Raw genomic sequence first — 72,089 nt, 5'->3', positions numbered from 1 at the left:
GCCATTTCTGTTGGAACTATGATTTTGGAAGGTGACCCAACCCAACCAGCTACAGACCAAGAAGCTGAAGTCTTCAAATGAACACACTGCAGCAGGAGTTCTTGAGAAAATATATTTACTTCTTCATAGCAAAAATTATCTTATCTATTTGCACTATTACCTTGACTCTATCTCTCTATACATAAACCACACTACAACTAGCCAATGACCATCATTAATCAACCACTATTACCATGCCTATATTTTTATATATTTATCAACCAATCAGGTTGTAGCATATTTTGTTGACTCACAGTGATTCAACAATTCTTTGTGTATAATAGTCATTACAATGATTACAGTTCTTCCTTCTGCATTGGGATATTATATCAGGTTAGGCCTAATCCTGATAATTTTACCCTCCGGAGGCTTCAGGACAAACCGGAAGTTCATAAAAACGGATTTCCAGTTTGCCAGTTATGCTGTTATTCGTACTATGGGGCTTCGTGGAGTTTCCCTGAAGCCTCCGGAATACAAAGAACTTCCGGTTTGCCTATTTGGCTGTTTTTTCATCATCCCAGGCTTCAGTGAGGCCTGTGTTCATGCATGGGGATGGGGGTTGTGCGCATGTGCAGGGGGAAGTGTGGGGGGCTGTGCATGTGTGTGTGTTGGAGGGGAATGGGTGTGGGCACATCCATGTGTGTTAACGTGCGCATACACCCCCTTTTGCCACACGAACCTATAAAGGTTCGACATCACTGCTCTAGGTGTCTCTTAACCCTCTTTAGCTATCTCAATTTTTCTGTGCACCATCGGGAGTGCTGGGAACCATGGGCACGGAGAGGCCATTCAGGCACAATCTAATTTAAGGCTGCAACAGAGACCAAATATAGTCTCTACAATCCAAATAATATTGTTTTATGGGTTTATTGCATTGGTCTTTTCACTGTGTACTTTGATTAATCTTTCCACTAGATCAGAAACGTGTCTTGTATGAACCCTTTGTAGTTTTTAGCTTCTCTTCTTCACGTCCTTATTTGATAAAAGCAGCCTCAAACCAATTCCTGGTTTCTTCTTTTTCGTCTTGTTCTTTGGTTTTGATCAATCTTATTTCAAATTCTAATTATTCATTCTCTCAGAGTACTCACAAGGTCTGACTTCACAGACTAATCCTGATGGACTTCAAACTACATTCATCAAAGGATCCATTATGCCTTGAATGCTTCTTGAAAAGAAATACTGAAGTTTTGTAAATTTGGGAGGACAAAGAAATTCAAGGAGATTCCAGACTAGTTTGGATTTACCTGGGAAAAAAAACAGATGCCATTCATTTGCTCAAAGTCATAGCTTTCTTTAAACATATAGCATAGAGCTAAGGTCTGTTGATGAGTAAGTATTTGGTGGTCTAGTCAATATAAATACAGTATCTTAAATGCAATAGAACCTCGATTGGGGCACCACCAAATTGTTTCCTTCTTCATTATCATGATTATCATTATCACAATCAGTTCAAACAACATAAAGTCATAGATATCAGTTCTTTAGCCAGTGTTGGCCTCCATGCACATCGAGTTCTCCCCAAGAACATAGGATGTCATAATATATTACAATACATACAAATGTGAGCAAATAAATAAATCAGTAAATATATTGGTGAAGTATATGTGCACATCCAAGCAGTGTGGCCTTTTGCAATTGATAGATGGAAATTTTGTCAATAAACAATTTTTCTAAGATTTTTGACCAAGTTTTCTTTTTGGTATGGCACTCAGTGTACTGATAACCACTGAGCCCATCATATAATCTTTCAATTTCAATTTCTAATTTCTCCAACCCAACAAGGAAGACACAGGCTTCAGAGGATAATCAGAACTGCAGAAAAAAAAACAATTACTGCCAACTTGCCTTCCATTAAGGTCCTGTATACAGTATGAGTCAAAAAGAGAGCCGTGAAAATATTTACAGACCCCTCGCATCCTGGGCATACATTGTTTCAATTCCTACAGTGAAAACATTGCTATAGAGCAGTGATTTTCAACCTTCTTTGAGCCGCGGCACATTTTTTACATTTACGAAACCCTGGGGCACATTGAGCGGGGCAGGGGGGGCTAAAAAAGTTTGGACAAAAAAATTCTCTCTCTCTCTCTCTTCCTCCCTTTCACTCTATTTCTCTCTCCCTCTTTCTCTCCCTTCCTTCCTCTATCATTCTCTCTCCATCCCTCTTTCTTTCTCTTCCTTCCTTCCTCTCTTTTTTGCTCTCTTTCTCTCTCTGTGTCTTTCTCTTTCTCTCCTTCCCTCCCTCTCTTTCTCTCTCTCTCTTGCTTTCTTTCTCTCTCTTGTTCTCTTTCTTTCTCTCTCTCTTGCTTTCTTTCTCTTGTTCTCTTTCTCTCTATCTTGTTTTCTTTCTCACTCGCTCTTTCTCTCTTTTCCTTTCTTTCTATCTCTCTCTTGCTTGCTTTCTCTTTCTTTCTCTCTCTCTTGCTTTCTTTTTCTCTCTGAGCTTCGCGGCACACCTGACCATGTCTCACGGCACACTAGTGTGCCGCGGCACACTGGTTGAAAAACACTGCTATAGAGCACTGCATACCAAGACAGCTAGACACAAGAACAGCTTTTTTCTAGAGCGCCATCACTCTGCTAAACAAATAATTTCCGCACCACTGTCAAACTATTCACTAAGGCTGCATTACTGTTACTAGTTTTTCTCATCATTCCGTTCACTCATCTCCTCCCACGTATGACTGTATTTTGTTGCTTGTATCCTTACAATTTATATTAATATTGATTATTTACTGATTACTTATTTGAACCCAATCATTAAGTGTTGTACTTCAACACTTAATGATTGACAACACTTAATTCTTGACAAATGTATTTTTTTTCTTTTATGTACACTGAGAGCATATGCACCTAAGACAAATTGGCTAATAAAGAATTCTAAGTTGAAAGATTTCAAAACTTTGCAATCTTTTCCAATTGTCTTCTACTCTTCCATATCCTGATGTTGCCATATCATTCTCCTCCCTTTTCTTCTCCTTCTCCTTTATCTCCATCTCTTCCTTCTCTTTCTTCTTTTCCATCTCCATCTTCTTCTTCATCAGGCAGCAAACATTACTAATCCTTTTGCTCCTGTTTACCCCACAACAGCAATCCTATGAGATGGGTTGGGCAGGGAGATCATAAGAAGCCCAAAGATACCCAGTCAGCTATCCTGCTTAGGGGGAGACCTAAAACATGGTGCAATATAGAGAAGGGATCACCTGCTATCTCCTTTTCATCTGTATTCTGCCAACATTAGGTACATAAATCAGTTAAAACTGGAAGAACCAAAGATTTCTCCCTTTGGAAATACCAAGGCTATCTATCCAATCTTGTTCCTAGTGACTTTGGAAAATTATGCATTTCATAGAAACATAGAAACATAGAAGTCTGACGGCAGAAAAAGACCTCATGGTCCATCTAATCTGCCCTTATACTACTCTTTCAGTAAAATAATATTTTCTCACTTTGCTTTTGATCTTTCCCCCAACTAACTTCAGATTGTGTCCCCTTGTTCTTGTGTTCACTTTCCTATTAAAAACACTTCCCTCCTGAACCTTATTTAACCCTTTAACATATTTAAATGTTTTGATCATGTCCCCCCTTTTCCTTCTGTCCTCCAGACTATACAGATTGAGTTCATTAAGTCTTTCCTGATACATTTTATGCTTAAGACCTTCCACCATTCTTGTAGCCTGTCTTTGGACCCGTTCAATTTTGTCAATATCTTTTTGTAGGTGAGGTCTCCAGAACTGAACACAGTATTCCAAATGTGGTCTCACCAGCATTCTATATAGCGGGATCATAATCTCCCTCTTCCTGCTTGTTATACCTCTAGCAATGCAGCCAAGCATCCTACTTGCTTTCCCTACCGCCTGACTGCACTGTTCACCCATTTTGAGACTGTCAGAAATCACTACCCCTAAATCCTTTTCTTTTGAAGTATTTGCTAACACAGAACTGCCAATACAATACTCAGATTGAGGATTCCTTTTCCCCAAGTGCATTATTTTACATTTGGAAACATTAAACTGCAGTTTCCATTGCTTTGACCATTTATCTAGTAAAGCTAAATCATTTACCATATTACAGACGCCTCCAGGAATATTAACCCTATTGCATACTTTAGAGTAATCGGCAAATAGGCAAACCTTCCCTACCAAACCTTCCCCTATGTCCCTCACAAACATATTAAAAAGAATAGGACCCAGAACAGACCCTTGTGGCACACCGCTTGTAACCTGTCTCTGCTCAGAATACTCGCCATTAATAATAACTCTCTGATGTCTACGCTTCAGCCAGCTGCAAATCCATTGAACTATCCAGGGATTAAGTCCAATCTTCACTAATTTATCTATCAGCTCTTTATGTGGAACCGTATCAAAGGCTTTGCTGAAGTCCAGGTAGGCAATATCCACGGCACCACCTTTTGGTTCCTGTTTATTTCTTGATTGATATAGACTTTTCATTTAGTAAGACACAGCTAATGAAATTTGGGAGTCATTTAAACAAATGATAATACGTTACAAATATTATAGTTATATCAATATGTTAGAAATATATATGTACTTGAAAAAGAATTGCATTAGATAGCAAAGGGAGTGAGAGGCTCCACCCACCTGCCCAGATGCCACTATTTGGGTTCTTTTACCCTCTGCACATGCACAGAATGTTTTGCACATGTGCGGAGGGTAAAAAATGTGTCCGGGTAAAATGGCAGTGTCCGGGTGGGTGGGCGGAGCCTCGCGATCCCTTCATAATTTGCTCTCTGACAACTGATAGGCATGAGAGAACTGGAAGCATTTTACCCCTGGGACAGGACAATCGATGCCCTGGAACATATGAAAAACTTAACTGGGCAAAATCTATTTGCAATAATTTTCCATCTCTGAAAACACAAAGCATGATTTGGAGCCAAAACTCAAATGTTCTGTGAAAATGGGACTCCACTGATTTTTGAGAGGATTGAAGGACTGGAACTAAGTACCTTCTTGCCTTTGGGAAACTAAATGGTCCATTTACTTCTCAGAATGAAACCAAGCAGCACTGTTGCTTTGCTAATCTGGTTCAATAAACGCAAGTGACATTTGCAATTGCTAAAAGGACTTCTGGTCACCTCTTGCAAAACTCTTGTGGCTTTTGCATGGGCCCTTCAAAAGCTGTAATGCTTGTTCAAGACAAATTGCAAGCAGATTGCGTTGCTTTGAAGTACAAAGCTGCCTCTACAGAACTTGCAATATTAACCTCTACGTAAGGCCATGTAAGGTAGGATTTTTGTTGTTGTTCTGTTGCTTCTTTACTTAAGGCATGCATTTCTCAAGTTTGAGTAAATTGACACAACATTACAATTTTGAAAGAGAAGGGGAAAAAAAGACAGATGCTCTGTCCTACACATTGGTAAAAAGAATCTGAATACTATATACAGATGTGGACAAACTGAACTCACAGAGGACCCTCACTCAGTTAAAGACCTTGGAGTACTCATTTCCAATTACCGGTATCTAAGTGCCAGAGCCCACTGCAACAGCATTACCAAAAAAGCACTAAGAGTCACAAACTTAATTCTATGCAGCTTCTTCTCTAGAAACACCGATCTACTAACCAGAGCATACAAAATATTTGTCAGACCAATTCTTGAGTACAGCTCACCTGTATGGAATCCACACTACATAACAGACATTACTACAATTGAAGGAGTCCAGAAATACTTCACAAGATGAGTCCTCCACTCCTCCTCATGCAACAAATTACCTTACTCCTCCAGACTACAGTTTAGAAAATTTACAGCTACGCCGCCGCCGAACTGATTTAACTGTTGTTCATAAAGTCATACATCACAATGTACTCCCTGTTGGCAACTAGTTCACCTTTAACAACAATAACACAAGAGCACACAATAGATACAAACTAAATGTAAATCGCTCCAAACTAGACTGCAGAAAATACGATTTCAGCAATAGAAGTGGTCAATACGTGGAATTCATTACCGGACTCTGTTGTTTCCTCCCCCCAATCCCAAAATCTTCAACCTTACATTATCTACAATAGACATCTCCCTTTCTAAGAGGTCTGTAAGGGGTGTGCATAAGTGCACCTTTGTCCCTACTGTCCCTGTCCTAATATCTTTTCTATCCCTACTTTATACTTATGTTAAACATACTACAATACTATATTTGTATGACAAATAAATAAATAAAATAAATACCTGCAAATTAAACAGTAAATTAAATTAAATATCAATTAGAAAGTTGGTAGAAGACTCCTGCCCCCTGCAAACCCATCTCTCGAGGACCTCTCGCTGAAGGGGCATGGGAAATTTCTAATGGGCTCCTCAAAAGATGAGAGTTTGCAGGCAGCCAAGCTAGCATCCGCAATAGACAGCAAACTCTGGCTGCTCCCCAGGCCAGACGCCGTTTACTGCTCTGAGTCCCAAGCGGCACGAGACAAGAGCTGCCTTGCGCCACTGGCTGTGGCAAATAACGTCTAATAAATAAATAACAAATAAATGATGACTAAGCAGTGCCGGATGGTGGGGCCGTGGGGGAGGGCCTTCTCTGTGGCGGCCCCAGCTCTCAGGAACAAATTACCCCCCCCAATATAACTCCAAGTAAATCAAATGTCTGTGAAATCAAACTGTCCACTTAGGAAGCAGCACTGATTGACAATCAATTTTATTTTGTTGTCAGCACTTTCAACTTTGTACAGAACAAAGTATTCAATGAGAATATTTCATTCATTCAGATCTAGGATGTGTTCTTTGAGTGTTCCCTTTATTTTTTTGAGCAGTATATATTTGTATAGAGAAAGTGTATTGGTGGAGGTAAACTGAGAGATGCTTACTGTAAACATGGGCAAATTGTACCCATATATAGTATGTCTGTCTGTCTTGTTTATGTGAACAGTATGTGTTTTATGTATTTATAATTTAAAAAAAATAAAAATACTTTGGAAAACGTAGTCTGTTAAGCTTTTTGGATGGTTTTCCAGTGCAGTCTGTGTGAAAAAAAAATCTTTAAAATCTTTTAAGACATTAATTCTCCTACCACCACCACTCAAATTTATGCTAAGAGACTTTGTGATGCCTATATTTGCCAAAATGCTTCCTCCAGAATCATCAGTGATGAATATTGAGCTTTTCACAAGTCCATCACCTAACTCTTCCCCCTGAAGTTTGTTTGCTTCTTTAATCTGATTGATATACATTTTTACAAGGAAAAAGGTGAATGCAAATAAAATACATAACATAAAATAAAAGCAGCCAGGAATAAAACAACCATCAACATAACCAAGTATTCTGAGCAGAGACAGGTTACAAGCGGTGTGCCACAAGGGTCTGTTCTGGGTCCTATTCTTTTTAATACGTTTGTGAGTGACGTAGGGGAAGGTTTGGTAGGGAAGGTTTGCCTATTTGCCGATGACTCTAAAGTGTGCAATAGGGTTGATATTCCTGGAGGGGTCTGTAATATGGTAAATGATTTAGCTTTACTAGGTAAATGGTCAAAGCAATGGAAACTGCAATTTTAATGTTTCCATATGTAAAACAATCACTTGGGGAAAAGGAGTATTGTATTGGCAGTTCTGTGTTAGCAAAAACTTCAGAAGAGAAGGATTTAGGGGTAGTGATTTCTGACAGTCTCAAAATGGGTGAGCAGTGTGGTCGGGGGGGTAGGAAAAGCAAGTAGGATGCTTGGCTGCATAGCTAGAGGTATAACAAGCTGGAAGAGAGAGATTGTGATCCCCTTATATAGAGCGCTGGTGAGACCACATTTGGAATACTGTGTTCAGTTCTGTAGACCTCACCTACAAAAAGATATTGACAAAATTGAATGGGTCCAAAGACGGGCTACAAGAATGGTGGAAGGTCTTAAGCATAAAATGTATCAGGAAAGACTTAATGAACTCAATCTGTATAGTCTGGAGGACAGAAGGAAAAGGGGGGACATGATTGAAACATTTAAATATGTTAAAGGGTTAAATAAGGTTCAGGAGGGAAGTGTTTTTAATAGGAAAGTGAACACAAGAACAAGGGGACACAATCTGAAGTTAGTTGGGGGAAAGATCAAAAGCAAAGTGAGAAAATATTATTTTACTGAAAGAGTAGTAGATCCTTGGAACAAACTTCCAGCAGACGTGGTTGGTAAATCCACAGTAACTGAATTTAAACATTCCTGGGATAAACATATATCCATTGTAAGATAAAATACAGGAAATAGTATAAGGGCAGACTAGATGGACCATGATGTCTTTTTCTGCCGTCAGTCTTCTATGTTTCTATGTTTCTATTGGTAGTCTCACACTTCCAGGGTCCCAGATCCAGGTACAAAACCAGGTTTTTAGGGGCTTTCAAAAAGCCACCAGAATTGGTGCTAACCTAATCTCAGGTGGACTGATATTCAGGGGTGGGCTACTGCCCAGACTGGGGGGGGATGCAGTGGGGTAGTGAAAATGGAGCACCATCCGAGAGCACCCAATTTGCACTGAAAGATGTTGAAAAAAACACAGGGCATCCTGCATAAGGCATACCTACAGAGTGATAGTAAAAATAATGGTACCCCTTCACTGCTGATGTTCCATAGGGTGGATCCTGGAGCAGAAAAGGTTATCCTCATAGCCAAACCAGGTGGTATAAGTGAAAAGAACTGGGGAGAGGCGGACTCATTAATAGCCCAGCACCAAACCATGAATGACTTTAAAGAGATTTATATGCAAACAACTGGAAACCAATAAAGCTGATTTATTTTTTTTAAATCAGAAATTGAAGCGGGTGTGATGACTCAACAGTTAAAGACACTGGTCTTTTCAGCTAGAAACCTGACAACCTGGGTTTAAGACCTGAGCACTGCATGAAAGGGTGACTCCTCCTATTACTTGTCTCAGCTTCTGCCAACCTAATAGTTTGTAGTTTGTCATGGATGCCAAGTGTATCGGTGGTTATTGAAACTGATGTCCATGTGCTGCCTCTATGTTGGTTGAGGCAGGCAGGATTCCCTTGAGTACCATTTGTTGGGGATCAAGGGAAAGGGAGGGTCTTGCCTTCTCTTTCTGCTCAAGATCCCCATGGACAATTGGTGGGCCACTGTGTGACACAGAATGCTGGACTCGATGGGCTTTGGCCTGATTTAGCATGGCTCTTCTTATGTTCTTATGTAAGCATGGAAACGCAAGTAGATAAATAGGTACCACTTCTGTGGGAAGGTAACATTGTTCTGTGCACCTCAGGGTATACTCATTCTGGCCACATGACCATCGAAAACCCCTTCAGATAACGCTGGATTCCTCGGCTAAGAAATGGAGATGAGCACCGCCTTTTAGAGTCAGACATGATTGACAGAGGAAACCTTTATCTTTACTAATGCAGAAATAGTCTATTTTGGTCAACAAAAGGGCTGGCATGAGAGATTTGCTTTTCATAAAATGGCTGTCAAGATGAAGACTGATAGTCACATTTACCAAGAGGCAAATCGTTCTGGTAAAAACTTGGCAGGCCTCGAAAGGATTGTTGCAAATAAATGTGAGGGTAGAGACATTCTTAAGTACACAAATGCATTCATTTGTTTAATTAATAGGATCAGCATCCATTTGCAATCCATGCCTCCATTGTAAATAACAACAGCAATAAATAGACTTACATTTTAGCAGAGAAGCTTTCTGGCTTTCTTAAAAGCCAACTCCCTAAACTTTCCTCTGTTGTTATAGTGTTCATTTATACAAATTAGCAGGCATGATTCTCACATTTATTGTTTGTCGGAGTTTACATGCAGCCCGAAAATGAAATAAGAGCCACATTGTGTAATATCATGTATCATATAAAGTGTCTTGAACAGAAGGAGATTCAAATAAATTAGGAAGTAGATGAGAGTAAAAACTCATTTATTCTTTTACTGAGGCTGGAAAAATTAACAATGAAACATATGCCAGTTAAATATCAGAGGTAAAGCTGCTTCATCTTGCAAGGATATTACGAGTCAAGACTCTACGGAGAGCAATGATACGTATTTATTTGTTTATACAGGATAAGATTTTGCAAGTTTTTTTTTTAAAAAAAAATCTGTGGACCACACACACTCAGCAATTGTGGTACTCCAAAAAGTAGCGAGTCATAGAAACAAAGCCAAAATAGATGTTAAACTTCAGTTTAATGAACATTAAAGCCGTTAAGCATAATTAAGAAGGATTAATCCTCGTGTATTTATTACTTCTGAAAACTCATCTATGTCACCAGGCATGGAGGAATTGATATATCCTTAACTGTCTTGACTTTATGTATGGTGTGTTTGGGTTGTATGATTGTTTTTAATAGGGGTTTTTAAAACTGTTTTAACATTGGATTTGTATATAATGTTTTACTTGTTGTGAGTCGCTCCAAGTCCTCGGAGAGGGGCAGCATACAAATCTAATAAATTATTATTATTATTATTATTATTATTATTATTATTATTATTATTGTTATTATTACTTCTCCATTTTATCACACTTAAAAAGCTCATTTTTGTTGAGCATTTGGAAAATCATACATAAGCCTTCTAGGTTCGACTGGTGTTTCAAACTCAATTTTATTAAGGGCCATATTTGACCTTGGGGGGGGGGGACATGACCAGGGTGAACATGACCAGCGTGACATCACTTGTGTTGGATGCCTGTGGTGGCTCGAGTCTTCTGCCAGCAAAAACACACTCCTGTGCTCCATTTTCAGCGACTACAGCCTTCTGCAGCCATCTGCCAGCAAAAAACAGAGCCCGGGTGGCTTGCCCAGGCTTCATTTCCAGCTGCAAAGGCCACCTGAAACATTCTGCCAACAAAAATAGAATTTGGGAGTGAGTGTGTGCGCCATTTTTGCTGGCAGAGGGTTGCAGGAGCAGTTGCAGCCAAAAACAAAGCCACATGCAGCCCCCTACCCCGAACTCCATTTTCTCTGGCAGAGGCAACATGGACCGGTCCTTCACTGTTTCCAGGATGGCACCACAGATCTAAGCAACCTATGGACCAGATCTGGCCCGCGGACAGATCCTAGAATAAAGTGACCAGATTTTTATATTGCTAAAGCGGGACACCATTGACGGGGGGGCAATTTGTCTATATTTTTCTCTCTCTCTGTCATCCTCCCTCCCTTTCTCTCCAGGGGACGCTCTCACCTCTCGGCGATGTACAGGATGCTGGTGCCCAGGCTGTGTTCTGCGAACATGGCCTCAGTAACGGGTTGCCACAGAGGGATCTCCTCACTCGGTTCTGAAGAAGAATGCTTCAAAAAGCTCATTGTGAGTGCGAGTCCTACCCTGAGCTGGGAGACAGAAGAAGTACAACCCACCAGGATGACCCCAAGATGCTTCACCGGTTTCCTTCTGCCGTCACCATAGAGGAGGCAGAGAGAGAGGGAGAGGCAGATGGAGAGGGGGGGGGAGGGAGGGAGGAAGGAAGATCGGGACATTTCTGAAAAGGCGCAGGACACGGGACAGATTATAAAAAAGCATGACTATCCCGCAGAAAGCGGGATGTCTGGTCACCTTATCCTAGAACTGTTCTAAAGCGTGTGAAACTGCCGATGAGATTTTATTTTATTTAGTGTATGGCATCTACAGGGGGCATGCAACCACTGACATATACATATACATATACATGTAGATTGTTCTGAGTTCGGGTTTTGCCCTGTGTAATGTTTTGCATGTCTATGCGACGTTTCGGTAAAATCACATTTACCATCATCAGGCTGGAGTTCCAATCTCTGTGTTTTTGCAAATGAATATTAGCAACTGACATTCCTTCTTAGCATGTAGTGTGGGGGTGGAGATTTGCTTTGAATGTAGCAAATAGATTGGGTGACTATGCTTCCGTGATCTGATTGGTTGGTGTAATCATGGTTATAGAAGGAATGGTATGAAGATTATGAAGTGTTTTGTTTAAGTCTGATTTCCAAATATAAAATTCTAAAATCATAATAATTAAAGGATTGACATATTGATTATAATGAAGTTTTTATTTTGTTTAAGGCTGGTTTCCAAATCTCTGGCAGACGTGAGGTATCATCCCGTTTATTTAAACAAAAAGATCTTTTTTCAATTTCAATAGCTTCTAGAGAGATTCTTTTATATAAATTCTCTGTTTTGTGGAGTAATTTAGTTTTTTCAAAGTCAATTTCGTGCCCTGTTCTTTTAATGTGCTGGACAAGGGAGGAGGTCTTCTCCTGTTTCTTGACTGCATTCATATGTTCTGCCATGCGCTGGCTCACTCTTCGGTTAGTTTGTCCAATGTATGTGGCTGCACATGTTTTGCAAGGGATTTCATAGATACCTTGGTATTCTAATTGGATTTTATCTTTGGGGCTCCTTAGGATATTAGATATTTTTTGGTTAGTGCAAAATGAGGTTTTGATGTTATGTTTTTGTAGAATTTTACTAATTTTATCCGTGGTGCCTTTGATGTAAGGAAGGATGGTGGTGCCATTGTCCTGTTCTTGATCTTGTTTTTTGGGGGGTGTCTCTTTATTGATTAGGTTTGTTATTGTTTTCTCTTTGAATCCATTAGAAATTAGTACATCTTTGAGTTTGTTCAATTCTGTTTTTAAGTGCTCATGGTCAGCTAAGCGTTTGGTTCTGGTGATGAGAGTTTTGGCCACTGAGGTGATTTGTGCGGGGTGGTGGTGTGAGTGTGCATTTAGATAGTTATCTAAATGCACACTCACACCACCACCCCGCACAAATCACCTCAGTGGCCAAAACTCTCATCACCAGAACCAAACGCTTAGCTGACCATGAGCACTTAAAAACAGAATTGAACAAACTCAAAGATGTACTAATTTCTAATGGATTCAAAGAGAAAACAATAACAAACCTAATCAATAAAGAGACACCCCCCAAAAAACAAGATCAAGAACAGGACAATGGCACCACCATCCTTCCTTACATCAAAGGCACCACGGATAAAATTAGTAAAATTCTACAAAAACATAACATCAAAACCTCATTTTGCACTAACCAAAAAATATCTAATATCCTAAGGAGCCCCAAAGATAAAATCCAATTAGAATACCAAGGTATCTATGAAATCCCTTGCAAAACATGTGCAGCCACATACATTGGACAAACTAACCGAAGAGTGAGCCAGCGCATGGCAGAACATATGAATGCAGTCAAGAAACAGGAGAAGACCTCCTCCCTTGTCCAGCACATTAAAAGAACAGGGCACGAAATTGACTTTGAAAAAACTAAATTACTCCACAAAACAGAGAATTTATATAAAAGAATCTCTCTAGAAGCTATTGAAATTGAAAAAAGATCTTTTTGTTTAAATAAACGGGATGATACCTCACGTCTGCCAGAGATTTGGAAACCAGCCTTAAACAAAATAAAAACTTCATTATAATCAATATGTCAATCCTTTAATTATTATGATTTTAGAATTTTATATTTGGAAATCAGACTTAAACAAAACACTTCATAATCTTCATACCATTCCTTCTATAACCATGATTACACCAACCAATCAGATCACGGAAGCATAGTCACCCAATCTATTTGCTACATTCAAAGCAAATCTCCACCCCCACACTACATGCTAAGAAGGAATGTCAGTTGCTAATATTCATTTGCAAAAACACAGAGATTGGAACTCCAGCCTGATGATGGTAAATGTGATTTTACCGAAACGTCGCATAGACATGCAAAACATTACACAGGGCAAAACCCGAACTCAGAACAATCTACATACATATACCCGTGAAAATTTACGAAAACAAATACATATACATATACATATACATATACATATACATATACATATACATATACATATACATATACATATACATATACATATACATATACATATACACATACACATACACATACACATACATATACACACATATATATGTGTATATGTATGTGTGTGTATATACAGTACATATAATTTTAAATAAAGGAGATGAAATGTCTCTAGCTTACAAATGAGTATTGACAGTTTTCCTTAATTCCAAGTTATCTGAGGAGCTGTCTTGCTCCGGTAATTCCAAGTTATCTGAGGAGCTGTCTTGCTCCGGCCTGCCTACTCACTCCAGCAGAAGATGCCTTCTACAGACACTGTCAGCCCAAAAATTTTGACTAGTGGGGGCAAAGAAGGCTAGCTTTCTTTGCTATGGCCTTGTTCCTCTAAAACATCCTACCTCTGGAAGTGAGATCTATTTCCACCCTTCTGGAAAACCCTTAAAACTTATTTCTGCCAGTTAACTTGGAACCCCGATGGAGCCACACTATGCTGAAAGTGGTTGGTTAATAGACAAAATCTCATGCCCCATACCATCCCTTGGGAATGGGCGGCATACAAATTTAATAAATAAATAAGCAGTGGAAGGGATGTGCCGGTGCCTGGAGGCTGTTGGGGTCTGGATGGGTGTCAACAGACTCAAACTCAACCGGGATAAGATGGAGTGGCTGTGGGTTCTGCCTCCCAAGGACAATTCCATCTATCCGTCCATAACCCTGGGGGGGAATTATTGACCCCCTCAGAGAGGGTCCGTAACTTGGGCGTCCTCCTCGATCCACAGCTCACATTAGAGAAACATCTTTCAGCTGTGGCGAGGGGGACATTTGCCCAGGTTCGCCTGGTGCACCAGTTGCGGCCCTATCTGGACCGGGACTCACTGCTCACAGTCACTCATTTATTTATTTATTTATTTATTTATTATTTGGACTTGTATGCCGCCCCTCTCCGAAGACTCGGGGCGGCTCACAGCAAGTGAAACAGTCACAAAATCCAATTAATTAAAAATATTTAAAGATTTAAGAAAAACCCCACGTAATAACAGACACACACACAAGCATAACATGTATAAATTAAACGTGCCCAGGGGAGATGTTTAATTTCCCTATGCCTGACGGCAAAGGTGGGTCTTAAGGAGTTTACAGAAGGCAGGAAGAGTAGGGGCAGTTCTAATCTCCGGCGGGAGTTGGTTCCAGAGAGCCGGTGCCGCCACAGAGAAGGCTCTTCCTCTGGGACCCGCCAACCGACATTGTTTAGTTGACGGGACCCAGAGAAGGCCCACTCTGTGGGACCTAATCGGTCGCTGGGATTCGTGCGGCAGGAGGCGGTCTCGGAGATATTCTGGTCCAATGCCATGAAGGGCTTTAAAGGTCATAACCAACACTTTGAATTGTGACCGGAAATTGATCGGCAGCCAATGCAGACTGCGGAGTGATGGTGAAACATGGGCATACCTAGGTAAGCCCATGACCGCTCTCGCAGCTGCATTCTGCACGATCTGGAGTTTCCGAACACTTTTCAAGGGTAGCCCCATGTAGAGAGCATTACAGTAGTCGAACCTTGAGGTGATGAGGGCATGAGTGACTGTGAGCAATGAGTCCCGGTCCACATAGGGCCGCAACTGGTGCACCAGGCGAACCTGGGCAAACGCCCCCCCTCGCCACAGCTGAGAGATGGTTTTCTAATGTGAGCTGTGGATCGAGGAGGACGCCCAAGTTGCGGACCCTCACTGAGGGGGTCAATAATTCCCCCCCAGGGTGATGGATGGACAGATGGGATTGTCCTTGGGAGGCAGAACCCACAGCCACTCCGTCTTATCCGGGTTGAGTTTGAGTCTGTTGACACCCATCCAGGCCCCAACAGCCTCCAGGCACCGGCACATCACTTCCACCGCTTTGTTGACTGGGCATGGGGTGGAGATGTAAAGCTGGGTATCATCGGCATATTGATGATACCTCACTCCATGTCCTTGGATGATCTCCACCAGCGGTTTCATGTAGATATTAAATAGCAGGGGGGAGAGGACTGACCCCTGAGGCACCCCACAAGGGAGAGACATCGGAGTCGACCTCTGACCCCCCACTAACACCGACTGCGACCGGCCAGAGAGGTAGGAGGAGAACCACTGGAGAACAGTGCCTCCCACCCCCAACCCCTCCAACCGGTGCAGAAGGATACCATGGTCGATGGTATCGAAAGCCGCTGAGAGATCGAGGAGCACCAGGACAGAGGATAAACCCCTGTCCCGGGCCCGCCAGAGATCATCCATCAACGCGACCAAAGCGGTTTCCGTGCTGTAACCGGGCCTGAAACCCGACTGTCGGGGACCTAGATAATCGGCTTCTTCCAAGGACCGCTGGAGCTGGAGTGCCACCACCTTCTCGACAACCTTCCCCATAAAGGGAAGGTTGGAGACTGGACAATAGTTGTTAAGTACGGCTGGGTCCAGGGAAGGCTTCTTCAGGAGGGGGCGCATGAGCGCTTCTTTATAGAGTGTTGGAAAAACTCCCCTCCCCAAGGAAGCGTTGGTAATCTCCTGGGCCCAGCTCCGTGTCACCTCCTTGCTGGCCGAAACCAACCAGGAGGGACACGGATCCAGTAGACAGGTGGCGGAACTCACAGCTCCAATGGCCTTGTCCACTTCATCAGGTGTCACCAGATCAAACTCTTCCCAGACAGGTGGACAAGTACGTGCCCCAGTCACCTCGACTGACTCGTTGTCAGTCGACTCTGTTTTACAATTGGAGTCGAGGTCAGCCCGGATCTGAGCGACTTTATCAGCGAAAAACGTGTTAAACTCCTCGGCACTACTCTGCAAGGGCTCCCCAACTCCCCCCTGATTAAGAAGGGAGCGGGTCACCCTAAACAGAGCAGCCGGGCAGGATTCCGCTGATGCAATCAAGGCGGCATGGTACGCGCATCTTGCCGCCTTGAGCGCCACTTTGTAAGTCTTAATAAAAGCTCTTACAAGTGTTCAATCAGATTCAGACCTGCTCTTCCTCCATCGCTTCTCTAGATGTCTCTTTTGGCGTTTCAACTCCCGGAGCTCCTCGTTGAACCATGGATCTCTACGGGGTCTAGCGCCACGGAGAGGTCGCAAAGGCGCAATCCGGTCTAGAGCCCCTGCAGCAGCCGTATTCCAGGCCTCCGCAAGAGACTCCGCCGAACTGTGGATGAGTGCCTCTGGAATAACCCCAAGCGCCGTCTGAAAGCCCTCTGGGTCCATCAGGCATCTGGGGCGGAACATCTTCATTGGTTCCGCCTCCCTGCGGGGAAGGATTGGAGCCAGGAAGTCAAGCCGTAGTAGAAAATGGTCTGACCATGACAAAGGCAATGCTTCTAAGCCCCTTAGACTCAGACCATTTCTCAATTGCTCGGAAAGGAATACCATGTCAGGTGCGTGCCCTCCCTCGTGAGTCGGACCCTGTATTACTTGAGTCAGGCCCATGGCTGTCATGGTGGCCATGAACTCCTGTGCCAGCCCAGATATTTCGCCGAGTGACGGCAGATTGAAGTCCTCCAGGACAATGAGTCCGGGGAACTCCACCGCCAACCCGGCTACCTCCTCGAGTAGCACAGGCAGGGCTTTTGACACGCAGCTGGGAGGCAGGTACGTGAGAAATAAGCCCACCTGAACCCCTAAGTCCAACTTCAGCAAGAGAGACTCGCAACCCGCAATTTCCGGAGCAATGAGTCTACGCAGGCAAAGGCTCTCCCTGGCTATAATAGCCACTCCTCCCCCCCTTCCCTGGGGTCGAGGTTGGTGTCATATCTGAAACCCGGCTGGGCAAATTTCAGAGAGAGGGACACCTCCCTCCGGGCCCAGCCAGGTTTCAGTAATACAAGCCAGGTCGGCCTCCTCATCCAGGATCAGATCCCGGATGAGGAGAGCTTTATTTACCACTGACCTGGCATTAAGCAGCAGCAACCTGAGTCCAGGGCCAGAGTTACACTCATCACCAGTACCCAAGATTGGGCTCACAGAGCCGGAACAAGGGACTGTTAATAAGCAACGGTCCCTCGTTCCCCTGGAACGGCTAGCTCTGTGGCCCCCGCCATATCTGCCTCTCCCCAGCAACACAGGGATATTCCGACCCTCTGCCACCCCAGAGATCGGTGCCCCTTCCTCTCCTGTCTCCCAAGCGTCAGGTGGGCCAAATCTATCATTCACACCACTATTAGTCAACTCATCCATACCATAACCCCCTCCCCCAACCCAGTTATACCAATCATTCCATTCATACCCACAGGCATATATATCCCAGTCATCCATTACTTAGCCCTCCCAATATATTAAAAAACAATTAAATCAGTAACAGTATAAAATAGCGATAATAAAAATTAAAGCACTAAAACATTAAAATTATCCTTATAAATAAGTTAATAAGATAAAAAGTTAGAAAGTTAATAAAATAGTATAAAAATATAAAATACGAAATCAGATCTTAATTAATAACAATCATCAGCCAATCAACCAATCCAGGTCCGAATCCTCTATAGATCTTCCATATAGTCAGAGTCTTAAAGTTTGCTGTTTTTACTATAGTCTATGGTCTTGCCACTAGGGGCGCAGTTCTTCTATGGTCTTAGTAGTAGATGAGGAGATGGGGGGAAAAAAGTGAAAAATGGTGGGGGGGGGATGACAGCTGATGACAAAAACAGGGATTAAATGATAAACAATAACCCCAGTCTAATTGGCCATGATGGTTCTGGCCGTAAATTCCATAGTTCTCACCCCCCTCTAGTTCTTCAGGTCTCTGTAAGCACTCATACTGGGCGTCTGTCTCTTTCATTCCATTTTGTCCCCCCCCCTTGGCACCAGCAGCTGTCACCCATTGGTGCCATACAGGGGGGGGGGTGTTGTTTCTGGATATTCCTCGCCCACCATATCTTCTCAGGTGCCCTCCACCACCGACTGCAGGTCGCTCCCACCGGCCCGGATCATCAGCGGCTTCGGTCTCACGAGCAGGCAGGGTCGCCTCAGTTCCAGCGCTGGTCTCTGCTCTACTCTGCTCCGCTCTCTCCGCTCCCCTCCTTTCCGTCAACCCTCGAACCTCGCCTCCACCGCCCCGGCACTGGTCACTCTCACTCACCAGTGCCACGCCAGGAAGCTCGGCTTGGTCCGGCTCTCCACCTTCACAGCTTCTCTCCCCTCTCCTCTCCTTCGGCATTTTTCACTCAGCGTTCAGGCGCGGCCGCCATCTTCCGCGTCACAGCTGATCGGCACTGCAGCCTGCAGCCTCCAACGCTCCCCAGCATCCCCAGCGTCCCCAGCAGCAGCGAAAACACTCAGTCTCTGGCTGCTTCAACGGGGGACAAGACAACAGACCAACTTCGGGACATTTCGAAGCTGGATTGGCCCATTCCTGACGATTTTTTGCCGTAGTCTCAGGAGAGCGACAGACCCACCATCTCCACACCGCTCAACCCGGAACCTCATGCCCTCATCACCTTGAGGTTCGACTACTGTAATGCTCTCTACATGGGGCTACCTTTGAAAAGTGTTCGGAAACTTCAGATCGTGCAGAATGCAGCTGCGAGAGCAGTCATGGGCTTCTCAAGATATGCCCATGTTACACCAACACTCCGCAGTCTGCATTGGTTGCCGATCAATTTCCGGTCACAATTCAAAGTATTGGTTATGACCTATAAAGCCCTTCATGGCATCGGACCAGATTATCTCCGGGACTGCCTTCTGCCGCATGAATCCCAGCGACCAGTTAGGTCCCACAGAGGTGGCCTTCTCTGGGTCCCGTCGACTAAGCAATGTCGTTTGGTGGGACACAGGAGAAGAGCCTTCTCTGTGGTGGCCCCGACCCTCTGGAACCAGCTCCCCCCAGATATCAGAGTTGCCCCCACCCTCCTTGCCCTTCGCAAGCTCCTTAAAACCCACCTCTGTCGTCAGGCATGGGGGAATTGAAATTTCCCTTCCCCCTAGGCTTATAGAATTTATACATGGTATGTTTGTATGTATGAGTGGTTTTTTAAATTGGGGTTTTTTAGCTTGTTTTTAATATTAGATTTGTTTACATTGTCTTTTTATATTGTTGTTAGCCGCCCCGAGTCTTTGGAGAGGGGCGGCATACAAATCTAATTAATAATAATAATAATAATAATAATAATAATAATAATAACAACAACAACAACAACAACAATAATAATAATTAATTAATTAATCCATTTTTTAATCTTTTCTTTAGCTGTTGTTAATTTTAATGTTTTTAATGTTTTTATATTTATGTTTGTACTCCTTTAAGCCAACTGGAGTCACACTGGGTAGTGAAATGGGCAGGATATAAACTTAATAAATAAAGACTTTATTTCCCCAATCCTGATGGAGAAGAGAGAAATCTGGCTTCAGCAATGTATCTCACATTGTCAGGGCCAATCTAGATTGCATCTTGGGTTCTTTCAAGTAGCCTGACTTTCCATCTCACAAGTCCTTTGATCTTACCTTAGTGGTCTCCTTCTTGATCTTTCTAGGTACATCATTGCAAAAGCCAAGGGAGCATGAGTGGATTAGCGGAGTTTATGGAAGCATCCCATAAATGGCTTCCAGTAATCCAGTTTTCTGCTAGCATGCTAAAGTGCTGTAAGCCACTGGCTGTATAAAACTGCTAAATTATGTATTATCGCAGCGGATTCACTGCCATTAGGGATGCCTGGGGATGACCTGAAAAATATCTGTGAATCCAATGATTAGGTTCACACATGCACAAAGGTAAAACCAACCAGCCACATTATGGCATGCCTCAATATTCAGATAGGTTAATGGTAAGTGCAAAGAATCAGGATCATTCAGAATGTAGCAGCATAGAAGGTTGTACTCAAGAATGTAGTCAACTAATGGCCAGCGCTAAATTGCTGCTAGATAAGGGTCAACAGAATTCAAGGGGATTGGACTTGGTTTCTTGTGGCAATGCTAGGACTCTAAACTGATGACACATTTAATTCTGCCTCCCTTACCCTGCCTGTTCTTCTACAGCTTCATCAGCTATGCCCCTAAGTACTTGAAATAAATAGCATCTCTTGCTGTTCCATGGTCTTTTCTTTCTGTCTCTTTTCTATTTATTTATTTATTTTTATTTATTCATTTGTCCAATACACAAATACATAGGAAGAAAAATAGACATGTAGTAATATATATAAGGGTAAAGTGAACTTAGAGGAGAGGATATATGAAAGAAAGAAAATATATATGATAAGTGAGAGAAAGGAAAGACAATTGGACAGGGGACGAAAGGCACACTTGTGCACTTATGTATGCCCCTTACTGGCCTCTTAGGAACCTGGAGAGGTCAATCGTGGAGAGTCTAAGGGAGAAATGTTGGGGGTTAGGGGTTGACACAATTGAGTCCGGCAATGAGTTCCACGCTTCAATAACTCGATTGTTGAAATCATATTTTTTACAGTCAAGTTTGGAGCGGTTCGTATTAAGTTTGAATCTGTTGCATACTCTTGTGTTGTTGCGGTTGAAGCTGAAGTAGTTATTGACCGGTAGGACATTGCAGCATATGATCTTGTGGGCAATACTCAAATCATGTTTTAGGCGCCGTAGTTCTAGGCTTTCTAGGCCCAGGATTGTTAGTCTATTTTCGTAAGATATTCTGTTTGGAGTGGAGGAGTGAAGGGCTCTTCTGGTGAAATATCTTTGGACATTTTCAAGGGTGTTGATGTCTGAGATGTGGTATGGGTTCCAGACAGATGAGCAGTAGTTCTATATCTCTTCTGCAAAAACAACCAACACCCCCCACAACCAAACCCCAAACTCCCAGTGGAGAAGGTACTTCTTTTGTGTGACAACAACGCAATAAGTAAATAAGTAGATAAGCATCCTATCTATTTTCCCTAGTACTCTGTATTGCCAATTGAAATCTTCCTTGACTGCAGTGTGTATATCTTGGAAAATGGCAATAGAAATAACGCCGCCTTAAATAGAACAAGGAATGTAGTTATTTTTTAATATATACCTGTATATACTATATATATTCCATGGCTGAGCCGAGCCTTCCAAAGAAGAGTATATTAGTTGGTGCTGAAAACAAAAGATGCAAGGCAGCATTGGTCATGCTTCATGAGGCTGCAAAAGCTATTATCCTTCCTGAAAGGTGAAATATTTCATGAGCTAGAACATTTGGCACATCCATGCTGTGCAGTGCACAGTGATGTGGAACTGAATGCCTTCTCACTTGCCCTGTGCTTGTACTTTGTTTATTCCCTCTAATCAGGCTGCACATGCAGTACAGTGGTTAACTCACCCCCTTTGCAGATTTGTGTTTTTCAGATGAAGAATGGATCTCGCCATAGAGTGTGTCAGTACCACGTACTGTATTGGTTGGGTTTCCAATATATGAAGATAAAGCAGCATTGTATGTTAGGAGAAAATAGTGGCATTACTTTAAGAGCTAGGTAGCAATTATGAGCTAGGCTGCAATTTAGCCATATAAAGGAGGCAGATGTGGTGCTCTCTGTTGCATTCTATTGTGTTGAGCTTTGTTGCATTGCGTCTGTTCCTCTGCTTTACATTGTAATGTTGGTTACTGGTGTATATATGCTGGTTAGTATTAATATCTGAGCTGTGTGCAATATACTGTGAAGAATATACTATACTGATTGGATTGGATTGGATTGGATTTGTATGCCGCCCCTCTCTGTAGACTCGGGGCGGCTAACAACAGTAGTAAACAGCATATGACAATCCAATATAAACAGTTAAAAACCCCTATTGTAAAACCAAACATACATACAGACATACCATGCATAAAATTGTAAAGGCCTAGGGGGAAGGAGTATCTCAATTCCCCCATGCCTTGTGGCAGAGGTGGGTTTTAAGAAGCTTACGAAAGGCAAGAAGGGTGGGGGCAATTCTAATCTCTGTGGGGAGTTGGTTACAGAGGGTTGGGGCCACCACAGAGAAGGCTCTTCCCCTGGGTCCCGCCAAGCGACATTGTTTAGTTGACGGGACCCGGAGAAGACCCACTCTGTGGGACCTAACTGGTCGCTGGGATTCGTGCAGCAGAAGGCGGTCCCTGATGTAAAGGTAATTGCTGTATTAATAAGAGAATTAGTCATGTGCTAATACTAAATGGTACAGTAGTCCCTCGCTATACCACGCTTCACCTACTGCGGCTTCACTTCATCACGGGTTTCTGAGGAGGTCGATCGGCAGATTTAAACAGCCCGCCGAACTCGATCGGCAGGTTTTTCAAAATAGAAAAAAATCTAAAATTGTAAATACTGTATTTAAATACTGTATCTAAAATAAATACTGTGTGGGAAGGGTTTATAAACACTTAAAACAATGAAAACTTACCAAACAATTACAATATAAATACTTAAATAAGTACTATCAGTCGATAAATTCCCCATCGCGGATTTTACCTATCGCGGCCAGGTCTGGAACGTAACACCAGCGATAGGTGAGGGACTACTGTATATCTGCTGTGTGCGAAGGAGATAATATATAGAATACTATACGTATTTGCTGTGTGTGAGGAAGAGATGTATTATGGTCTGTATTCAGTAATGGGCAGCCAAAATTTTTACTGCCACACTGTGGGTGTGGTGCATTTTGTGGGTGTGGCTTAATGGTCATGTGACTTGGTAGGAGTGGTTTGCCATGTGATCAATTGGGAGTGGTTTGAACGCTCATCATCGTTCAAGTGAACTGTTAAGTCCTCGACTTACAACCTTACCAGTGTCGCTCACTGGGGTGTCAATTTGCTTTGCGTTTCCTGTGCTCTCCTTCCTGGGGCACCACCCTGACTCAGGTTGGGTAGCTAGGTGAACGGGTGCTGCCAGAAGCACAAATGCTGCCAGCGCTGCTTTCCACCCTGTCCTGCCTACTGCCCACCCCTGACTTTATTATAATTACTGTTTAATATTATGGAGATATTGTAAATAATACCTTTACTATATGTTGGCTTGTATTATTATCTGAACAACCACCACTGCCACATGTACTCTGGTTTAAATAAAGTATTTCTATCATGGGCTGTTAGACCAGTGTGGAATGCTGTCAGAGTGCGCTAGCAGATGTTCTGTCGGGCTCTCTGGTAGACTCCTCCCAAAAATTCACAGGTACAAATTTCAGACACACACAGGTTTGAAAATTCAAAACAATGTTCTTTATAATGAAAATTCACTTAAACTAAGCCTTCTTTTGGTACAGCAAAGAGCACTCGTCTCCAACCAAACTGGTAATTTGTACAAGTCCCTTATCAGTTCTGTGATACTTAGCTTGCAGCTGTGAGGCAATTCACAATCCTTCTTCTTTCACAAAGTGAAACACACTTTGCTCTGGTTTAGTTTCAAAGTGGGGAAAAATCAGCACACAAAAGGTCAAAGTCAGTAAAGCAGGCACGAAACACAACGATCAGATAATCCTCCACAATGGCCAAACCCACAGGCTGCTATTTATAGCAGCCTCACTAATTACCACAGCCCCCACCCAACCACAGGTGGCCTCATTTTAGATTAGATTTAGATTAGATTTATTGGATTTATATGCCGCCCCTCTCCGCAAACTCTCAGCAAATTTTCTTTGATAATAATCTCTTAGTTGTTGTTGCCTATGCATCGCTCTCCTCATGTGTGGCTGTATCATTAACTCTTGTTCTGAATCCAAGGAGGAGCTAGATAATTGATCTCCTTCTGAGCTGTCTGCCACACTCTCCTCCTCCCTGTCACTCATGCCGTCTTGGTCAGAGGAGCCTTCATCAGCAGATTCCACTGGGGGCAAAACAGGCCTGCAGCATGTGGATGTCTCCCCCATATACACAGTCCTTGGGGCAGGAGCAGGGCCAGAGCTAACCACAACAGCAGATATGCACAACAGTAACAACAAAGCCCTTGTGTAGGATCTGCCATCATACCATTGCAGCTCTACTTCGCTGTGTTGGCATCCTGCCATAAAGTTTGGAAAGAGGGGATGGGAGGATACAGGGAAGGGGATGACTGGAACCAGAAGTGGCAACCAGAGACAATGGTTGAATGAGCCAAGGACACAGGCGTGGGAATGGAATGTGAACCTCACCAAAAAGATGCCAAATTTTAGAACTGTTACCAAAACAACTGGTTTGATTTGAACCTTATTGAACACTAACAAGATGGCCAAGGCAGGAGAGTCTGGGAGAGGAGAAAATTATCGTGTTTATGCAGGAGTTTTCAGTTCTGGCTTTGCTTACACTGTAACCACATGGCTTTAGTAAAAGCATATCTTGCCTGCAAATGGCGTCAAGGGTCTTTCTTTCCTAAATGCCGAAGCTGGGACAAGCTTGACAGCTACATAGAAAGAACAAAAAGTGTGTGTGTGAAAGAGAGAGGGGGAGGGAGAGGGAGGGAATGGGGCAAGGGAGAGGGAGTGGGGAGAGAGAGGGTAGAAACAGCATACTCAACTCATTTTAGAAATATAATTGCTACGTTGCTATGGAAGACTTGCACGGAGAACCCTCACACCAATTCTGGCCATCCCACATCTGACAAAGCCATCAAGAAGCATTTTTTATACTTTCAAAGTGGGCCACTCTAATTTAAAAAAAAGTCCTTATTGTTCAATTGGACAAAATATAGCCTTCCTTCTTGGAATTAATTAGCCAGGTAGCATCACCTGGCTGATTATGGATAAACTGAGCAGACTAATTAATACGTGGATGGAAGGCTACCAGAAATCCCAAGATTATAAAATATATGGGGAATAATTTAATTTAATTTAATTTAATTTAATTTAATTTAATTTAATTTAATTTAATTTAATTTAATTTAATTTAATTTAATTTAATTTAATTTAATTTAATTTAATTTAATTTAATTTAATTTAATTTAATTTAATTTAATTTAATTTAATTTAATTTAATTTAATTTAATTTAATTTAATTTAATTTAATTTAATTTAATTTAATTTAATTTAATTTAATTTAATTTAATTTAATTTAATTTAATTTAATTTAATTTAATTTAATTTAATTTAATTTAATTTAATTTAATTTAATTTAATTTAATTTAATTTAATTTAATTTAATTTAATTTAATTTAATTTAATTTAATTTAATTTAATTTAATTTAATTTAATTTAATTTAATTTAATTTAATTTAATTTAATTTAATTTAATTTAATTTAATTTAATTTAATTTAATTTAATTTAATTTAATTTAATTTAATTTAATTTAATTTAATTTAATTTAATTTAATTTAATTTAATTCTGCCCAATCCCATGGGACTCAGAGCGGTTCACAACCATAAATGGTTCAATAATACAATAAGTCAAATATAAAACAATAAAAATAGTAAAACCCCAATTAAGCTAAAACCAATTGGTAGCCAGTGTAGTGCATGAAGCATAGGTGTTATGTGGGTATACCTAGGTACACCCATGACAGTTCACATGGCTGGGGTCTGGACTAACTGCAGTCTCCAAATTTGTTTGTTTGTTTGTTTGTTTGTTTGTTTGTTTGTTTGTTTGTTTGTTTGTTTGTTTATTTATTTATTTATTTATTTATTTATTTATTTATTTATTTATTAGATTTGTATGCCCCTCGGGGCGGCTCACAACATATAATAAAACAATTCACAACAAATCTAATAAATTTAAAAAAATTAAAAAACCCATTATTAAACCAGACATACACACAGACATACCTTACATAAATTGTATAGGCCTGGGAGAGGAGGGAATGCCTCAATTCCCCCATGCCTGATGGCAGAGTGAGTTTTAAGGAGTTTACGGAAGGCAAGGAGGGTGGGGGCAGTTCAAATACTCTTCAAATTTAGCCCCATGTAGAGCACATTGCAATATTCAAGACATGAGGTGATGATGATACAATACAACCCGGGTGGGCAGCAGGCAGGATAGGGTGGAACGCAGTTCCACCGGCGGAAATGAAGATGCATGTATGGCTCTCCTTTTTCCCCCTGCTGCTGCTGCTGCATCTGCGCTCCTTGCTTTTTTCCTCTTTCCTCCTTCCTGGCCTCGGACGAGCTTCCCTCTCTCCTGCCCAGCTCCCCTCCAGCCTCACGCAGCCACTTCCCACCTGAAGTGCAAGCAGAAGGCATGTGTGGAAGTGGCTCTGGCAGCATTTATGCTTCTGGCAGTACCCGTTCACCTAGCTAGGGGTGGGGGGGGTGGGGCAACCCAGGAAGGAAAGCACAGGAAACGTGAAGCAAATTGTCACCCCAGTGAGTGACACTAGTAAGGTTGTAAGTCAAGGACTTAACAGTACACTTGAATGATGATGATCATTCAAGCCACTCCCACCTCGTCACATGGCTGGCAAGCCACTCCCACCCAGTTAAATGACCATTAAGCCACACCCACAAAATAAGCCACACCCACAGTGTGGCAGTAAAATTTTGGCTGCCCATTACTGAATACAATTATTTCAAGAATTTATTTCTTCTTTGGTAGGAAGAAGAGGAGAAGAAGAAGGATGTTCACAAGAAACCTGCCTTGTCAAGATATAAGATTAGGATTTTCCTGTGCTGTTCTGTTCGAAAAAAGTTACAAATCTTCTGTTCGGGTCACATACGACCCGGACCGAAAACTGTTCATTTGAAGTGCTTATGTTTGGTCAATTGTAGTCTGAACATTTCTGCACACAATGATATGAAAATTGAAATGAAAAAAGGAAATCTTATTGGTTTATTTTGCGGATATAATGCACCCCCCCCATTTTTGTGATTTTTTTTCAATTTATGGATAGTTTTGCTTGCAAAATCCATTCTATTTTACTAAAGTTGGTGTGGGATTGGTAGCTTGAACATTTCTGAACATAATGATATGAAAATTGAACTGGAAAAATTGATGCATATTGGTTTATTTTGCACATAAATGGGCCCCCATGCTTATACTCAAATAGGCTTATACTCGAGTAGGCTTATACTCGGGTATAAGACAATATGGTTTTATATTCAAAAATAAACCAATAAGAACCATTTTTTTCAGTTCATTTATATTTTTCTTATGTTCAGGACTGTTCAATTTAGTATATCAAACCTTTTGGGGGAAAATTCCTTAGGGATTTGTAGCCTTAAAAAATAGAAATTGACACGAAATTCAGAAAGGATGGGGGGAGGGACTTTTTGATCAAAATAAAAATATAAGTCTCAATTTTTCCAGTTCAATTTTCATATCATTATGTTCATAAATGTTCAAACTAGTTTTCCAGTTGAAAAAGTTTTCAAAAAGATCAAATTCAAGTACCTAAAAAAAATCATTTTGGTCCGGGTCTATATGACCCGAACAGAGTAAACGTGACTTTTTTTTTGCCCAGAAAAAAACATTTCCCCCCCACCCCCACAAATACTTTTTTGATGATCAGCATTGTTAAATTGAGTAAATGAATGCCTAAGATTTTAAAGAATATTTCGGATTTGGAGCATAAAAAAATAAAAAGTGAAAATGGATGCAAGCAGCCGAGGGGGGGGGGCTTATTTCTGATGTTAAAAAACCAATAAGAATCATTTTTTTCAGTTCCTTTATATTTTTCTTATGTTCAGAAATGTTCAAGCTACCAAGCCCACACCAACTTTAGTAAAATAGAATGGATTTTGCAAGCAAAACTATCCATAAATTGAAAAAAATTCACAAAAACGGGGGGGCATGCATTATATCTGCAAAATAAACCAATAAGATTTACTTTTTCCATTTCAATTTTCATATCATTGTGTGCAGAAATGTTCAGATTACTTTCCAAGTGAAAAAAGTTTTCAAATTGACCAAACATAAGCACTTCAAATGAAGAGTTTTCGGTCCGGGTCGTATGTGACCCGAACAGAAGATTTGTAACATTTTTTGCCCAGCAAAAACTAAGCCCCCCACCCCCCCAAAAAAATTCTCATAGAGAGAACCCCTGAAATGATGAAAAGTCATGAAATTTCAAGTTTCAGATATGCAGGGAAAATGTTTTACAGGGGACTCAAACTTGGTTTCGGGTCACATACGACCCGAACAGAACAGCAGGGTTAAATTGGGCTTAAAAGAACTCTTGGCAAGGTGAGTCACTAGTTACAGAAATTTTATAATTTATCTTGTGTTTTTAACTGACTTTGATGCTTGCAATAATATCTCTATCCCTTTCAACTTCCAACACAAGAGTGGAACATGGTATAAAAGTATTTCACAAAATCCCAGACTCAGTTGTGCTTATAAATTGAGGACTATTGAAATCTCAAATAATTAAAGTTGAAGCTACTGTGCCACATGATACTTCATATAATAGAATTTTAGGAAGAATAATAGGTAGATCAGCCAATCAGATGGAATGTTTTGGGGATATATAGAGAAAGAGGAGGCTTTCCAAAGTTGGCATTTATTTTATTTATTATTTATTTATTAGATTTGTATGCCGCCCCTCTCCATAGACTCGGGACCACTCACAACACAATAAAATAGTTCATAACAAATCTAATAATTTAAAATTTAAAATATTTTAAAAACCCCATTATTAAGCAGACATACGTACAAACATACCATACATAAATTGTATAGGCCCAGGGAAGATATTTCAATTCCCCCATGCCTGACGACAAAGGTGGGTTTTGAGGAGTTTACGAAAGGTAAGGAAGGTGGGGGCAGTTCTAATCTCTGGGGAGAGCTAGTTCCAGTCGGGGCCGCCACAGAGAAGGCTCTTCCCCTGGGGCCTGCCAAATGACATTGTTTAGTTGACGGGACCCGGAGAAGGCCCACTCTGTGGGACCTAATCGGTCACTGGGATTCATGCAGCAGAAGGCGGTCTCAGAGATATTCTGGTCCGATGCCATGAAGGGCTTTATAGGTCATAACCAGCACTTTGAATTGTGACTGGAAATTGATCGGCAACCAATGCATATAATTGGCTCAATGACTTGGAATTTGTAAAAATCTGTTATTAATTTATCTGTTATTGATTTAGCCTTACTCGCAGCTCTTAATAGACTGAAGCTTTGGACAAACAACTGTGGAAACACCCTGGAGAGCAAATTTATCAAAGTGGTTCTTGTTATTTTTTGATTTGTTTGTAATTCCACTCCCGCCCGCCCATAGCTAAGTGGAATGTTTTTATGGAGAATCCACCTGTGGTAGTAACTACTATTCTATTGCAGTGCATTTTGAATTGTCTGTAAGTATTTATGTCCAAAGTATCTGAAGGCTTTGGGAACTTTATGATAGACCTCCATTTTTTCTTGTGATAATTACAAAACGTGTAGCTGAAATAATATACCACTGAATCTTTGACTTCTATCCGTATTGGTTCTTGGTAGTATAGCTGTTGTCTTGTCCCCCAAGCTGGAGTGGGGGGAGGAGAATTCTTGCATCTTTTATGTGGAAGCTGCCTATTCATTTATGCATCTCTTTTCTACAATTTGTGGTTCTGCTCACTCCTTTTCTAAGACACACCAACTAGAATGAAAATCTGTGGACAGCAATCCCAGGAGATTAACTCTTTTTAGAAAAGCTCCTGGATTATTAATATAACATCACTGTAAAAGAACCACTGGCCAAAAATGCCCAGATGACACCTAGTATAGTGTTATAGTTGATAAATGGGAATGTTGAGGGTGAAAGCTTCTTCCTTTTAACCACGATATGAGTTTGAGCATAGTTTACCAGCTGCTTTTGATCAGCCATTAAATTCCGGGACTGATATTTTTGATATTTCTCAAACCATTCAGATCGAATTCCTCTATTCTCTCTTCCTTCCCCCTATTTACCTGAGTAAGCCTTGGAGAATTATAGATCCGCCATTTATTTCTTGGCCTAAAGAGGAGAAGTACAACTTGTACAATAATCACAATGTCGGCAGATAATAGATTAAGGACAGCTCATCTGTGGGAGGAATGAGTCTTTCAGTCTTTCAGTCTTTTGGTATTTATTTTAATGGAGGGTTTGAGAGAATGTTTGCTTGTTCAGGTGCTTTTCAGATCTTTCTCTTGTCAAGGAGGAAAATTGTGTTCTAAAAGCTGCTTGTTCAAAGCTTTTGAGCCAAACTGGGAGATATTCAAGTGTTTGCTCAATGTGCATTCCAAAGTTTGAGGGGTTTCTGTGCTCCTCTTTTCCTTGCTTTTTTATTTTATTTTATTTATTTATTTATTTATTTATTCATTCATTCATTCATTCATTCATTCATTCATTCACTCACTCATTTATTTGTCTGTCTGTCTATCTGTCTGTCTGTCTGTCTGTCTGTCTGTCTGTCTGTCTGTCTATCTATCTATCTACCTACCTACCTATCTATTTTATTTATTATTTATTTATTACTTAGATTTGTATGCCGCCCCTCTCCGAAGACTCGGGGCGGCTCACAACATGTAGAAACAAATCATAAGCAATCAGACAAATTTAAAATATTTAACTATTTAAAAACCCCGTATGCTAACAGACACACACACAGACATACCATGCATAAATTAAACGTGCCCAGGGGGAGATGTTTCAGTTCCCCCATGCCTGACGGCAAAGGTGGGTTTTAAGGAGTTTACGGAAGGCAGGAAGAGTAGGGGCAGTTCTAATCTCCGGGGGGAGTTAGTTCCAGAGGGCCGGTGTCGCCACAGAGAAGGCTCTTCCCCTGGGGCCCGCCAACCGACATTGTTTAGTTGACGGGACCCGGAGAAGGCCCACTCTGTGGGACCTAATCGGTCGCTGGGATTCGTGCGGCAGGAGGCGGTCTCGGAGATATCTATCTATCTATCTATCTATCTATCTATCTATCTATCTATCTATCTATCTATCTATCTATTTAATCCAATACACAATACATATTGAAGAGGATAGACATTAAGTGTTATATATAAAGAAAAGATATAAAAGTAGAGGAGAAGATATATGAAGGAAGAAAAAATATATGATATATGGGATAAGGAGAGACAATTGGACAGGGGACGAAAGGCAGGCTAGTGCACTTATGTACGCCCCTTACTGACCCCTTAGGAACCTGGAGAGGTCAATCGTGGATAGTCTAAGGGAGAAATGTTGGGGGTTAGGGGTTGACACTACTGAGTCCGATAATGAGTTCCATGCTTAGACAACTCGATTGTTAAAGTCATATTTTTTACAGTCAAGCTTGGAGCAATTAATATTAAGTTTGAATTTGTTGCGTGCTCTTGTGTTGTTGCGGTTGAAGCTGAAGTGGTCATTGACAGGCAGGACATTGCAGCATATGATTTTGTGGGAAATACTTAGATCATGTTTTAGGTGTCGTAGTTCTAAGCTTTCAAGACCTAGGGTTGATAGTCTGCTTTCAAGCTCTTTGCTTGAGCTCTGTTTAGAAAGAGAGGGAAATACGTTTCAGATGGCCTAAGGAGCATTTCTTTCTATGGACTAAAACCCTAGTCACTTTATCCCGGCTTAGCAAACCATATCACATTTATCGAAGGGTTGTGGATTGGCAATGCTGGCTCTTAACAGGGGACAGAGGGGAATATATAGAAATAATTCCAACCTGTAAGAAGTAGGAATCTTTTTTTAAAAAAATGCTGAATATATATATTTTTTAAAGGTTGAATGAATAAAATGCTGGAAGCTTTCAAAAGCAGACTGGACAACCATTTGCTGTAAAGTCTCCTGCCTTGAGTAGGGGGTTGGACTAGAAGAGACTTCTGAGGTACTATGATTCTATGTTCCATGAATAAAAAATTGTGGTTTCAATGTTTGTTAGTAGTAAATGTTTTTATGTTCCCAGATGGAAGCTGACCTACATTCCATGGAAGGCTTCACTTATCAAATATTGTAATTTACTATTGGCTAAAGGTTTGTTTGTTTGTTTGTTTGTCTGTCTGTTTATTTATTTATTTATTTGTTTATTTGTTTGTCAAACATGTCACACTCTATTCTCTGAACATTCTGGTCACCACACTTCAAAAGAGACATTGAAATTCTGGAGAAGGTGCAGAAAAGAGCAACCAAAATGAACTTGAAACCAAGACTTACGAAGAGAGATTGCAAGAACTGGGCATGGATAGAGAAAAGGAGGGCCAGAGAGGACATGATAGCAGTATACAGGTATATGAGGGGTTGCCACAGAGAGGAGGGGGTCACTCTATTCTCCAGGGCCAGACGAGGAACAACGACTGGAAGCTGACCAAGGAGAGATTCAACCTAGAAATAAGGAAGAACTTCCTGACGGTCAGAGCGATCAACCAGTGGAACAACCTGCCTATGGAGGTTGTGAACTCCCCAACTCTGGACATATTCAAGAGGAGATTGGACTGCCATGTGGCTGGGGTGCTATAGGATTCCTGCTCAGGCAGGGGGTTGGACTTGATGACCTGCATGGTCCCTTTCAACTCTAACAATAAATAAATAAATAAATGTACAAGATAGCAGGTGTAAATATGAACATGGACATGAACAAAGGAAATGAATACAAATAAATGGGGACAGTAGGACAGGGATGGTAGTGCGCCTGGTGTACCTCCTTTAAGGATCTCTTAGGAATAAGGTGAGGTCCATGGTAGATAGTTTAAAGTTGAAGCTGTGTGACCGAGACCTGACTGGGCCCAGGGTGGAGTGAGATTTCCTCTCTCAGAGATGTGGGTTTTAGGTGCTACATCAGCCATGACCCCAGGGAAGGGGTGGGGGAGTGGCAGTTGTAGTCTGGAAGTCCTTTAGCCAATGCAAACTCCTTACCCGAGATAGCTGGGTGTGAGTCCCTCCTTTTGAGGTTGGATCTAGGGATTCAGATTGGCCTGTTGTTCACATACTTGCCTCCCAACTACATGACAATGGCCCTACCTGCACTACTAGAGGCGGTAGCCAAGCTGGTGGTGGAGTTTGACTAGGAAATATTGAGCATGAGCCATTGCTGTTTATTAAGACTTTGTAAACAGCCATTGCTTTTTACAAAGATGTGGTAATTGGTGCATTCAATCTTTATTTGGTAGCATAGATTTTTGTAGCGGATTTTACTATTCTTTCATCTAAGGATTGTAGGGTAGAATATTAGATTATTAGATTGCCTCATCATTAGTCTGGCAGCAATCCTAGAAGTTAATTGTAGAGTGAAACATTTGTTAGTACTCAAAGTTAAGTAACACATTTAATAGCAGATTGAGATCATGGTAGTCCTTTTCTGAATGAGACATTTCAAAAGCATACATTTTCATAATCTGCAGCTTTCTTTATCAGATACAATGAGGTGGCTAAAGAGATGGATTTACATTAAGAGGTGGGGAGAGGGATGGAAAGATAGGGGGTTTGTGGTTCTCTAAGAGTAACTCAACTCTGTTCTTAAAATAGCTAAGTGTACGTTTGAATGATCCTAGTTAGGACTGATCATTAAGATATAGTATTTCATTTAGATACAAAAGTAGAGAATTTCAATTTCAGACCTTATTTCTTTATAACTTTCCAGGACCTTCTAAATCAGGGTTGTCAAACATGTATTGACTTGGCGTCGCCACATGATGTATCATGACTTTTCCTCCTTTGTTAAACTGGGTGTGGGCATGGCCAGCACATGATGTATCCTGCCTGCAGACCAAGTGTTTGACGGCCCTGTTCTAAACAATCCCCAAACTGTGCAATTCCCCCTCCTATGGATCCACCTGCTTTCCCACAATCCCTTCTTGATGGTAAAGCTGTTATAGAGTTGGGTGTTACAGAGCTGTATGTGGCTGTATTTGAACTTTATCTGACTAGCAAGGTCTTCCTGAACTCAGATTATTCTTCTTGAATTCTGCTTTTTGGAGTGTCTTTTTGACCTAGTCCTTGGTCACAGTTTCCGGCTTCTCCCACAGGCACTTGACAACTTCAATGTCAGATTCTTTGACAACTAAAACCTATTACTGAAAACAAAGACTAAAGAGATAGGAGTGAAACAGGCTCCAAACTCTAATCTCAATGTCCTCTACTGTGATCAGACATGTCTCAAGGTCCATCAAGGATGTTGAAAGCAAAGTGACTAGACAAATTGAGTTGGTGCACTCCAAAAAATTACCATATCGTCTTGTCAAAAACTACCTCTAGCTATCGCCGACAAATCTTGCAGTACTTCAAATCACAAATACATTTTCTGAAGTTTTCTTTTATTGCTCTGCACTCTCTGCTCCCTGTCTTTCTCTCTCTCTCTCTCTCTATATATATATATTTAAAGTAAACTTTCCTGAACATTCCACTGCTCTTGAAGTCCTTTTGAAGATAATGTTACTTAGTGGTCCTGCTTGCAGAGCAAATGTTGATGTGCAAATGAGTTCATCTGCCATGAAACATAGAGGGAACAAAAAGACAGCCAACCTGCTGTGCTGGCTTCTGGAACAATCTTGTTTCACCCTAAATTAAATAAAAAGAAATAAATAAAGGCAGGGGGAATGGATCAGAGAAGAGCCCTCATGACACCCAAGATCTGAGACGCTTCTTCAAATAGCCAAATTAGATGAATTATACACCGCGAGTATAGTTGTTAATTTAAAATGGCTAGCACTCATATATTCTAAATGGCATGGTTTCCCCTCTATTTGTTATAGGGGCATGAAACTCTTTGTGTGTGTGCATTTTCCACCCTATTGAAAATGCTGTGACTCTCTAATAGGGTACAGTGAGGTTAGAAGAGGAAGGACAAATGATTGCCTTGAGCAATGTGTTCTATTCTTTCTTCCTCTGCTTCCCAAACTTGGGTTTTTCTGCAAAGCAAACCTTTGCACTGCCACTGAAAACAGAAAAGTAGCAAAGGTGACCTCATGGTTTATTTACCATATCAGGAATATCAGTTTTACTCTGGACACAGCTAAGTTAGGATCTTCAAGAAATCCACAAACAAGCTCCATGTCAGTTTTACCAAACCAAGATTTGTCGGAACAGAAGTAATCCAAGTGACTGAACAAGCTAAAGCAGCCATGCAACATCGCTTTGCTATATTTTGCATAATAACTTTTTATTTTGGACCTTCTATTTCACCCATTTGCTAAATAGGAGGAAGTATTTTTGAGTATGTTATTGCTAATGTCTTCCGCATTTTTCTAAATTATTGTCTACCTGATGTATAATCAGACTCGCAAACAGCTACCACATTACGCATGATGAAAGCAGAGCCCAATTTATTAAGATGGTATTGGAAGAAGCTGACAAAGAATAGTTTTGCCTTTTTTGTCTCTAATTAGGATAATCATGTATTATAAAGTGTAGGAAGGTTTTATATGACTGTCGGCCGAAGCTGACAATGGCTGATATCAGATTAAATTTACAACAGGATGCTTTTATTTAATAAACTGCAAAACTGTTACATGGTAGTATTTTTAGTCTACTTGTCTACTTGTGCCAGTGGGTGTGGGACAACTCTCTGTTGTCATTGTGGGACAATGTAACAATTCTATTTAATTATTTTTTAAAAATACCGTATTTTTGGAGTATAAGATGCACCTTCCCCCCACCTAAAAGAGGGTGAAAATTTGGGTGTGTCTTATACTTTGAATGTAGATTTTACTCTTTTTTTAGTCCTAAGCAGTGGTGCACCCCAGCCTCAACGGTGGGGAACGCCATTCTGGTGGTGGCCCTGTAGCACGTAGGCTAGCACCGGTGGTGATGCCGGGCATGTATGTGCGTGTATGCGCGTGCCCCCACCACCGGTGCTTCTCCAGACCTACGCCTACCCTGCCCCGCCACGAGCGTTGCCTTCCCCCGCCGTTCGCCCCTTGCTCGCCTCTCATGCCAACTCCCCCCATTGCCCGTGCTGCCACTGTTTGCCCCAAGAACGAGAGGCGAGCGCAGCAAGTGGGCGGTGGGGGAGCAAACGGCGGTAGGCAGTGGCAAGAGGACACTTACTTGTTTGCCCATTTCTGGGTTTCTATGCTGAAGATGCAACAATCATGCTGGCTGTGAATTCTGTGAATCACCTGTCCTCCATACCTATATGGTGCCAGATTAAGGAATACTTCAGTATATCTGCATCTCATCTGCATTTGCCACCTCCAAAATTAGCAAAAAAGACACAAAACAGATTAAATAGTTCTGCCCAACATTTTCATTTCAACACTTGAACCTGCCCGTTTGTGGACGTATAGAGATGCCTTCAGTATTTTGCAGAACTATTTCTCAAAGTATGCTTCATATCCGCTTCTTTCTTTGACAAGGGAATGACAGCAATTGCTCAGTTGTGTCTGACAAGAGAATCAAGCACCAGCCTTCTCAGAGTGCAACTCACAAGGGATACTTGAATCCAGGTTGTGCGTGTTGTGAACTGAAGAAACCAAAGCCAGGCCACTGCCAAGAGAACTCCAGAGATGCAGAATAATGTCAGCTTGAGATCTTTTTTTTCCCCCAGCAAAAGAAGTCTGCATTTGCAGAAAGAGATCTCTATGCACAGACAGCTCTACAGCACCCATTGGCATTGGGGTCTATGGCAATTCTCTACAGCCAAGTCGCCATGACCAACATACAGAAGGGAAAGGGGGGACATGATCTAAACATTTAAATATGTTAAGGGGTTAAATAAGGTTCAGGAGGGAAGTGTTTTTAATAGGAAAGTGAACACAAGAACAAGGGGACACAATCTGAGGTCAGTTGGGGAAAAGATCAGAAGCAACGTGAGAAAATATTATTTTACTGAAAGAGTAGTGGATGCTTGGAACAAACTTTATTTATTTTTATTTATTTTATTCATTTGTCCAATACACAAACACATAGGAAGAAAAATAGACATGTAGTAATATATATAAGGGTAAAAGTGAACTTAGAGGAGGGAATAAATGAAAGAAAGAGAATATATATGATAAGTGAGAGAAAGGAAAGACAATTGGACAGGGGACGAAAGGCACACCAGTGCACTTATGTACGCCCCTTAGAAGACCAGAATACCTGGTTGGTAAATCCACAGTAACTGAATTTAAACATGCCTGGGATAAACATATATCCATCCTAAGATAAAATGCAGGAAATAGTATAAGGGCAGACTAGATGGACCATGAGGTCTCTTTCTGCTGTCAATCTTCTATGTTTCTATGTTACTGCAGCCAAATCACCATGTCCATCTTGCTGCAGGACAACTCACTGCAGGACAAGAGTTAGACTAATATCAAAGAAATGGTGGAATGGAGTCATTAAAGAAACGATGCAAAAGGAGGGACAGAATGAAACGTGAATTTCAATTTTTTTTAAAAAAAAATTCCTGTATTTCGGACTATAAGACACACCTTAGTTTTGGGGGAGGAAAAAATTAGGGGAAAAAAATAATCTGCCTACCAAGTATTCATCTGGCTAGTCTTTAATATGGTCAGCTTCAACACATTAGTTTGCAGATTTTGAGTCTATGTGCTTGCTTTTTATCTCCTGGTTGGTGATTAAAAACAGTTTCTAAATACTTCACTTTTCTCTCTCTCTCTCTCTCTCTCTCTCTTTCTCTCGAAAGAGAAAGAGAAACAATGAAACACAGAGGATCCTGTCACTTGTTAGCACCTCGTTAGGGCTGAAAAAAGGCTCAGCTGATTAGGAGCAGCAATGAAAGAAGCAGGAAAGGGGAAGATCACTTAGCTAGCAAAGCACCTCCTTAGGGCCAGGAGTGGGCTACCATTGCCGGTCCTGCTGGAACTGGCCGGGAGCGTGCCCCTGCGTCCCCCCCCGTGTGTGTGTGTGCACATGCATGAGAGCACAATTTCTGGGGGGGTTTCACTTCTGCGTATGCTTAGTAAAGAAAAGGCTTAGGAGTGACATGGAGTTTAGGAGTGACAGGAGAACACATCACGTACTTCTGGTACTTGACGGAGATGACACAGAGAAGAGGGAACTGGCTTATTTCCGAAAGCATGTAGGTCGGACAGGAAGTAATGGGTGAAAGCTCGTTGAAGAGAGATTTAATCTTGAACTAAGATCAAATTCCCTGACAACTTGCCAAATTGAACAACTTGCCTCCTGGAGTTGTGGGTGCTCCATGGCTAGTGGATTTTAAGAGAAGATTGGAAAACTGTTCCGGATGGTATAAAAATCTACTGCCTTAGGCAGGGGGTTGGATTAGAAAACTTAAAGATAGACTGGCCTCAAGTTCTGTTGCTTTTATGGAGCATAAACAATGTTGAAAGGTGCCTGGAAATAGAATAGTAATTAATGATATAGATGTAAAAAGAAAATTGTATCTAGACTTTAAGTTGGTAGAAATTCTCAGTCAATTCAAGTCATGGTTGTCCTAAAGGTGCTTTTTTCAAGAGGCAACTGGGCTTGTTTTTTCTTTGAAGACATCTTGCTTCTCATCCAAGAAGATTTTATTTTATTTTATATTTTATATTTTATTTTATTTTTTATTTTATTTTATTTTTTATTTTTATCTATCTATCTATCTATCTATCTATCTATCTATCTATCTATCTACTTATTAAGTACATATTTGATAATATACATAAGTATAACATTATTTCAATACATAAAATGGGTAGAAATAAAAGGGAACATTTGGACAGAGACAGTAGACACACTGGTATGTGTTATGCCGGGCCTCACGTTACAAGCCCCAATTAAATCAGAAATGTAAATTCAAATACACACACTGTTATAAAGTAAATAGAAACACAGTTTATCCAAAATAAAGCTGTGCACACGAACTTTAAACTGAGCAAATTAGCTCTCACACAGATAACAGTCCTTGAAAGCTGTGAGCGACAAAAACAAACAGAGCAGATAAGAGCAGCTGTAAGAGCATCACAGCCAAATCTCTTCAAGTGAGTCCACAAGATTTACTTAGCTGTGAAATCCGAAAAAGTCTGTGAAAATCCAGGAACAAAGCAAACACGACGTATCCTTTTCCAAATGGATAAACTCCCACATGTGCTCTCTGCAATGCTGGTAATTTATCAGCAACCCCATTAGCCTAATTGCCTCAGCCACAGGTGTTCTCCCTTATCTCCAATGATACCTGCACAGTTGGTCCCTTCTACTCATGAGCCTGCTCATTCTGGCATCTATCCACTGACCCTCCTCCTCCGAGCTCGATGACCCACTAATGGAATCATTAACTAATGGGCTGGCTGCATCCATCTCTATCTGATTATTCTTCTTCCCCAGCGACTGACCTTGGCAAGGAATCCTCACTGTCCGAAGCTGATGCCAATAAGACAAGTCTCTGAAAACCTGAAGACTCTCCTAAGCCAACATCCAAATTTCCTGTTGCAGGAGCTGGCCCAGAGCCAACCACAACAATATGCTTATGCATGTCCCTAACTGACTTCTTAGGAATGGAGTGAAGTCAACAGTAGACAATCTAAGGACAACGTTTTGAGGATTTGGGGAGGAAACCACAGAGTTGGGTAGTGAGTTCCAGGCATTAAGCATTCTGTTACTGAAGCCGTCTTTTCTACCATCGAGTTTGGAGCAGTTCATTTTCTATTTGTATCTGTTGTGTGCCCTGTACTGTTGCGGTTGAAGCTGAAGTAGTCATTGACAGGAAGAACATTGTAGCAGATAATTTTATGAGCTACTTAGGTCATGAAGGCGATGTAGTTCTAATTTTTCTAAGCCCAGAATTACAAGTCTGGTGGCATAAGTATTCTGTTGCGAGCAGAGGAGTGGAGGACTCTTCTCGTAAAATATCACTGGACACATTCTATTGTATTAATGTCCGATATGCAGTATGGGTTCCAGACAGATGAGCTGTATTCAAAGATTGGTCTGGCAAATGTTTTGTATGCTCTGGTTAGTAGTGTAATTTATTTATTTATTCATTCATTCATTCATTCATTCATTCATTCATTCATTCATTCAGTCATTCAGTCATTCAGTCATTCAGTCATTCAGTCATTCAGTCATTCATTTAATTATTCATTCATTCATTCATTTATGTATTGTTAGAGTTGAAAGGGACCATGCAGGTCATCAAGTCCAACCCCCTGCCTGAGCAGGAAATCCTAGAGCACCCCAGCCAAATGGCAGTCCAATCTCCTCTAAACTCCATTAATAGATTGACTGCAACATGCTGGATTAGCTGACATTTGTGAAATGGGATTAAAACATTTCCATGAATGGGAGCAGCAAACTCACCGTGTTTGTCCATATGCATGTCTGGCTGCAATTGAAAGGTAATTTCATAACTAATCCAAAACAGTAAAATAAGGAATTCTCGGGAATTGACTATCCAGACAAATTGAATCCCCATCCTCCGATCAAAATTGGCTGAGCCTTGCTTGGATTAAAATTCCAGTCCACTGCCAGTTTGAAGCACTGGTCTTTGGCTGGAGCTGCTTTCATAGATTTTGAGGGAAAAGAAAGACAGGTTTGGATGTCATCAGCATAATGGTCTGTGACACTGAAGGCTAAGGACCTTTCCAGATGATCGGCATTTCTGCCATCCAGACTTTCTGGAAACAGATTAAAATCTGTTTTTCGTATTTCAGCACAATCACATTTGTCTGTTTCTGCATTTAGAGCTTGTAGGGAACCAACAGCCAATTAGGGTTTGCCTTTCCTGGCTAATATCTAAGCACAGAGAACTGCCAGAAACCTGCTAGTTTTAAGACTGTCAACAATTGTAAGTCTGGACCAGTTTGCTCAACTTCATGCTTAAAAGCCCGCAATCTCTTCTCTATTTTCCAAAAAAAGTAAATGAATTGCTACCATTCTGTTCTCCTGTACTGAGTGGGTTTAATGCGCTTGTTTTTTGAAACTTGTTCTGTAATCAAATGTCAGAAACAGGTTGAGGAATGCTCAGATACAAATTGGACAAAAGATAAAATGGATTGTCATAGAAACATAGAAGACTGACGACAGAAAAAGACCTCATGGTCCATCTAGTCTGCCCTTATACTATTTCCTGTATTTTATCTTACAATGGATATATGTTTATCCCAGGCATGTTTAAATTCAGTTACTGTGGATTTACCAACCACGTCTGCTGGAAGTTTGTTCCAAGGATCTACTACTCTTTCAGTGAAATAATATTTTCTCACGTTGCTTTTGATCTTTCCCCCAACTAACTTCAGATTGTGTCCCCTTGTTCTTGTGTTCACTTTCCTAATAAAAACACTTCCCTCCTGAACCTTATTTAACCCTTTAAGATATTTAAATGTTTCGATCATGTCCCCCCTTTTCCTTCTGTCCTCCAGACTATACAGATTGAGTTCATTAAGTCTTTTCTGATACGTTTTATGCTTAAGACCTTCCACCATTCTTGTAGCCCGTCTTTGGACCTGTTCAATTTTGTCAATATCTTTTTGTAGGTGAGGTCTACAGAACTGAACACAGTATTCCAAATGTGGTCTCACCAGCGCTCTATATAAGGGGATCACAATCTCCCTCTTCCTGCTTGTTATACCTCTAGCTATGCAGCCAAGCATCCTACTTGCTTTTCCTACTGCCCGACCACACTGCTCACCCATTTTGAGACTGTCAGAAATCACTACCCCTAAATCCTTCTCTTCTGAAGTTTTTGCTAACACAGAACTGCCAATGCAATACTCAGATTGAGGATTCCTTTTCCCCAAGTGCATTATTTACATTTTGAAACATTAAACTGCAGTTTCCATTGCTTTGACCATTTATTTAGTAAAGCTAAATCATTTACCATATTACAGACCCCTCCAGGAATATCAACCCTATTGCACACTTTAGAGTCATCGGCAAATAGGCAAACCTCCCCTACCAAACCTTCCCCTATGTCACTCACAAACATATTAAAAAGAATAGGACCCAGAACAGACCCTTGTGGCACACCGCTTGTAATCTGTCTCTGCTCAGAATACTCACCATTAACAATAACTCTCTGATGTCTATGCTTCAGCCAGCTTGCAATCCACTGAACTATCCAGGGATTAAGTCCAATCTTCACTAATTTATCTATCAGCTCTTTATGTGGAACCGTATCAAAGGCTTTGTTGAAGTCCAGATAGGCAATATCCACGGCACCACCTTGATCCAACACCTTTGTCAAAAGTATAAAGCATTGAAAACTCTTCAAATTGCTGATGAATTCTGGGAGTTGAGGTCCACAAGTCTTAAAGTTGCCAATGTTGGAGACCCCTGATTGAAACAATGTATGGGACATTTTTCTTGCTTTAACTTGGATCTTCCTTTAATAAGCACCCAGAACTATGACTCTTGCCTTCTTTAGGCAACTTTCTTACAGGAGAGTTTTCCTTGCTCTGAATAATTGCATTCAAATGTTATCCATTATTTAGATAGCTAAATCTATATATAATTCATTGCTAACTTTCCTACGAGTTTTCTTTGAGTTCTAATTTGAGCTAATACAGCTGGAATGAAGAAATGTAAAATAATGCATCTCAGGGAAGTAAAAGCAAAAAACAACAACCCCCAAACAAATATAAGACAGAGGCCACATTTCCAGGCTCAGTTGAATCCGAGACGCATGGATATTTATGCAAAAAATGATTTATAAAAATGCTTTGCTTCTTCTGTTTGTAACAGTAATAGATCATGGCATCAAAATTATCCCAACTCAGCCTGATTAAAGTAAAAAAATGATGCTCTAAAAAGAACAGCTTCATCTGTTTAAAATTCAGAGCATGAAACACTCAACGCCCTGCAAGTAAAATAGGAAACATTTCCGTCCTGGACTTATGGCAGTGAACCTTGCAGCTTCTCAGAAATGTTCCTTGCCTGCAGGAAAGCTCCTGTTTTTCTGTCTTATTCTTTTTGATGCTGGAGAATTCCTGTCTGAATTTTATCTTAAATATATATATATATATATTGGCTTGTTTGGGTTTTGTTTTGTATGAGCTTTATTCATTGACGGCAGGTGGCAGATCACTCTTTAAAAGCCTTGCCACGTCCGACAATATCATTCTCCTTTACATTAAAGAGAGTTAATATTAAGTTAATAATAAATAAACTCAAAGGGAATGACACTTCAATACTTGGATCCCTAAATTCGATATCTTGGCTTGCATTGGCTACCGATCAGTTTCCGGTCACAATTCAAAGTATTGGTCATGACCTTTAAAGCCCTACATGGCACTGGACCAGATTACCTCTGGGACCGCCTGCTACTGCACGAATCCCAGCGACTGATAAGGTCCCACAGAGTTGGCCTTCTCCGGGTCCCGTCGACTAAACAATGTTGTTTGGTGGGCCCCAGGGGAAGAGCCTTCTCTGTGGTGGCCCCGGCCCTCTGGAACCAACTCCCCCCAGAGATTAGAACTGCCCCCACCCTCCCTGTCTTTTGTAAACTACTCAAGACTCATTTATACCACCAGGCATGGGGGAGTTTAGATAGCCCTTCCCCCTAGGCCATTACAAGTTATTCATGGTATGTTTGTGTGTATGTTTGGTTTTATAATAGGGGTTTTAGTTGTTTTTTATTATTGGATTGTACATGTTGTTTTTATTATTGTTGTTAGCCGCCCCGAGTCTACGGAGAGGGGCGGCATACAAATCCAATAAATTATTATTATTATTATTATTATTATTATTATTATTATCATCATCTTATAAAAAGGGCTCCAATGGCAACCACAACAGAGTCCTATTCTATTCTATTCTATTCTATTCTATTCTAGTCCAAAGCGCTGCTCAAGCAGCCCCCCATACCATTTCAGACAAGTGACTATCCAGTCTCTTCTTAAAAACCTCTTAAAAACCTCCACTGTGTCTGAAGGCAAGCTGTTCCACTGGTTAATTGTCTTCCCTGTTAATTCCAGATTGCTTCTCTCCTCGATTAGTTTCCAATGATTGTTCTTTTCATGCCCTCTAATACTTTGGAGAATAATTTGCCCCCTCTTCTTTGTGGCAACCTCGTAAATACTGGAATATTATTATTATTATCATTATTTATTAGATTTGTATGCCTCCCCTCTCCGAGGACTCAGAGCAGCTCAAAACCGACAATACAAAATAAAAATCCAATATTAAAAAAACAATATTTAAAACCCTTATTAAGAAACAATCATGCAATCCAAACAAAAGAAACATAACATGGAACAGCCGAGAGATATATCAATTTCCCTATGCCTGGCAACATAGGTGGGTTTTCAAGAGTTTACAAAAGGTGAGGAGGGTGCGGGAGGTCCTAATCTCTGGGGGGAGTTGATTCCAGAGGGTCAGGGCTGCCACAGAGAAGGCTCTTCCCCTGGGGCCCACCAGATGACATTGTTTTGTTGACGGAACTAGGAGAAGACCAACTCTGTGGGACCTAATCAATCGCTGGGATTTGTGCAGCAGAAGGCGGTCCCGAAGGTATTCTGGTCCGATGCCATGTACGGCTTTATAGGTCATAACCAAGACTTTGAATTGTGACCAGAAACTGATCGGCAGCCAGTGCAGGCTGCAAAGTGTTGACGAGACATTGGCATATCTGGGAAAGCCCATGATTTCTCTCGCAGCCGCATTCTGCACGATCTGAAGTTTCCGAACACTTTTCAAAGGTAGCCCCATGTAGAGACCATTGCAGTAGTCGTATCTCGAGGTGATGAGGGCATGAGTGACTGTGAGCAATGACTCCCGGTCCAAATAGGGCCGCAACTGGTGCACCAGGCGAACCTGGGCAAACGCCCTCCCCGCCACAGCTGAAAGGTGGTGCTCTAATGTTAGCTGTGGATCGAAGACACCCAATTTGGGGACCCTCTCCAAGGGGGTCAATGATTCCCCCCTCAGGGTAATGGATGGACAGATGGAATTGTCCTTGGGAGGCAAAACCCACAGCCACTCCATCTTGGAACAGTGCTAGTCATGTCACCTCTAGTTCTTATATCTAGAGCAGCCAAACCCAAATTCTGCAATTATTCCTACTATGTTTTCCCAAACCAAAACAGCCTCTTCCATTCCCCAGTATAGAAAGGCTCACCTGATGTGAACACAAGAGGGTTGTGCATGGCAAAAGTAGTGGATTTATTTCACAGCCTTCTTATTGTGTGTTAGCTCTTTTCCAGTCCACACATAATGGAAAGAAAATGGAAAACAGCACAAAACCTGGTATTTTGGTTTGAGCTCTTTGATCCCTCAGTTGCTCAGCAAGTCTCGGCATTCTCTCAGCAACACTCTGTGGGATTTTTGGCTGAGCACACGCTACCTGCATGCTTTGTCCTCAGCTGCCTAATTCCTAGTGGTCTTATTTTACACGCTGCGTTTTACATCACTTTCTGGAAATGTTATGCAGCGCTGAAAGATATGCGTGCGGTTTGTGAAGGCAGGCGAGCCCAGCTCTTTCTCTTCGGTTAATTATAGATGCAGCTCTTGAGGGAGATGTCTGGTGAGGAGATGTAGCTTCCAGAGGAGACTCAAAAAGCCTCTGACAAAACTGCTTTGTTTCCTTGGCGAGCATCCTTCTCTTTTCCCAGTTTGTTAAGTTCAAGCCTCTCTGTTTTCCTCACTTACGCTGCTTGTTGTGATTGCAAGAAAACATGCTGGGAAATATATTGCAGCTTCAAAGAAAGACAAATGCAGCCAAGACAGATGATGGGAACATTAAAGCAGAATTTAGGCCTCTGATGAAGAAACGTTTCTACAACACTCAGTGGCCTGCCTTGGCTGCCGATCAGTTTCCGGTCACAATTCAAAGTGTTGGTTATGACCTTTAAAGCCCTACATCGCATTGGACCAGAGTACCTCCAGAACCGCCTGCTACTGCACGAATCCCAGCGACCGATAAGGTCCCACAGAGTTGGCCTTCTCCGGGTCCCGTTGACTAAACAATGTCGTTTGGCGGGCCCCAGGGGAAGAGCCTTCTCTGTGGTGGCCCCAGCCATCTGGAATCAACTCCCCCCAGAGATTAGAACTGCCCCCACCCTCCTTCTCTTTCATAAACTACTTAAGACCCATCTATACCGCCAGGCATGGGGGAGTTGAGACACCTTTCCCCCAGGCTCTTTATATTTTATGTTTGGTATGTATGTGTTGTTTGGTTTTAAAATATGATAGGGTTTTATATGCTTCTTTTTTAATATTAGATTTCTTTCACTATAATATTGTTTTTATTATTGTTGTGAGCCGCCCCGAGTCTTTGGAGAGGGGCGGCATACAAATCTAATTAATAATAATAATAATAATAATAATAATAATAATAATAATAATAACAATCTGAAAGTTGCAACCTTGTCATCGATGTAGAGTTATTCTAAAGAAACAAATAAATAAATAAGAGAATTTAATTTAATTTAATTTATTCAACTTGTATGCCATCCAATCCTGTAGGACTCAGGGCGGCTTACAACAATTAAAACAATACAGTAATACAATAATAAAAAGAAGTCAATTTTTATTTATTTATTTATTTATTGGATTTCTATGCCTCCCCTCTGAGGACTCAGGGTGGCTCACAAAATACTGTATAATACACAAATACAATATCTTGAACCAAATTAATTAATTAATTTGGCTCATGAAACTTACTTATTAATTTACGGCTCATGAAACTAGGCAGACCACTTGGGCCACCAGAGATGCCCCCAACACGAGTGATGTCAAACTGGCCACACCCACCCCAGCCCTTCAAGGTCAAATACAAGCCTGATGCAGTCCTCAATGAAATCGAGTTTGACCCCCCTGGTCTAGTGCAGACCTGGCCATTTTACCTGGCCCTTTGGCTGTCCCTGTCTGGCCCACATGAAGTCAATGGGAAATTAGAAACCAAATGTAAATAAGTCCACTATTTTTTAAAATAGTTTTTATAAATGAGTCCACTATTTTAAGGGAGTCGTAGAAGAAGCCAAGTCAGGTTTGATTCTGCACTTTTTGTCAACTGGAGGTTTCAGGAGGGCAAGGAGAGAAGATGCTTTTCTGCAGCTGCCCAGCACTTGGAGCAACCTGAGGAGAAGATGGTAGTGATTTGTCATGTGAGGGGACTCAGGCTTGACCATACACTGCTGCTTTAGTCAAAGTGCAGGGAACTCACCCTGTCATGTGGCACTCAAGTCTTGAACTCAGGCTGCTGGCCTTCCAGCCAACAAGCCAAGCAGGGTCTTAACCACTGAGCCACTGCATAAATTGAGACCAAGACTAAAAATTCAGAGATGTGGCCCCTTGAGAAAATAAATTGCCCACTCCTAATCTAGTAGTTAACACAACAGGATAGAAACCAGGAGAGGGTGAATTCTAATCCTTAGCCATGAAAGTCAGTTGAATGACCTTGAACCAGTCACCAACCCCCACGACACAGGATTGTTGTTGTGGGGATTGTTGGATTGGGTATACCAGGCTGGACATGTTGTAGTTGAATTGTTTTTATTAACAATCAACTGGAATGGTAACAAGTGAACACTAACAGGTTAGGAAGCAAAGACGCGCCTAAGAGTTCGGCACTGTTATTTATATACATTTTATTTATTTATTTTATTTATTTAATTGGATTTGTATGCCGCCCCTCTCCAAGGACTCGGGGCGGCTCACAGCATATACAAAAACAGAACAATAATATAAATCCAATTAATACTACATTAAAAACAACCATTGAATTCAATTAAAAGAAAGTAAAGCCTATCAAACCAATCATTCAACACTCATACTTAAAACATTCATTGATCAGGGGGAAGATCTAAAATTCCCAAGCCTGGCGGCAAAGATGAGTTTTTGACAGGGAAGGTGCGGCTTTGACAGCCGTTTGAAACTGGTGGCAACCGCTGCTAAACTATCAGCGTCCGGCATTCAAATGGCCACTGTTATCCAATCAACGGCCAGCTTGCGAACTTCCCGGACAGAACAGGGACAATAGGATGAAGAAGGTATGTGGGATATGTTCACTGCCCTGGGTGATTTTTCAAAACTAATAAAAGCAGGATGCAAACAAACAAATAAACAAATAAACAAAACCATCTTCACTTATACAGCAGCCCTTAGGACTTCCACTTAGAGCAAAATAGGTGTATTTTATTCTTTTTTCTAATTGCTCCATAATCTCTCAATGTGACAAGGATTAATAGCAGCCCTGGCCTAAACTATTATGAGAACCTTAGGACAAAAAGTCCACTTATTTTTATTTATGTGCTGGGTCTTAACAAAGACGGTAACTAATTCCATCTGTCTGTGGAATTAATGCTGCAGTAGCTCCAACCTTTATATAGGCAAATGTGGCATTGACTGACCAAACTGAAAATTAATGATAAGGAGTGATTAATGTTATAAAAACTCAATTGCTATTTGACATTAGGAAGGTTTTTCAGGGCTCCTCTCATTCATGTAGATGTGTGTGGTATACAAATGGAACTTCTACCGATTGCTGGCACCAAATAAATTGTAAATGTTTTATGATGTGTCTCCATTTAAAGAGAAAAATGGGAAACCATTTGTGACCTCTCATTCATTTACTTCTTCGATTTCTATTCCTTTTTGGTTGAATCTGTGCAGATTTTTAAACAAGCTAGATGGAAAGAATGGTTGTGAATATGTATGTATATGTATATGTATGGTATATCTCTATCTCTATTTCTATCTCTATTTCTATCTCTATCTCTATCTCTACAACAACAGTACAACATGTACAAATCTAATGTTTAAAACAATTTAAAACCCTTATTATAAAAAAGAAAAACAATCACACAACCTAACAGACCATACATGAAACCATAGTAGCTAAGGATATATTAATTTCTCCATGCCTGGTGACATAGGTGGGTCTTCAGGAGATTTCAAAAGGCAAGGAGGGTGGGGGCAGTTCTAATCTCTGGGGGGAGTTGATTCCAGAGGGCCGGGGCCGCCACAGAGAAGACTCTTCCCCTGGGTCCCGCCAGATGGCATTGTTTAGTCGATGGAACCCAGAGAAGGCCAACTCTGTGGGACCTAATTGGTAACTGGGATTCATGCGGCAGAAGGCGGTCCCGAAGATATTCTATATCTATTCCATGTTCTCAATATGACATTTTATTTATCAATTTATTTGTTTGTTCATTTATTGCTTTCTGTATTGTCCATATCTTTAAAGAGGGGCTTTGTCTAGCATATGTGTAACATAAGAGATCCATATGTAGAGCATAAAATATAAACCATAAAAAGAGTTGTGGTAGTGCAATGGTTAGAATATAACAGCACAGGCTAACTTTGCCAACTGCCAGCAGTTTGATCTGACCAGGTGAAGTTTGACTCAGCCATTCATCCTTCCAAGGTAAGTAAAATGAGGACCCAGATTGTTGGGGGGGGGGAGAATGTTGACTCTGTAAGCTGCTTAGAGAGGGTTCTAAAGTACAATGGAAGTGTACAATATTGTATGCTATCATGGTTTTTAAAAATCCACATTAAACTTGACTTTATTGTACCCTAAACATTATGCCACCCAAATCTTAACTCATGTCCTTCTAACTCCAAGAGTCTTCTATTTCTAAGCAAACCAAACAAGCTTCAAAATTCAATTTTAAATCAGGTTGATCCAATCACCTTCTTTCCTTTATATCTTGTAACACTTTATATTTAACACATGCTACACCCCCCCCCCCCCCGGCTTGCTACACAAATTTAAATATAGACTTTTACCAATGTTTAATATGCATCGGTTGTCAAAACAGGTATTATCTGAAACAAAAGCATCATTCTAGGTAAGACACTAATTTTTGTTACAGAAATTCCCCTAGCAATGTCAATTGTAGTTTCTCCTGCCTTAACATATCTTTTTAACTTCATTCTATGACTTAATAGAGTTATTTTGAAGTAGCATACAATTTGTATTTGTCATGATGATGCTCAAATATTTTACTGGTTCTGTTTAATTTCAGATGCTATTGAAAGGAAAGCATCTGTAGGTTCATCACGTGTTTAATTTCATGTTTCTCTTTCTAATTTGGAAATCAGTAAAGAGGCAAAAAATGAAGGGTGATTCTGCTTAATGCAGATAATTGTCCAAGACTTGCATTGCTGACTAACATGATCCCATCATAGAACTGTTTATAACTATAACACGGGTGCACTCCAAATTTTGTCTCAATCAATGAGTAACAAAGAAGAGGGGCCCTTTCAAGATTTTAAACATCTGGTTCTAATAATAATAATAATAATAATAATAATAATAATAATTATTATTATTATTATTATTATTATTATTATTAATTAGATTTGTATACCGCCCCTCTCCGAAGACTCGGGGCGGCTCACAACAGTAATAAAAACAGTATAACAATGGAACAAATCTAATAATAAAAATATATAAAAACCCCAATAATTAAAAACCATACAGCACATACACACCAAACATGAAATATAAAAAGCCTGGGGTAGATGTCTTAGTTCCCCCATGCCTTGCAATATAGGTGGGTCTTGAGTAACTTGTGAAAGACAAGGATGGTGGGGGCCGTTCTAATCTCCAGGGAGAGTTGATTCCAGAGGGCCGGGGCCGCCACAGAGAAGGCTTTTCCCCTGGAGCCCGCCAAACGACATTGTTTGGTCGACGGGACCCGGAGAAGGCCAACTCTGTGGGACCTTATTGGCAGCTGGGATTCGTGCGGTAGAAGGCGGTTCCAGAGGTATTCTGGTCCAATGCCATGTAGGGCTTTAAAGGTCATTACCAACACTTTGAATTGTGACTGGAAACTGATCGGCAGCCAGTGCACGCCACGGAGTGTTGTAGAAAAGTGGGCGAATCTAGGAAGCCCCACAATAGCTCTCGCGGACGCATTCTGCACGATATGAAGTTTCTGAACACTTTTCAAAGGTAGCCCCATGTAAAGAGTGTTGCAGTAATCGAACCTCGAGGTGATGAGGGCATGAGCGACTGTGAGCAATGACCCCCTGTCCAAGTAGGGCCGCAACTGGTGCACCTGGGCAAATGCTCTCCTCGCCACAGCCGAGAGATGGTGTTCCAATGTTAGCTGTGGATCGAGGAGGACGCCCAAGTTGCGAACCCTCTCTGACGGGGTCAATAATTCCCCCCCCCAGGTTAATGGACGAACAGATGGAATTGTCCTTGGGAGGTAAAACCCACAGCCACTCCGTCTTGTTTGGATTGAGTTTGAGTTTGTTGACACCCACTCTAATTATCGGATTGAATATAAATCCCAGTCAGGGGTGGGTTCTAACTTTCCTCAGTGCTGGTTCTCTTCCTCCCATGCTGGTTCTCTTCCTCCCATGCGTGCATACACAGTTCTGAAAACCAAGCTTCTGTACATGCACAGAAGCAAAAAACAAGATGGCGGCATCCATGGACCAGCACTGACAGAAGCAGCTCTGTGACATCATTACCGGTTTATTAACGGTTCTAAAAAACTGGTTAAAACTAGTAGGAACCGACCTCTGATCCCAATATGATTCAGAAGTCATCAACACGATATCAGGAGGACATGTCTAGCATAAAACACGATTAAACAGAGAGATGGCAAAGGAATTGGATGGTGGTAGGTGGCGAGGTTAATAGGAATTGAATGCTAAAAGCAGAGATGGAGGATGTTTTGACAGAGATCAGATGAAACCCTTGTGTATTGATGAAATCTTTAAACAAACCTAGGTAAAGGTAAAGGAGTCTCTATGGATTTTACTCCATTAGTTGTTGCCAACTTTAGGGAGTATTACTCATCTCCATTTCAGAGCCATTGAACAAGCACTGTCCAAAAACATTTCTGTTGTCATGAGGCCAGCATTGTTACTTTCCCACTGCAGTAGTACTGAGGTGGTGCAGTGTGTAGCCGAGGTGGCACAGTGGATAGAGTGCAGTGCTGCAGGCCACTAAAGCTGACTGCTAGATCTGCAGGTCAGTGGATCAAATCTTATCACCGGCTCAAGGTTGACTCAGCCTTCCATCCTTCCGAGGTGGGTAAAATGACGACCCAGATTGTGGGGCAATAGCTGGCTCTGTTAAATAAAATAATTTAAAAAGTGGTATTGCTAACATGTTGTAAGCCGTCCTGAGTCTAAAGTGAAGGGTGACATTAAAAAAATTGAATAAATAAATAAATAAAATAAATATCTGTTTATCTACTTGCATTTGCATGCTTTCAAACTGCTAGGTTGGCAGGAGTTAGGACAAGGTCGGGAGCTCAGTTTGGATCTTCGGAGAGCGGCGGCATACAAATCTAATAAATTATTATTATGATTACGATTACGATTATGATTATTATTATAAACTCAGGTTGCTGGCTTTCCAGCCAAGAAGCCCAGCAGGGTCTTAACCACTGAGCCAGTGCAACCCAACCCCTAAATAAATCTAGACCATGACAAAAATTTGGAGATGTATAGGACAACCTGAAAAGCTTCCCGTTCCATATGCCATTTGACAAGCACCTCTGTGGGTAGGAAAGATCAAATAATAGGTTGCAATGCTCTTAATTTGTTCAGGTCATTTCTAGGATTACAGAGAGCTATGTTTAGGAGATCTACTTTATGACCTCTTCTCAGACTAGTTATTTATTCCTGAAGTTGGTCATTAATTCCTCCTCTCAAAAAGAGAACCATTATCCTGCAAGAATGCTGTGTGAATACATTTCATGTCACTATTTTCTTTTAAATAAGCAGTTCGTGCATATTGTGTCATTGATCATTGCAGATAAATCCTGCCAGTTGAAGAACGTAGGCATTTTAACTGGCTTTGCAACAGAAGATATGGTTGTTTGCATAAGTCTATCTTGTTGGGTCTTCTCTCAATAGGTTTAAAGCCTTGACAAAACCAAACCAAACAGCAGTGAGAGACACAGTAATATGTCACTTGCATCCTTTGCTGACTGGAAACTGTCCCAAAGCAATTCTTTCCTCATCGGCCAACTCAAGTATGAATAGTTGCTTGAGTCAAGGGAATCACATTTGGATGTGCGACAACACCCAATAGAGGTCAAGAAAGATTGTATCACTTGGTCTTCACTTGAATGGCCAGGCTGCAGCCTAGCCAGGGATAAGCATCTTTAGATTGGAGCGGCAATTTGTAAGCTTTTTTTTTTTTTTTGCTTTTCAACATCACAACTGAATCTGTTGTACAAGCAAAACTCGTGGCCGCCATCCAGACCTTTGATAAATTGCTTTACAGCTGACCTAATGAGTTCTTCATGACAGGAAGATTTCTGCACTGGCTTATTCAACAACCTATTTTCTGTTCCAGAAGTCACAGCAGGGGAGAGAGAGCAGAAGAGAACAAGGGAGAGCCCTGCTGCTGGGCGAAGATTAATCTGAGATATTATGCCAGATTGTCTTCATATGTAAAGTATGTGCCAGACTACAATTTATCTGCAGCTGATTAATGGCACTTATCACCAGGGAAACAGTGCTACCCCTTGACCTATTTGATGCAAGTCATGTTTTGGTCTTCACTGGATTAGGTTCCTGTTTATTTTTAGGTGGGTTTTTTTTAAACAATTGCTGCCTTCTAGTTAGAATTTCAATAATAGCTTTGCTGTTGTGAACTGTTAAGAAAGAATAGAAATATAATTACTATATCGGCTTAATTTCCCATAACAGTGATGCCATTAGAAGCCTTCTGTTTTTAAGGGACCCGTCACTAGGGACAGCCCTAAATGGTTATAGGGCACAGAATTGAAATAAACAATGGGTGCAACGTACATTATTTGAAGAAAATTATTACAGTTGTATTATCATTATTAAAATTATTATAATTATGATTATGGTTGGTTGCACGGTCACTCAGATGTTTAGATTGGAGTCACATTTTTATCCAACTATGGAGTCTTTCCCAAGGACATGGGATAGGCATATGCTGTTGTTTGATATTGTTAAAGGTATTGTCGTAGGATGGAAGCTGTTCCAACTGAGCTATCTTCTGCAATTGACTGATAGTGATATTGTCAATGCTGACGATCTTCAGGTGGTGTTTGGAGATACCTGTTATCTTTTTCCACAATAGTTCTACTTTTATATGTAGGTCATGTTTTGTGATATTCTCAGTTCTTTTCTCATCTCTTCTGCTATTTCCAGCTATTTCAATATCTATTATCCAGATTTTTGATATAGTGTCTACTGTGCCTATAACTGCTGGAACTACCCCAGCTGGTTTATCAAATCCAGTTTTGATTTTCAGATCTTGATACCTTGTTTATCTTCTCCAATTCTTTGACATCTAGTCTACTACTACTTCTATTCTCCTTATCATTATCAACTACTTAAGCTTCTAATTCCTTCAACACTCTTCCTGACTCTTCCATTTGCTGACTTTTCATCCTCTGACTGGGCAGAGCAACAAGAAGTAGCAAAAAGACTCCAGGGCATTTCTTTCCTTTTCTTTGGTATATAATTTTTATTAAAAAATTTAAATAAAAAGATAGTAACTCAAAGTTATGTGACTAAGAAAGAAAAATAATAAGTCAAAGAAAAAACAACGGTTAGGAACCTTGGTGTTTGAGAGAAGCTTCCAAACAAAGGGAAGCAGTACGTAATAGTTACACAAATAGTAACATCCTCTACTATAAAAAAAACTGAGTCAAAAATGCAAACCATAGAAAGTGAAAAAGAATTCTCAAGCACCATTAGAATAAAAATTGAGCCCATTTCTTATGGGAAGATAGCTTTTCAACATCTGCAAGATGGATCATCTGCAAGGTATCAAATAATATTTCATTTGCGTGAGATCTTAGTTCTTTGGGGGTCACTTTTTCTTTCATGATTATCTAAGAATTTGGTTTGATTTTGGCATGCATCCCATTGAAAAATCCATATTATAGGCTGGCAGATTGAAATATGATGATGGTTTTAATATATGTAAGTATGGGTTGTGTATTGAACTTGGCCATGGTCTAAGTCTTGCATTATCATTAATCCAATGGAATGTATATTGCTGACCTGTTACTCAGTTGTGGTTCCATGTTTCAAAAAGCTGGCTTTTATTTTATCCATTTCTTTGAGTATCTGGCCTTGGTATGCTCTTATACTGTACAATAGCAAAGTAATGTTCATTCATCTTCTTTAAATCTGGGAGATAAAACTGAATTTAAACTAGCTTTCCCAGTTTTAAAAAAATGGAACAGCTTTTTAAAAATCCACCCTTATCATCTACCCTTATCATCATTACCTTGGGAGTATGCTTTAGCCTGATCCAGAAAATCTAGAGACATGATTTTGGAATTAAAATGGTGCCTCCCTCCTTTCTGCTTTTTCTTTAATTTCAGTTGTGAAAGTAGGTTTGACATAAAAATATTATACTATTTCCTGTATTTTATCTTACGATAAACATATATCCATCCTAAGATAAAATACAGGAAATAGTATAAGGGCAGACTAGATGGACCATGAGGTCTTTTTCTGCCGTCAGTCTTCTATGTTTCTATGTTTCTAAAAATATGTAAGCTCTGTGTACTTCACTGTCTCATTATTATATTAGTGGCATCTGTTTTTTCCCCTTGCTGGCTGTAGAGGTAGTGTCTAGGAGTGGGAGATAAAAAGTGTGAGAACATAAGAAGAGCCATGCTGAATCAGCCCATCGAGTCCAGCATTCTGTGTCATACAGTGGCCCACCAATTGTCCATGGGGATCTTGAGTAGAAAAAGAAGGCAAAACCCTACCTTTCCCTTGACCCCCAACAAATGGTACTCAAGGGAATCCTGCCTGCCTCAACCAACATAGAGGCAGCACATGGACATCCGTTTCAATAACCACCGATACACTTGGCATCCATGAATCTGTCTAATCCTGCCTTGAAGCTATCAAGACTGACAGCTGTCACGGCCTCTTCTGGAAGTGAATTCCATAAACCAACGACCCTCTGGGTGAAGAAATATTTTCCTTTATTTGTCCTCGCTTTCTTCCCTATGAGTTTTAGGGAGGGCCCCCTCATCCTAGTATTGTGTGATAGAGAAAATATTTTTTCTCTATCCACCTTTTCTATCCCATGCATGATTTTATACACTTCGATCAAGTCACCCCTTAAATGCCATCTTTCAAGCCTGAAAAGACCAAGGTGTTGCAATCTGGTTTCATAAGGGAGGTGAGGGGTCCTTGGTGCTCTGTGACTTGACCCACTAGCAACTAACCAATGGAATAGCTTGCCTCCTGGAGCTGTGGGATGCATCATCACTAGAGATTTTCAAAAAAGATAGGGCAGCCATTTGACTAAGATGGTATAAGGCAGTGATGGCGAACGTATGGCATACGTGCCGCAAGTGGCATACATAGCCATATCTGCTGGCATGCAAGCCCTTGCTCTAGCTTAGCTCCAATCATTGGCCAGATAATTTTGGTTCATGTGGAGGCTCTGGGAGGGTGTTTTTGGCTTCCAGAGGGCCCCGGGAGGGGGCGGAGGAGGGTCTTTTCACTCTCCAGGCTATAGCGAAACCTCTGCAGCCTTGGGAGGGCAAAAATGGGCCTACTGGGCCCACCAGAAGTCAGGAAATGGGCTATTTCAGGCCTGCAGAGGGCCTTTGGGGGGTAGGCGAAGCCATTTTCACCCTCCCCAGACATTGAATCATGTATGTGCACACAAGCTTTTGGCACCTGAGGGAAAAAGGTTCACCATCACTGGTATAAGGTTTCCTGCTTTGTGCACTGTTGGATTAGAAGACCTTCAAGGTGCATTTCAGCCTTGTGGTTCTATGATCTAGAGATTCAACCCACTCAAACAATTGCTGCCAATCTGCCTTCCATTGAGGACCTGTATACTGCACGAGTCAAAAAGAGGGCGGGTAAAATATTTACTGACCCCTCACATCCTGGACACAAATTGTTTCAACTCCTACCCTCAAAACGTCGCTACAGAGTACTGCACACCAAGACAACTAGACACAAGAACAGTTTTTTCCCGAACGCCATCACTCTACTAAACAAATAATTCCCTCAAAACTGTCAGACTTTCTACTAAATCTGCACTTCTATTCTACTAGTTTTTCTCATCATTCCTATCACCCTTTTCCTCCCATGTTGACTGTATGACTGTAACTTGTTGCTTATATCCGAAGATTTTTATTAATATTGCTTCTTCATTGCTTATTTGACCCCTATGACAATCATTAAGTGTTGTATCACATGATTCTTGACAAATGTATATTTTATTTTATGTACGTTGAGAGCATATGCACCAAGACAAATTCCTTGTGTGTCCAATCACACTTGGCCAATAAAAATTCTATTCTATTCTATTCTATTCATACGTTTCTTGACCCCTACCTCTGAGTACTTCTATCTCCCTCTTCCTTCCAGCTTTGTGTAGCTACACCATCGACCTTGAATTTCTATTTCTTCTTTGTCAGGAACACTTTCCATTTCTTCACTCTCTATTTCCTGACTTTAACTCAGAGTTAGAATTGGAAATGTCCCCCCCCCCCTCTCGTTTGGAGAAATGGGACACTCTTGACTTCTTTCATCAATTATGCAGTTGTCCTTAACAGCTTCCCCACCGGCCCTTCTCCATTATGTCATCATCCTCTCAAAGTTAGAATACTGGCAAGTGCAAAAACTTTATTATGAATGGTCAGAATGTGAATGCATTTGAAATGGAACTCTTGAAGAAGCAAATATCGGTCACTGTCACCTGTTATCACTCAAGAACATTCTCTTCCCTCGATAGCCCTGTCCAATGAATATTCCAGTTTCCCTTCCTTTCACGGAATCCAACAGTAGGATATCGTTCAGATTCTTCCTTCTGCCCCTGTCTAAGATGAGCTGATAGTGGTGATGGAGAGAGTGACAGACACATATAAGTGGCAAGGAAGGCACTCCGAGATCAGAATGAATGAGTAGAAAATGGTGAATTTTCAGTGTGACTGGAAACTGCAGGTGAAAGGTCACAGACCTGGGTTTTCACTAAGAATAAGTCAATAAATTTGGCTTCCTGTCATCTTAGATGGTTTTGTGAATAGGATAAATCTATTTATAAAATGTAAAACTGCATGTGGAAGTTCATGTGGGTAGAAACTAAACAAGGAGAGAAGCAACTTAGAACTAAGGAGAAATTTCCTGACAAAACAATTAATCAGTGGAACAGCTTGCTTCCAGAAGTTGTGAATGTTACAACACTAGAAGTGTTTAAAAAGATGTTGGATAACCATTTGTCTGAAGTAGTGTAGGTTTTCCTGCCTAAGCAGGGGTTTGGACTAGAAGTCCCTTCCAACCCTGTTGTTGTTGTTGTTGTTGTTGTTGTTGTTATTGTGGCAAGGGAGGGGGTATTGACTCCTAATGAGGACAGGAAGCAGAGTGCTTCTTTTAAGAGGCCTTGGCGTGATCCTTAAGAAAGCATTAAATGAGGAGAGGCAGGAGGCATTCAGCAACAGACGTGGTAGACACAGTTGCCTTAAAATGGTGACAACTGGGTGGAGACATCAGTTTGGAATTGCAATTAAATTAATCCATGAGTTAAAACTTAAGAGAATTGTCCTGATGGTACAGGTTAGAGGTTGGATTCAGCAGGTTCAGAGCAGTTCTGGAGAACCAGTACCAGAAATTTTAAGTAGTTTGGAGAACTGATAAATACCACCTCTGACTGGCCCCGTGCCCATCTATTCTCTGCCTCCCTGCAGATTGGGAGGAAATGGGGATTTTACAGTATCCTTCCCCTGCCCTGCCCACCAAACCATGCCCACCAAGCCATACCCACCACTGGTACAGGTAATCCTCAACTTGCGACCACAATTGAGACCAGAATTGATGTTGCAAAGGGAGAAATTTGTTAAGTGTGACTTTTGTCCCACTTTATGATTTTCCTTGCCATATTTGTTAAGTGAATCACTGCAGTTGTTAATTTAGTAAATGAATCACTACACGGTTAAATTAGTAAATGACTCACCGCAGTTCTTAAATGAATCTGACTTCCCCATTGCTTGTCAGAAGGTCAGAAAAGATGGTAACCAGTGATGGGCGAACCGAACTCGCAAAATTTGGGTCCATACTGAATTTTGCAGTGTTCGGTATGCCGAATACGAACCTGAATTTTTTTGAAAGTTCAGGCAAAGTTCAGGGTCATGTTCGGCGTTCGGAGCTTTGACGTCACCGGCAGGTTGCTAAGGACGCCAAGTGATCACTTCCTGGATTCCATGGAATCCAGGAAGTGATCACCTTGGTGTCCTTAGCAACCTGCCAGTGACATCAAAGCTCCACCCCCAGAATCTCTTTGTGGGAGGAATTCCCCAGCTCCTTCAAAGGGAGGTCTTCACGTAGTCTTCATTGCTTATTTGACCCCTATGACAATCATTAAGTGTTGTACCACATTATTGACAAATGTATCTTTTTCTTTTATGTACGCTGAGAGCATATGCACCAAGACAAATTCCTTGTGTGTCCAATCACACTTGCCCAATAAAATTCTATTCTATTCTATTCTATTCTATTCTATTCTATTCTATTCTAGGGTTAGGGTGCCTGGCCTCTCCTCGCCTCAAAGAGATACAATTTCTCTTACTATTACTGAACATCCAAAATATACTATTTAATTATTTGTACATATGCCATATGTTTACATACATATTACACACAGGCACACAAAAATATACATTATCTACTATATAAAGTGTATGTACACACATGCAATCACAGCTCTTCTAAAATTATACACATTCAACTTCATTTACTGCGATAGGAAAAACATACCCAGAGCCCAGAAGGGAAAAAAAGAAATGGTTCTGCATACCTAACCGTACTTGTAGGAGCCCATCATTGATTTACCAGTGGGATCAACTACCAACTGAGTAAACCAGACAAGGATATCGATTCCACAGAAAGGCTAAATCTACTTTTATTGAGACTGGTTACAATAATGAAAACCTTACTAGTTTGATTGCATTGCATCCTTCTTCCTTCTTATAATTCTGTCAAATAGGAACATGTCTGCCTTAGTCACTCCTGAACGCTATCTCATTGTAGACTTTAAAAATGCTTCAGTCCCTTTTGCCTGGACAACAGAGCCTACCATAAAGAATAAGGACGACAACCTTGACAGAGATAGGCCAGATCTATTACCCAAGTATTGAGGAGTGGGGGAAAAAAGTCTTAAGTCTAAAGCAAGCAGAAAGTATGCATAAGCCATTCAGATCAGACACTCCATTATTCACATGGGTATAAGAAGGGGAGGCGGCACAGCATTTTCTTCCCTAAGTTTGCTAACAGCCAGCAGGGAAGGAATGAAGCGACAGCCTGAGATTTAAAACACATTGTCAAAACACATAGTTGGCAGGCAAAGAAAGAAAAAGTACTTGATGAAGTATGTGACTAATGAGAAATTGGGACCCTGAAGGCTGCGAATCATGTATTCTGGGGAATCAAGAGTGATGTCATTTGGATCCCAATGAATATTCAGATTTTAAGTCTCTAGCCAGTCCATTCCCAGAAATATTGACAATAATGATTTATTATTCAATTTGCATGCTATCTGGATCCTGACAACTCTAGGGTGCTCACGAATAAAGCACACACACACACACACACACACACACACACACACACACACACACACATCAGAAACCAAAATAAGCAATAAAAGACCCAAACCAGACTGATACAGTGGGTGGGAAAATCCAAGGGGGCTATACTATCAGAACTGCACCTTCTCAATCAGAACTGCAGAAAAAACAATTGCTGCCAACCTGCCTTCCATTGAGGACCTGCACGAGTCAAAAAGAGGGTGAGGAAAATATTTACTGACCCCTCACATCCTGGACATTAACTGTTTCAACTCCTACCCTCAAAACGTCGCTACAGAGCACTGCACACCAAAACAACTAGACACAAGAACAGTTTCCCCCCGAATGCCATCACTCTGCTAAACAAATAATCTCCTCAACACTGTCAAGCTAGTCTGCACTACTATTACTACTAGTTTTTTCTCATCATTCCTATCACCCATTTCCCCCCACTCATGACTGTATGACTGTAACATCAGATAGAGCACTGATGATGTTAGCTACTTTGGGCGATGAAACATCTGCAAGGAAACATCCAAGTTCGGAGAGCACCCTGGATCCTTCAGTAGAATACATCTGCAGATCTCCTTAAGTTCTGATGTCATGGGACAACTTCACCAGCTATAAATATCCTCCTTTAGATGTATTCTAGTGTCAGTTATGGCCTGAAAGGTATCAATTATGATTAAACACCAGGGCACACCTCTGAATGTCTGACCTCTTATTTATTTATTTATTTTATTTATTTATTTACTTTTTATCTATCTATCTATCTATCTATCTATCTATCTATCTATCTATCTATCTATCTATCTCTATCTCTATCTCTATCTCTATCTCTATCTCTATCTCTATCTCTATCTCTATCTCTATCTCTATCTATCTATCTATCTATCTATCTATCTATCTATCTATCTATCTATCTATCTATCTATCTATTTCTATCTCTATCTCTATCTCTATCTCTATCTATCTATCTATCTATCTATCTATCTATCTATCTATCTATCTATCTATCTATCTATCTATCTATCTATCTATTTGATTTTATTTATATGCCACCCCGTCCGAGGACTTGGAGCGGCTTACAACATATAAAGAAACAATATAGCATCCTAAATCCAATTAGTTTAAATTAATTAATCTAAAACCTAAAACCATTAAAAAACCTCTCATTCCCAGTCAATCAACTAACTTGCAATACATAACTTTAACCTTAACACTGTCTACCATTGACCTCACCCCATTCCTAAGAGATCTGTAAGGGGTGTGCATTTATAAACTATTTATAAAGCATTTATAAAGTATTTATAAAATATCATGTACTCCTAACCATGCTTGTACATCTGATATATTCACAATGATGTTTATACTTTGTCTGTAATCATTTAGACGCTTGATTAAATAAATACATATAAGTAAATAAATAAAGTGCCATCAAGTCACGTCTGACTTTGACAACTGTATAGACAAATTCTTTGCTCGTTGATTTGTTCACAGAAGCCATCCAGAGCTGTTCCAGGGAGATTCCAGTGACCTCCCAGATTTTAATATCTCTATTAAAATATCTGTATTATCTCTATCTCTATTAAGCAATTGTTCTAGCAATTGAGTCCATGAGGGGTGGGACTGTCTTCTTTCAGAAGAATTAAGGTGTTCTGCCCTTAGAATGACCCCTTCCTCTAGGGCCAACACTTGATTCTTTCAAGGAGAAAGGCAGTCACAGCAAAGCTGAGCTCTCCAGAATAGAGTGGTAGAACCCTTTTGAAGTGACAACTTTTCTCAGGTAGACAGCAGAAGCTAAATGAGGTCAACTTTTGAAGTCTCTCAAATAGAAAGGGGAAAGAGAATGAAAGTTAATAGTGGCATATTCCTTCCAGAATAGTGTGTCACCATGCCTTGAATCTTCCAGCAATGTCCAGGTAGACACTGGATTTATGCTGTCATAATCTCTGGGGTGCCCTGGCAAATGAGCTACTCTGACAGATCTTCTTTGGTCAATTAACTCTCTTTCATTCCTATCCACATCCTGAGCTAGAAGCTGAAACTCAGCAGCTGATTCTGGTGCTGAACACTTAGTCTGTCATATGTGATGGATTTCACAGTTGGCAGATACTTGCATGGCTGGATCCTTGAAGTTCGGTCTCAGGCACGCTACAGAAGTAGCACAGTGGTCTAAATCCAAACCTGTGTTGAATCAGAAAGAAGCATTCATTCATTCATTCATTCATTCATTCATTCATTCATTCATTCATTCATTCATTCAGTTAGTTAGTTAGTTAGTCAGTCCAATACACAATGAGGGTTTTAGTGGGTATATATCTATATACACATAGTGTTCTGTCGGGCTCTCTGGTAGACTCCTCCCAAAAATTCACAGGTACAAATTTCAGACACACACACGTTTGAAAATTCAAAACAATGTTCTTTATACTGAAAATTCACTTAAACTAAGCCCTCTTTTGGTATAGCAAAGAGCACTCGTCTCCAACCAAACTGGTAATTTGTACAAGTCCCTTATCAGTTCTGTGATCCTTAGCTTGCAGCTGTGAGGCAATTCACAGTCCTTCTTCTTTCATAAAGTGAAACATACTTTGCTCTGGTTTAGTTTCAAAGTGGGGAAAAATCAGCACACAAAAGGTCAAAGTCAGTAAAGCAGTCACGAAACACCACGATCAGATAATCCTCCACAATGGCCAAACCCACAGGCTGCTATTTATAGCAGCCTCACTAATTATCACAGCCCCACCCAACCACAGGTGGCCTCATTTTCTTTGATAATAATCTCTCAGTTGTTGTTGCCTATGCATCGCTCTCCACATGCGTGGCTGTCTCATTAACTCTTGTTCTGAATCCAAGGAGGGGCTAGATAATTGATCTCCTTCTGAGCTGTCTGCCACGCTCTCCTCCTCCCTGTCATTCATGTCTTCTTGGTCAGAGGAACCTTCATCAGCAGTCCTTGGGGCAGGAGCTGGGGCAGAGCTAACCACAACACATAGTAAAATACATGATAAAGGTTATAGAGGAGATACTCATAGTAAAATATATTTAAGAAATAATAGAAAAGAAGGTATAGTAATAGAACATATCAATGAAAGAATAGAAGAAGAGATATAGGAATAGAACAAAGGTAGAGGAGATATAGGAGAGCAATAGGACAGGGGACGGAAGGCACTCTAGTGCACTTTAAGAGCTGTATGGGATGGGGAGAATTCCTATCCCAAGAGGTTCAGATGTAATATAAACTTTATCTGTCAGTCAAGCAAACCTGTCAGTGTAAACAGTGGACAGGGACCAACAAAGCCCAGTAAAACTATCTTTTGAAGAAGCAACAGGAGTAGATAAATTCTCTTCTCAGACAGGCTTTAGAAAGAGGCCCGAGCAGCTCCATTTTTCGGTCTTTTTCTTTTCTGCTTTTCTCTTCTATGTCCACCATGTTAGCATCTCTCCTAAAGCTGTCTAAATGCCAGATTTTAAAAAAGAGCTTTAAATCAAAGAAAGCTGAATTGGAGCTCTGGAAGAAATATAGTAAGAGGAGGGATTAGTAGAGAGCAGATATGAAATTGGAATGCTGGCTGCTGAATGTTGTTCTATTGAAAAATGGTTGGGAGTTTGTTTCTTTTTTGTTATGCTGCACTCGCCTTTCTTCTTACCGTTTTTATTTGTGCACTCCTGAGTGAAGAAATATAGCCACTGAAGGAAAAACTCTTTAAATTGGTTGTTCAATTCTACTTTTGCTCCTGTTCATTTTTTAAAACTGATAAACATAATTAAAGGCTTGCAGGTTTTTAAAATTGAATTACCCCCTCTCCCGATCTTTTTAACAAGACATTAACACATTCATATATATATTAGGCTGCAGTGAGAAGAGTCAGATGAAATTAACCGTCTCCTCTTTTTGAAGTGAACCCAAGTAGAGGACAACATATCCTGGAATAGATAGATATGACAACATACTGAGCTGTTTTTCTCCAGAACTGTAGAAGAGTGCCGTGCACGGATATACTACAAAGCAGTGATAACTTAGCTGACCATTAATGAGTTGCCAGAAGTTCAGAATTCTTATGTTAATCCTTGAGATGTGGATGATGGCTAAATGTGGGAGTAAGAGTCAGCATTCAAGGTATTAGGTTGTTCTGACCTGCACTCAGCACTAAATCATGGCTCTTCCAGACATCCCACAACTTTGTTCAACTTCATGCTTGACTTGGCTTGGCCGAGAAGAGCCCCAGTCATGGCTTCCTTCAGCTAGACGTTTAGATTTTATTGCAAATGGAATGTACAACAATTTATTGCCCATGACTGATGCCAAGATAGAAATCCGCTTAAAGATCCTCCTAAGATTAAACTTGCTGTCAGACTGGCCACAATCAAAGCCATCTAAATATAAACAGCTCTAAACTTGACTGCAAGAAATACGAGTTTAGTAACTGAGTTACTAAATGCATGGAACTCACTACCAGACTCTGTAGTATAGAAACATAGAAACATAGAAGTCTGATGGCAGAAAAAGACCTCATGGTCCATCTAGTCTGCCCTTATACTATTTTCTGTATTTTATCTTAGGATGGATATATGTTTATCCCAGGCATGTTTAAATTCAGTTACTGTGGATTTATCTACCACGTCTGCTGGAAGTTTGTTCCAAGGATCTACTACTCTTTCAGTAAAATAATATTTTCTCATGTTGCTTTTGATCTTTCCCCCAAGTAACCTCAGATTGTGTCCCCTTGTTCTTGTGTTCACTTTCCTATTAAAAACACTTCCCTCCTGGACCTTATTTAACCCTTTAATATATTTAAATGTTTCGATCATGTCCCCCCTTTTCCTTCTGTCCTCCAGACTATACAGATTGAGTTAATTAAGTCTTTCCTGATACGTTTTATGCTTAAGACCTTCTACCATTCTTGTAGCCCGTCTTTGGACCCGTTCAATTTTGTCAATATCTTTTTGAGACTATCCACTGTTGACTTCTCCCGATTCCTAAGAGTCAGTTTAAGTTTAAGTATAATTGGATTTGTATGCTGCCTCTCTCCGAGGACTCGGGGCAGCTCACAGCATATATAAAAAACATAATAATACAATAGATCCAATTAATACAATTAAAATCTTAAAAGCAACCTAAAACACTTTAAAAACATTCATTAACATTCACCCAATAAATTACGCTAAAAACACTTGTTAGTCAGGGGGAAGATCTAATGAACCCAGGCCTGGCGACAAAGATGATTTTTTAAACTCTTTTGGAAGGCAAGGGGGGTGGGGGCAGTGCGAATCTCCGAGGGGAGCTGATTCCAGAGGGCCGGCCCCCCCACAGAGAAGGCTCTTCTCCTAGGTCCCTCCAAGCAGCATTGTTTGGTTGATGGGACCCTGAGGAGACCAACTTTGTGGGACCTCACCGGAAGCTGAGATTCGTGCAGCAAAAGGTGGTCTCAGAGATAATCTGTTCCCTTGCCCTGTAGGGCTTTAGAGGTCATCATAACCAACACTTTGAATTGTGTCTGGAAACCAATCGCCAGCCAATGCAGTAAGGGGTGTGCATAAGTGCAGCAGAGTGCCTTCCATCCCCTGTCCTAATATTTCTCTTTTATCATGTGTTGTGGTTGACTCTGGCCCAGCTCCTGCTCCAGGAAATGTGGAGGTGGATGCAGGGGAAACTTCAACATGTCATAGGCCTGTGTTATTGCCAACAGAGTCAGTTCAGAGTTTAGTTTCCTCGGACGAAGAAGAAGGTGGGAGTGACTTGGAAGAGGGGGGCTTGGCACACAACCCAGGCAGTCAATCTCCATTATCTTCCATTGATTCGGATGAAGACATCTTGGACCCACGCAAGCGCAGAATTATGCGTAGAAGAGACCAAGTAAGGACATATTACAGGAGATAAGAGAGGCCACCTGCATTTGGTGGGGGCTCCAGTAATTAGGGCTGCTGCTCTAAATAGCAGCGTGTGGGTTTGGCCGTTGTGGAAGAGTATCTTCAGGAATCATGCCTTGACTTTGTTGATTTTTCACGTCTTTGAAATCAATGCAGAGCAAAGTGTGTGTGTGTCTCACTTCGTGGAAGAAGAAGGGGTGTGAAGTTTCTTCACAGCTGCTAGCTAAGTACTTAATGATTTCTTAAGGTTAATTGTACAGACTACCTTCATGGCACCGGACCAGATTATCTCAGGGACCGCCTTCTGCTGCATGAATCCCAGCGACCAGTTAGGTCCCACAGAGTGGGCCTTCTACGGGTCCCATCAACTAAACAATGTCATTTGGTGGGGCCCAGGGGAAGAGCCTTCTCTGTGGCAACTCTGGCCCTCTGTAACCAACTCCCCCCGGAGATTAGAATTGCCCCCACCCTCCTAGCCTTTCGTAAGCGCCTTAAAACCCACCTCTACCATCAGGCATGGGGGAACTGAGATACTCTTTCCCCCTAGGCCTTTACAATTTATGCATGGTATGTTTGTTTGTATGTATGATTAGTTTTACAATAAGGGTTTTTTAGTTGTTTTAGTATTGGATTTACATGCTGTTTTTTATTATTGCTGTTAGCCGCCCCGAGTCTACGGAAAGGGGCGGCATACAAATCCAAATAAATAAATAAATAAATAAATAAATAAATAAATAAATAAATAAATAAATAAATAAATAAATAAATAAATAAATAAATAAATAAGTAAGTAAGTAAGTAAGTAAGTAAATAAATAAATAAATAAATAAATAAATAAATAAATAAATAAATAAATAAATAAATAAATAAATAAATAAACAAACAAACAAACAAACAAACAAACAAACAAACAAATAAATAAATAAATAAATACCCAGTTGTTTTGGGACGAGTGCTCTTTGCAATACAAAAAGAGTGCTCAGTTTATTTTGAATTTTGTGATAAAGAACATTGTGTTGAATTTTCAAACGTGCGTGTGTCTGAAATTTGTATCCTTGCATTTTCGGAAGGCTCCTCCTACCAGAGAGCCCGGCAGAACAATCATGTATATAAATATTATTATATCTTTGTATACCACTGATATGTACTTGACAAAAGAAACAAATAAATAAAAAATAAAATAAATAAATGATCCTTGGCTTTATTTGTTGAGAAAGGTGCAGTTTTACTAGAGGTCTATGCAGCTCTGCATAGACGAAACTGAGAACTGCTTGTCAAAATCCCTCATTTCTAACCCCCTCCTTCAGCCCTCCAGCTGCCCAGCCCACTGTAACCAAGCAAGTGCATGCAAATTGTTTTCATGACCGTCAGTCTAAGCGCAGCGTGGTAAGGGGCTCCCTCCTTCTAGTTGGATGACCTTGGGGCAGCTTCTCTAGATGGTACAGTTTCTACTTTCGATTCCCCAAGCATCCTCCGCCTTATCCCCCCTCCGTCCATCCAGCTCATGGCAGTCTGTCACCGCATAACAACAAAGCACAGCAAGCATAAGGTGACAGCTGACACTTGTGTTATCTTTCCCAAATAATGGATATTTGATGTGATACTTGTTTGGCTTGCGGTTGAACATTTGCATAGCAAACCATCTTAAATCTGGGGCCTGCTGATTCCTGGATCACCCACCTCCATCCTTACATTGTCTATTTGTGGATGACATCAAAATCATTCTGCTTTGGTTTAGAGGTTTAGCTGTTTCTGTTGGTTCCTGTATCTTTTCCTGGTTTTGGAGGGTGGATTATTGGTTGGTTTGGGATTTAAAATGCTCTCAATTCTCCGAGCAATGAGCAGGCAAACACTAGGCTACAGCTGCTACCGCTGCTTTCTGCTTCAGGGTGTAAAAGATGGTGCTTGGTGGGTTATAAATAATTTTTACGAGCTGCCATATTAGCAAGGTTGTTTTACAAACAATTCAGATCAACACGTTTGTTTAGCCCACCTTTATGTTTCATTGTTACGTGGAGGATTGCATGGAGCGCCTTGTTCGAAACGAAGGCTTCAAGGGATTCTGCTAACTCCACATGGAAGGTGCTACAAAGACACTTGGAGCGACAGGAGAAGTGAGAACTGATTTGTTAAGTGCAAATTTTACTGTTGCTTTTGCCAAGCGAGAATCAATCTGGGGATTTTCATTTTATTCTATAATTGTTCAAACACACTTGCATCTCAGTTGATTCTGATAGTAACTCTGCTCCCGCTAAATGAAACATTAGAATGACCCAGTATGTGCCAACTCACACTACATTCTATAGTTTCAAAAGATAGCATAAGTGTTATACACTGGCATTCTATACATCTGTGTCTGTGCATGTGTAAGAAGAGCTACAGTATTTACAGGAAAATACTTGTAGCATTTAGTCTCTTGATCCTTAAAGGGTTAATAAAAAGGAAACATGATAGCAGTACAGTGTTCCCTCGATTTTCACGGGTTCGAACTTCGCGAATAGCCTATACCACGGTTTTTCAAAAAATATTAATTAAAAAAATACTTCGCAGGTTTTTTTCTATACCACAGTTTTTCCTGCCCAATGACGTCATACATCATCACCAAACTAATAATTTTTGCAAATAAATAACAAAAAAAATTATTGTTAATAATTATGTTTATAAATATCAGGATCACTAAGTGTCTTATTCAATGGTGAGTACCAGTAATAATGGTGAGTAAATGGTTGTTAAGGGAATGGGAAATGGTAATTTAGGGGTTTAAAGTGTTAAGGGATGGCTTGTGATACTGTCCATAGCCAAAAACGGTGTATTTACTTCCGCATCTCTACTTTGCGGAAATTCGACTTTCGCTGGCGGTCTCGCAACGCATCCCCCGTGAAAATCGAGGGAACACTGTATTCCAATAATTAAGGGGTTACCACAAAGATGAGAGAGTCAACTTATTTTCCAAACACCAGAAGGCAAGACAATAAGCAATGGATGGAAATTAATCAAGGAAAGAAGCAACCTAGAACTAAGGAGAAATTTTCTAACAACTAATCAGTGGAACAGCTTGTCTTTAGAAGTTGCAGGTGACCCATGACTTGAGGCTTTTAAGAAGAGACTGGACAGCCATCTGTCTAAATGGTGTAAGGCAGTAATGGCAGGAACCGAAAGAGCATACGTACATGCTATCTTGCATGGGTGAGTGCATGGAGAAGAAGCATAGTATAATTAGCCCTTATCACCTCATGACTGGACTACAGCAATGCATTCTACATGGGGCTACCCTGAGGAGTGTTTGGAGACTACAGTTGGTCCAGAATGCAGCTGTGCTACCTGTTGTGGATACCCCTAGATACACCCACACTACATCAATTCTTTGCAAGTTGCACTGGCTTCCTATTGGTCTTCGGTCACAATTCAAGGTGTTGGTTATTACCTTTAAAGCCCTACATGGTTCAGGGTCAGAGTATCTTCAAGATCGCCTTCTACCACATACCTCCCAGTGACCGGTAAGAACCCACAGGGTTGGCCTCCTTCGAGTCCCGTCAGCTAAACAATGTCAGCTGGCAGGTCCATAGGGGAGAGCCTTCTTTGTGGTGTCCCTGACTCTCTGGAATAAGCTACCTCCTGAGATCTGCACTACCCCCACCCTATTGGCCTTCTGGAAAGCTGTAAAGACCTGGCTTTTCCGACAGACGTGGGACCACTGGCCTTGGGGGGATGATTAGCGAGGTCAGCCCATGAATGAACGGATGATTGTAACTATTTTAAATGGAAACATTTTTTTTATTGATCTATACCTGTTTTTGTTGTGAGCCACCCTGAGTCTGTAGGGAGTTGGGCAGCATATGAATTTAAACAAACAAACAAACAAACAAACAAACAAACAAACAAATAAATAAATAAAACTGAGATGTTCATCTAGGGCAGGGGTGTCAAACTCATGTCATCACGGCAGCATCACATGACATATCATGACTCTCCCCCCCTTTGCTAAATTGGGTGTGGGCGCGGCCAGTGCATGATTTCTGACAGTCTCAAAATGGGTAAACAGTGCAGTCAGGTAGTAGGAAAAGCAAGTATGATGCTTGGCTACATAGCTAGAGGTATAAAAAGCAGGAAGAGGGAGATTGTGATCCCGCAGTATAGAGCGCTGGTGAGACCACATTTGGAATACTGTGTTCAGTTCTGGAGACCTCACCTACAAAAAGATATTGATAAAATTGAATGGGTCCAAAGATGGGCTACAAAAATGGTGGAAGGTCTTAAGCATAAAACTTATCAGGAAAGACTTCATGAACTCAATCTGTATAGTCTGGAGCAGTGTTTCCCAACCTTGGCAACTTGAAGATATTTGGACTTCAACTCCCAGAATTCCCCAGCCAGCGAATGATGGCTGGGGAATTCTGGGAGTTGAAGTCCAGATGTCTCCAAGTTGCCAATTTTGGGAAACACTGGTCTGGAGGACAGAAGGGAAAGGGGGGACATGATCAAAACATTTAAATATGTCAAAGGGTTAAATAAGGTTCAGGAGGGAAGTATTTTTAATAGGAAAGTGAACACAAGAACAAGGGGGCACAATCTGAGGTTAGTTGGGGGAAAGATCTGAAGCAACAAGAGAAAATATTATTTAACTGAAAGAGTAGTAGATCCTTGGAACAAACTTCCAGCAGACGTGGTTGGTAAATCCACAGTAACTGAATTTAAACATGCCTGGGATAAACATATATCCATCCTAAGATAAAATACAGGACATAGTATAAGGGCAGACTAGATTTATTTATTTATTTATTTATTTATTTATTTATTCATTCATTCATTCATTCATTCATTCATTCATTCATTCATTCATTTATTAGATTTGTATGCCGCCCCTCTCTGTAGAAATGGATCATGAGGTCTTTTTCTGCCGTCTATCAATCTGCTATGTTTCTATGATGCATCCAGCCCATTGGCTGGGAGTTTGAAACCCCTGATCTAGGCTGTTGCATGTTCCTACTGCACAGATAAAAATGAAGGGAGAGGCCGGTATAATCGACTTGAGCTCCTCAAAGAGAGACAGGATAAAAACTGAACCTAAAATAAACAAACGACTGGAATTTCTGCAAGCATCCTGTTAAGAGACAAGGAATATTCACATGTTGAGCAGATTCAAGCTGTGAAACAGAAATTGTCCACGCAGAGTCCAGCTGTCAAAATGCATGTTGTCAACTGCATGAAGGAGGGGAGGCTATTACTATCAACTCCTCGAAGACTTCATTAACCAACTACTCAGCTTTTCCAAATCAGTTGCCTTGGTTTCTAAGGCTGACAGATGCTATATTCAGCACATGTTCTTGATTTATGTCCAACAGGCAGCTAAGACACATAGCCTAAAGAAGATCAGAG

The sequence above is a fragment of the Erythrolamprus reginae genome, chromosome 2 (assembly GCF_031021105.1).
Source record: "Erythrolamprus reginae isolate rEryReg1 chromosome 2, rEryReg1.hap1, whole genome shotgun sequence".
In the NCBI taxonomy this organism is placed as follows: domain Eukaryota; kingdom Metazoa; phylum Chordata; class Lepidosauria; order Squamata; family Dipsadidae; genus Erythrolamprus; species Erythrolamprus reginae.
Note: the sequence above shows the minus strand (reverse complement) of the source record.